Source organism: Aegilops tauschii, chromosome 3, assembly GCF_002575655.3.
Source record: "Aegilops tauschii subsp. strangulata cultivar AL8/78 chromosome 3, Aet v6.0, whole genome shotgun sequence".
Classification (NCBI taxonomy): domain Eukaryota; kingdom Viridiplantae; phylum Streptophyta; class Magnoliopsida; order Poales; family Poaceae; genus Aegilops; species Aegilops tauschii.
This window is the reverse complement of record NC_053037.3, coordinates 96,285,023-96,356,701: the sequence shown is the minus strand read 5'-3', so window position 1 is coordinate 96,356,701 and position 71,679 is coordinate 96,285,023. Positions and strand designations below refer to the sequence as shown.

Genomic DNA, 71,679 nt, shown 5'->3' with positions numbered 1-71,679 from the left:
TGATTTGTGTCTTAAGGTGTTATTCTAGTATGAACTCTAGGATAGATCGAACGGAAAGAATAGCTTCGTGTTATTTTACTACGGACTCTTGAATAGATTGATCAGAAAGGATAACTTTGAGGTGGTTCCGTACCCTACAATAATCTCTTCGTTTGTTCTCCGCTATTAGTGACTTTGGAGTGACTCTTTGTTGCATGTTGAGGGATAGTTTTATGATCCAATTATGTTATTATTGTTGAGAGAACTTGCACTAGTGAAAGTATGAACCCTAGGCCTTGTTTCCTAGCATTGCAATACCGTTTATGCTCACTTTTATCATTAGTTACCTTGCTGTTTTTATATTTTCAGATTACAAAAACCTATATCTACCATCCATATTGCACTTGTATCACCATCTCTTCGCCGAACTAGTGCACCTATACAATTTACCATAGTATTGGGTGTGTTGGGGACACAAGGGACTCTTTGTTATTTGGTTGCAGGGTTGCTTGAGAGAGACCATCTTCATCCTACGCCTCCCACGGATTGATAAACCTTAGGTCATCCACTTGAGGGAAATTTGCTACTGTCCTACAAACCTCTGCACTTGGAGGCCCAACAACGTCTACAAGAAGAAGGTTGTGTAGTAGACATCAAGCTCTTTTCTGGCGCCATTGCCGGGGAGGTGAGTGCTTGAAGGTATATCTTTAGATCTTGCAATCGAATCTTTTAGTTTCTTGTTTTAGCACTAGTTTAGTTTATAAAAGAAAACTACAAAAAAATGGAATTGAGTTTGCCTCATACGCTTCATCTTTTCAATATCTTTCATGAGAATGATGGAAAGGAAAATTGTGCTCAAGTGCTAGAAGAAGAAGTCTATAAAATGTTTGGCACTAAATATTTGAATGATGAGCATGATTGCAATGTTGTTAGTATGAATTCTTTGAATACCCATGATGCTAATGATATGCAAAGCCACAAGCTTGGGGATGCTATGTTTGATGAATATGATATTTTTAGTCCCGCAAGTTTTGATGTGCAAATTTATTATGATGAAAGCATGCCTCCTATCTATGATGATTATTGTGATGACACGTATGATATAAAGAATAATGATAACCATGAAACTTGTCATCTTGATCTTAATTTTCAATCACATGATAGTTATTTTGTTGAGTTTGCTCCCACTATTATTCATGAGAAGAAATTTGCTTATGTGGAGAGTAATAAAAATTCTATGCTTGTAGATCATGAAAAGAATGCTTTATGTGATGGTTATATTGTTGAATTCATTCATGATGCTACTGAAAATTATTATGAGGGAGGAATATATGCTTGTAGGAATTGCAATAATAGCAAGTTTCCTCTCTATGCACTTAAAGTTTTCAAGTTATGCTTGTTTTGCCTTCCTATGCTAGTTGATTATTGTTCCCATAAGTTGTTTGCTCACAAAATCCCTATGCATAGGAAGTGGGTTAGACTTAAATGTGCTAGTCATATTCTTCATGATGCTCTCTTTATGTGTCAATTCTTATCTTTTATGTGAGCATCATTGAAATCATCATGCCTAGCTAGGGGCGTTAAACGTTAGCGCTTGTTGGGAGGCAACCCAATTTTATTTTAGTTTCTTGCTTTTTGGTTCTGTTTAGGAATAAATAATCTATCTAGCCTCTGGTTAGATGTGGTTTTATGTTTTAATTAGTGTTTGTGCCAAGTAAGACCTATAGGATCTTCTTGGATGATAGTTATTTGATCTTGCTGAAAATTCCAGAAACTTTCTGTTCATGAAAACAATTGTTAAAAATCACCAGAACGTGATAAAATACTGATTCCAATTGCAGCAGATTAATAATCAAATTATCTAGGACGTCCTATTTTGGTAGAATTTGTGGAGTTCCAGAAGTATACGTTTGATACAGATTACTACAGACTGTTCTGTTTTTGACAGATTCTATTTCTTTGTGTTGTTTGCTTATTTTGATGAATCTATGAGTAGTATCGGAGGGTATGAACCATAGAGAAGTTGGAATACAGTAGATATTACACCAATATGAATTTAGAATGAGTTCACAGCAGTACCTAAGTGGTGATTTATTTTCTTATACTAACGGAGCTTACGAGTTTTCTGTTAAGTTTTGTGTTGTGAAGTTTTCAAGTTTTGGGTAAAGATTCGATGGACTATGGAATAAGGAGTGGCAAGAGCCTAAGCTTGGGGACGCCCAAGGCACCCCAAGGTAATATTCAAGGACAACCAAAAGCCTAAGCTTGGGGATGCCCCGGATGGCATCCCCTCTTTCATCTTCGTTCATCGGTAACTTTACTTGGAGCTATATTTTTATTCACCACATAATATGTGTTTTGCTTGGAGCGTCATTTTATTTTCTTTTGTTTTGCTTGCTGTTTGAATAAAATACCAAGATCTGAAATTATTAAATGAGAGAGAGTCTTCACAAAGCTACATAATTATTCAACTACTCATTGATCTTCACTTATATCTTTTGGAGTAGTTTGTCATTTGCTCTAGTGCTTCACTTATATCATTTTAGGGCACGGCGGTGGTTTTATTTTGAAGAAATAGATGAACTATCATGCTTCACTTATATTATTTTGAGAGTCCTAAACAGCATGGTAATTTTCTTGGGTTATGACTTTAGTCCTAATATGATAGGCATCCAAGAGGGATATAATAAAAACTTTCATATAAAGTGCATTGAATACTATGAGAAGTTTGATTCCTTATGATTGTTTTGAGATATGAAGATGATGATATTAGAGTCATTCTAGTGGAGTAGTTGTGAATTTGAGAGATACTTGTGTTAAAGTTTGTGATTCTCGTAGCATGCACGTTTGGTGAACCGTTATGTGATGAAGTCGGAGCATGATTTATTTATTGATTGTCTTATGAGTGGCGGTCGGGGACGAGCGATGGTTTTTTCCTACCAATCTATCCCCCTAGGAGCATGTGCGTAGTACTTTGTTTCGATAACTAATAGATTTTTGCAATAAGTATGTGAGTTCTTTATGACTAATGTTGAGTCCATGGATTAGACGCACTCTCACCCTTCCACCATTGCTAGCCTCTCTAATACTGCGCACCTTTCGCCGGTATCATACACCCACCATATACCTTCCACAAAACAGCCACCATACCTACCTATCATGGCATTTCCATAGCCATTCCGAGATATATTGCCATGCAACTTACCACCGTTCCGTTTATTATGACACGCTTCATCATTGTCATATTGCTTTGCATGATCATGTAGTTGACATCGTATTTGTGGCAAAGCCACCTTTCTTAATTCTTTCATACATGTCACTCATTAGTCATTGCATATCCCGGTACTCCGCCAGAGGCATTAACATAGAGTCATATTTTTGTTCTAAGTATTGAGTTGTAATTCTTGAGTTGTAAGTAAATAAAAGTGTGATGATCATCATTATTAGAGCATTGTCCCAGTGAGGAAAAGATGGAGACTATGATTCCCCCACAAGTCGAGATGAGACTCCGAACGAAAAATAGAAAAGAAAAAATAGGCCAAAAAAAGAAAAAAAAAGAGAAGGCCCAAAAAAATAAGAGAAAAAGAGAGAAGGGACAATGTTACTATCCTTTTTCCACACTTGTGCTTCATAGTAGCACCCTGATCTTCATGATAGAGAGTCTCCTATGTTGTCTGATGTCTACTACACAACCTTCTTCTTGTAGACGTTGTTGGGCCTCCAAGTGCAGAGGTTTGTAGGACAGTAGCAAATTTCCCTCAAGTGGATGACCTAAGGTTTATCAATCCGTGGGAGGCGTAGGATGAAGATGGTCTCTCTCAAGCAACCCTGCAACCAAATAACAAAGAGTCTCTTGTGTCCCCAACACACCCAATACTATGGTAAATTGTATAGGTGCACTAGTTCGGCGAAGAGATGGTGATACAAGTGCAATATGGATGGTAGATATAGGTTTTTGTAATCTGAAAATATAAAAACAGCAAGGTTACAAGTAATAAAAGTGAGCGTAAACGGTATTGCAATGCTAGGAAACAAGGCCTAGGGTTCATACTTTCACTAGTGCAAGTTCTCTCAACAATAATAACATAATTGGATCAAATAACTATCCCTCAACATGCAACAAAGAGTCACTCCAAAGTCACTAATAGCGGAGAACAAAGGAAGAGATTATTGTAGGGTACGAAACCACCTCAAAGTTATTCTTTCGGATCGATCTATTCAAGAGTCCGTAGTAAAATAACATGAAGCTATTCTTTCCGTTCGATCTATCATAGAGTTCGTACTAGAATAACACCTTAAGACACAAATCAACCAAAACCCTAATGTCACCTAGATACTCCAATGTCACCTCAAGTATCCGTGGGTATGATTATACGATATGCATCACACAATCTCAGATTCATCTATTCAACCAACACAAAGTACTTCAAAGAGTGCCCCAAAGTTTCTACCGGAGAGTCAAGATGAAAACGTGTGCCAACCCCTATGCATAAGTTCACAATGTTACGGAACTCGCAAGTTGATCACCAAAACATACATCAAGTAGATCACGTGAATATCCCATTGTCACCACAGATAAGCACATGGAAGACATACATCAAGTGTTCTCAAATCCTTAAAGACTCAATCCGATAAGATAACTTCAAAGGGAAAACTCAATCCATTACAAGAGAGTAGAGGGGGGAAGAAACATCATAAGATCCAACTATAATAGCAAAGCTCGCGATACATCAAGATCGTATCACCTCAAGAACACGAGAGAGAGAGAGATCAACCACATAGCTACTGGTACATACCCTCAGCCCCGAGGGTGAACTACTCCCTCCTCGTCATGGAGAGCGCCGGGATGATGAAGATGGCCACCGGTGAGGGATCCCCCCTCCGGCAGGGTGCCGGAACAGGGTCCCGATTGGTTTTTGTTGGCTACAGAGGCTTGCGGCGGCGGAACTCCCGATCTATTCTATTCCCCGATGGTTTTAGGGTATATTGGTATATATAGGAGGAAGAAATACGTTAGGGGAGCCACGAGGGGCCCACGAGGGTGGAAGGCGCACCCAGGGGGTGGGCGCCCCCCCCTGCCTCATGCCTTCCTCGTTGATCCCCTGACGTGCACTCCAAGTCTCCCGGATTGCTTTCTTTCCAAAAATAACTTTCCCGAAGGTTTCCTTCCGTTTGGACTCCGTTTGATATTCCTTTTCTTCGAAACACTGAAACAAGGGAAAAAACAGAAACTGGCACTGGGCTCTGGGTCAATAGGTTAGTCCCAAAAGTAATATAAAAGTGCATAATAAAGCCCATAAACATCCAAGACGGATAATATAATAGCAAGAATACTTCATAAATTATAGATACGTTGGAGACGTATCAGCATCCCCAAGCTTAATTCCTGCTCGTCCTCGAGTAGTTAAATGATAAAATAAAGAATTTATGAAGTGTGAATGCTAGCAGGTGCATAAGTTTGATCAATGATAATTTCAATCACCTTTTCTAGCATCATTATATGTCATAACAGTAGTTCAACTCATAGAACTTTTCATGGTCAAGTAACAAGCTATTCACATGTTAAAGTATAGATCATAAACTTTCTTGAAAACTAACAAACAGTGTTATTAGTCATCAAACAATTACAATTCATCTTATTTTCAGGAAGAGTCTATGTCAGAGCTTTGATTCAGCAAACTTCACATACTCAACTATCTTTTAGTCTTCCATGATTGCTACCACTCAAAGAATATTTTTAGAACAAATAGCATCCATCGAACACAGAGAAAGATAGGGGCTTAATGTTTCGCCTCCCAACTCATTTATCATATAGATAATTGTCAACAATAATAATTCATGATCAAATATATTTGAATGGCCATATATGCTTAATTCTTTCTCCACCACATGATGTTTGCCAACTAAAAAGTAGGTTGGAATGAGAAGGAATACTACTAACTCTTGCATAAAAGTAAAAGATAGGCCCTTCGCAGAGGGAAGCATGGATTTGCAGAGGTGCCAGAGCTCGAAGCTAAAACAGAGATGAAAATAATTTTGAGAGGTATGCTTTCATTGTCAACATAACGACCAAGAGTTCCCAATATCTTCCATACTACATACATTATAGGCGGTTCCCAAACAGAAAGGTAAAGATTTTACTCCCCCTCCACCAACAATCATCAATCCATGGCTTGCCCGAAACAACGGGTGCCTCCAACTAACATCAATCCTGGGGGAGTTTTGTTTGCAATTATTTTTTATTTGATTTCGATCTTTGGATCATGGGACTGGGCATCCCAGTTACCAGCCATTTTTCTCATGAATGATGAGCGGAGTCCACTCATCGTGAGAATAACCTACCTAGCATGGAAGATACTGCTAACCCCTAGTCGCTACATGAGCGATTCGGGCATACAGCCATGTTTCTCGTGAATGATGAGCGGAGTCCACTCATCGTGAGAATAACCTACCTAGCATGGAAGATACTACTAACCCCTAGTCGCTACATGAGCGATTCGGGCATACAAAATAGATTATTATTTGAAGGTTTAGAGTTTGGCACATGCAAATTTACTTGGAACGGTAGGTAAATACCGCATATAGGTAGATATGGTGGACACTCATGGAAGAAACTTGGTTCAAGGGATTTGGATGCACAAGCAGTATTCCCGCTTAGTACAGATATTTTGGCTAGCAAATGATTCTAAATAGCAAGCACCACATGTTAGAGGATCCATAACAATATAACTTCTATACAAATATACCCAAGCATAACTCATTATGTTGTCTTCCTTGTCCAACTTCAACTAATTTGCTCAGGTTTGAAAATAATTAATGGGGCTCACAATCATAGAAGATGTCCAAGATAGTATATTTATATGTGAAATCTCTCTTCCTTCAATATTCTTTCATGAATTGTTCAAGTGACCAATACAATGTTTGCTAACCTTCAATAAATTTACCACCTCTACTTCTTATATGTGAAGCCATTACTCCCCATGGGATAAGCATATGAAACATATATAATTTCAGATTTATGACATTCAAATCATTCAACTATTTACCATAGGATATAAGTGAAGCACACGAGTAAATGACAAACTACTCCAAAAAGATATAAGTGAAGATCAATGAATAGTTAAATAATTATGTAGCTATGTGAGGACTCTCTCTCATTTAAGAATTTCAGATCTTGATATTTTATTCAAACAGCAAGCAAAGCTAAATAAAATAAATGACACTCCAAGCAAAACACATATCATGTGGTGAATAAAAATATAGCTCCAAGTAAAGTTACCGATGAACGAAGACGAAAGAGGGGATGCCTTCCGGGGCATCCCCAAGCTTTGGCTTTTTGGTGTCCTTAGATTATCTTGGGGTGCCTTGGGCATCCCCAAGCTTAGGCTCTTGCCACTCCTTGTTCCATAATCCATCAAATCTTTTACCCAAAACTTGAAAACTTCACAACACAAAACTTAACAGAAAATCTCGTGAGCTCCGTTAGCGAAAGAAAAGAAAACACCACTTCAAGGTACTGTAATGAACTCATTCTTTATTTATATTGGTGTTAAACCTAATGTATTCCAACTTTTCTATGGTTTATAAACTATTTTACTAGCCATAGACTCATCAAAATAAGCAAACAACACACGAAAAACAGAATCTGTCAAAAACAGAACAGTCTGTAGTAATCTGTAACTAATGGAAACTTCTGGAACTCAAAAACTTCAGCCAAAATAGGAAGACCTAGGAAATTTGTTTATTGATCAGCAGCAATTGGAATCAATATTTTATCACGTTCTGGTGATTTTTAACAATTGTTTTCGTGAACAGAAAGTTTCTGGAATTTTCAGCAAGATCAAATAACTATCATCCAAGAAGATCCTATAGGTTTAACTTGGCACAAACACTAATTAAAACACAAAACCATAGCTAACCAAAGGCTAGATGAATTATTTATTACTAAAAAGAACCAAAAAGCAAGAAACTAAAATAAAATTGGGTTGCCTCCCAACAAGCGCTATCGTTTAACGCCCCTAGCTAGGCATGATGATTTCAATGATGCTCACATAAAAGATAAGAATTGAAACATAAAGAGAGCATCATGAAGAATATGACTAGCACATTTAATTCTAACCCACTTCCTATGCATAGGGATTTTGTGAGCAAACAACTTATGGGAACAATAATCAACTAGCATAGGAAGGCAAAACAAGCATAAGTTCAAAACTTTAAGCACATAGAGAGAAAACTTGATATTATTGCAATTCCTACAAGCATATGTTCCTCCCTCATAATAGTTTTCAGTAGCATCATGAATGAATTCAACAATATAACCAGCACCTAAAGCATTCTTTTCATGATCTACTTGCATAGAAATTTTACTACTCTCCACATAAGCAAAATTCTTCTCATTTGGAATAGTGGGAGTATCATAAGAGACTTGAATACTATAAATTGTTTCCATATTAAAAGAGTAATGTTCAGAAAAAGGGTAATCATAATCATGACAAGTTTTATAAATATAATCATCACTACTTTTTATAGCATAAGTTTCATCACAATAATCATCATAAGTAGCAACTTTGTTCTCATCATAATCAATTGAAACCTCTTCCGAAATAGTGGATACATCACTAAATAAAGTCATGACCTCTCCAAATCCACTGTCATAAATATTAAAAGATTCAACACCCTCCAAAATAGTGGGATCATTACTTCCTAAAGTTGACACTCTTCCAAACCCACTTTCATCAATATAGTCATCATAAGTAGGAGGCATGCTAACATCATAACAAATTTGCATATCAAAACTTGGGAGGTTAATAACATCATCTTCATTAAACATAGCCTCCCCAAGCTTGGGATAAACATTAATTTCAGCAAATATATTCTCAAACTTGTCATTCTCATCAAACATAGCATCCCCAAGATTGGGCCTTTTCATATCATAAGCATAATCACTCTCATCATTAATAGTATGGATAGCACCAATAGTATAGCAATTATCATATTCTTCCAAGCAAGTGCCAAAAAGATTTTCAAGATCATAAGAAGTAACATTATCTTCCCAATCATAATCGTCACAACAAGCAATAGGCATAATGAGATCATCATCAAATGCATCATCTTCCACAATTATTTTTGATTCATTTTCATGAGGCACAACAATGATAGGAGCAACATTAATTGGGGGAGATATCCTTTTACCTCTCTTCCTTTTTCTTTTCTTCTTGTTCACCACATCATGTGTGGGTTCAATCCTCTTTTTGGAGCTCCTTATTAATGAGATTGGTTGAATAGAGGGCTCCTCCTCGTTACCCGATTCATCATAAGAAATGATAGGAGAATATTGGGAAGTCTCTTCCCTTTCGTTAGTATTCTCTTCATCTTATATTTGTTTTCTTTTCTTTATGTAATTGGCAATATAAGGATTTTCAATGCAATTCACCGCACAATACATATAAACTTCTTCTAGATCAAAATCAAGAAGTTTATAATGGGCAAATTCTGGAAGATGCTTAGTTATACGTTTCATTTCTTCGTAACCCATAAGCAAACTAAGTTCATTATAATGTGCAAGGGAAATCAAGTCATCACAATTTTTGGACACTATTAGATCATGAAACAATTTGCATCGGATAGTTAAATGACCCCGTTCATTGCAAAGTTCACAAGTATGGCCAAGAAAAATTAAATTTTCAGCACAAACATCTAGCCTTTCTTGCAATAATTTAGTTTCTAAATGCTTATGCCTCTTGCAATATCTATCTTCCCTATTTGGTGTGTACTTGCAAACCCAATGCACTCCACAAAAATTGACATGTTTATAGGAGACATTTTCATCGTAACTAGTGCAATCATCATTAGTACTATGGATATTCATGGAGTTCATACTAACAACATTGCAATCATGCTCATCATTCAAAGATTTAGTGCCAAACATTTTAATACATTCTTCTTCTAACACTTTGGCACAATTTTCCTTCCCATCATACTCATGAAAGATATTAAAAAGATTAAGCGTATGAGGTAAACTTAATTCCATTTTTTTGTAGTTTTCTTTTATAAACTAAACTAGTTCTAAAACAAGAAACAAAAAGATTCGATTGCAAGATCTAAAGATATACCTTCAAGCACTCACCTCCCCGGCAACGGCGCCAGAAAAGAGCTTAGTTGACGGGGTGTGAGTGCCGCTTACCTAGCCTACCCGGCAACAGCGCCAGAAAAGAGCTTGATGTCTACTACACAACATTCTTATTGTAGACATTGTTGGGCCTCCAAGTGCAGAGGTTTGTAGGAAAGTAGCAAATTTCCCTCAAGTGGATGACCTAAGGTTTATCAATCCGTGGGAGGCGTAGGATGAAGATGGTCTCTCTCAAGCAACCCTGCAACCAAATAACAAAGAGTCTCTTGTGTCCCCAACACACCCAATACAATGGTAAATTGTATAGGTGCACTAGTTCGGCGAAGAGATGGTGATACAACTGCAATATGGATGGTAGATATAGGTTTTTGTAATCTGAAAATATAAAAACAGCAAGGTAACAAGTAATAAAAGTGAGCGTAAACGGTATTGCAATGCTAGGAAACAAGGCCTAGGGTTCATACTTTCACTAGTGCAAGTTCTCTCAATAATAACATAATTGGATCATATAACTATCCCTCAACATGCAACAAAGAGTCACTCCAAAGTCGCTAATAGCGGAGAACAAACGAAGAGATTATTGTAGGGTACGAAACCACCTCAAAGTTATTCTTTCGGATCGATCTATTCAAGAGTCCGTAGTAAAATAACACGAAGCTATTCTTTCCGTTCGATCTATCATAGAGTTCGTACTAGAATAACACCTTAAGACACAAATCAACCAAAACCCTAATGTCACCTAGATACTCCAATGTCACCTCAAGTATCCGTGGGTATGATTATACGATATGCATCACACAATCTCAGATTCATCTATTCAACCAACACAAAGTACTTCAAAGAGTGCCCCAAAGTTTCTACCGGAGAGTCAAGATGAAAACGTGTGCCAACCCCTATGCATAAGTTCACAATGTTACAGAACTCGCAAGTTGATCACCAAAACATACATCAAGTAGATCACGTGAATATCCCATTGTCACCACAGATAAGCACATGCAAGACATACATCAAGTGTTCTCAAATCCTTAAAGACTCAATCCGATAAGATAACTTCAAAGGGAAAACTCAATCCATTACAAGAGAGTAGAGGGGGGAAGAAACATCATAAGATCCAACTATAATAGCAAAGCTCGCGATACATCAAGATCGTATCACCCCAAGAACACAAGAGAGAGAGAGATCAACCACATAGCTACTGGTACATACCCTCAGCCCCGAGGGTGAACTACTCCCTCCTCGTCATGGAGAGCGCCGGGATGATGAAGATGGCCACCGGTGAGGGATCCCCCCTCCGGCAGGGTGCCGGAACAGGGTCCCGATTGGTTTTTGTTGGCTACAGAGGCTTGCGGCGGCGGAACTCCCGATCTATTCTATTCCCCGATGGTTTTAGGGTATATTGGTATATATAGGAGGAAGAAATACGTTAGGGGAGCCACGAGGGGCCCACGAGGGTGGAGGGCGCGCCCCCTGCCTCGTGCCTTCCTCGTTGATCCCCTGACGTGCACTCCAAGTCTCCCGGATTGCTTTCTTTCCAAAAATAACTTTCTCGAAGGTTTCATTCCGTTTGCACTCCGTTTGATATTCCTTTTCTTCGAAACACTGAAACAAGGGAAAAACAGAAACTGGCACTGGGCTCTTGGTCAATAGGTTAGTCCCAAAAGTAATATAAAAGTGCATAATAAAGCCCATAAACATCCAAGACGGATAATATAATAGCATGAATACTTCATAAATTATAGATACGTTGGAGACGTATCATTGTCACTTTCATATACTAGTGGGAATCTTTCATTATAGAACTTGGCTTGTATATTCGAATGATGGGCTTCCTCAAAATGCCCTAGGTCTTCGTGAGCAAGCGAGTTGGATGCACACCCACTTAGTTTCTTTTGTTGAGCTTTCATACACTTATAGCTCTAGTGCATCCGTTGCATGGCAATCCCTACTCACTCACATTGATATCTATTGATGGGCATCTCCATAGCCCGTTGATACGCCTAGTTTATGTGAGACTATCTTCTCCTTTTTGTTGTCTCCACAACGACCATTCTATTCCACCTATAGTGCTATGTCCATGGCTCATGCTCATGTATTGCGTGAAAGTTGAAAAAGTTTGAGAACATCAAAAGTATGAAATAATTGCTTGGCTTGTCATCGGGGTTGTGCATGATTTAAATACTTTGTGTGATGAATATAGAGCATAGCCAGACTATATGATTTTGTAGGGATAGCTTTCTTTGGCCATGTTATTTTGAGAAGACATGATTGCTTTGTTAGTATGCTTGAAGTATTATTGTTCTCATGTCAATATTAAACTTTTGTTTTGAATCTTATGGATCTGAATATTCTTGCCACAATAAAGAAGATATCATTGATAAATATGCTAGGTAGCATTCCACATCAAAAATTCTGTTTTTATCATTTACCTACTCGAGGACGAGCAGGAATTAAGCTTGGGGATGCTGATACGTCTCCAACGTATCTATAATTTTTGATTGTTCCATGCTATTATATTATCTGTTTTGGATGTTTATGGGCTTTACTATACACTTTTATATTATTTTTGGGACTAACCTATTAACCGGAGGCCCAGCCCAAATTGTTGTTTTCTTGCCTATTTCAGTGTTTCGAAGAAAAGGAATATCAAACGGAGTCCAAACGGAATGAAACCTTTGGGAGAGTTATTTTTGGAACGGAAGCAATCAAGGAGACTTGGAGTAGACGTCAGGGAAGCTTCGAGGTGGCCACGAGGCAGGGAGGCGCGCCTGCCCCTGGGCGCGCCCCCACCCTCGTGGGCCCCTCGTGGCTCCCCTGACCGACTTCTTTCGCCTATATATGTCCATATACCCTAAAAACATCGGGGAATAGAATAGATCGGGAGTTCCGCCGCCGCAAGCCTCTATAGCCACCAAAAACCAATCGGGACCCTGTTCCGGCACCCTGCCGGAGGGGGGATCCCTCACCGGTGGCCATATTCATCATCCCGGCGCTCTCCATGACGAGGAGGGAGTAGTTCACCCTCGGGGCTGAGGGTATGTACCAGTAGCTATGTGTTTGATCTCTCTCTCTCTCTCGTCTTCTTGATTTGGTACGATCTTGATGTATCGCGAGCTTTGCTATTATAGTTGGATCTTATGATGTTTCTCCCCCTCTTCTCTCTTGTAATGGATTGAGTTTTCCCTTTGAAGTTATCTTATCGGATTGAGTCTTTAAGGATTTGAGAACACTTGATGTATGTCTTGTCGTGCTTATCTGTGGTGACAATGGGATATCACGTGATCCACTTGATGTATGTTTTGGTGATCAACTTGCGGGTTCCGCCCATGAACCTATGCATAGGGGTTGGCACACGTTTTCGTCTTGACTCTCCGGTAGAAACTTTGGGGCACTCTTTGAAGTTCTTTGTGTTGGTTTGAATAGATGAATCTGAGATTGTGTGATGCATATCGTATAATCATACCCACGGATACTTGAGGTGACATTGGAGTATCTAGGTGACGTTAGGGTTTTGGTTGATTTGTGTATTAAGGTGTTATTCTAGTACGAACTCTATGATAGATCGAACGGAAAGAATAGCTTCATGTTATTTTACTACGGACTCTTGAATAGATCGATCAGAAAGGATAACTTTGAGGTGGTTTCGTACCCTACAATAATCTCTTCGTTTGTTCTCCGCTATTAGTGACTTTGGAGTGACTCTTTGTTGCATGTTGAGGGATAGTTATATGATCAAATTATGTTATTATTGTTGAGAGAACTTGCACTAGTGAAAGTATGAACCCTAGGCCTTGTTTCCTAGCATTGCAATACCGTTTACGCTCACTTTTATTATTAGTTACGTTGCTGTTTTTTATATTTTTAGATTACAAAAACCTATATCTACCATCCATATTGCACTTGTATCACCATCTCTTCGCCGAACTAGTGCACCTATACAATTTACCATTGTATTGGGTGTGTTGGGGACACAAGAGACTCTTTGTTATTTGGTTGCAGGGTTGTTTGAGAGAGACCATCTTCATCCTACACCTCCCACGGATTGATAAACCTTAGGTCATCCACTTGAGGGAAATTTGCTACTGTCCTACAAACCTCTGCACTTGGAGGCCCAACAACGTCTACAAGAAGAAGGTTGTGTAGTAGACATCAGAGTCTGGTAGATGACCATCCTTTGAGCCACCTGTGGAAAGAATAATGAAAAAAGAAATAGTAGTTAGAGAGGAAACAGAGGTTATGGGAGTGTTTTCGGGTTCGTCCGTATTGTGCTTCTGCCGGTGCCCAAGGTATCTCAAGTGCATATTTATGTATGCGCGGTATAGGTTTCGCAGGTATACAAGGTGGGCGATGGAAGCCAAACTGCTAGTCCCGCTCCGGATTTGGTCGATCCTGTTGAATGGAGACCGGTGGCTTAATGGCCAACAGGGTATGCGGTTTAATAAGACCGCTTTATTCTTCGGCTGAGGTTGCCGTAGTATAATCCCTAGTCTAGAGAGAGTACTCCTCCTGCTCCCTTGTAGAGTTGTGCGTCATGAATACCATGTTCACTGTTTTTACTTTGGGGGGAAATTGCTTCTGACTCCTGGTATGTGGTTGGCGAGTGTCCTCGTCATTGCTATTACCGGGCGGCCTCCTCCCCTTGTGTTCGGCGTTAAGCTTGCCGGACTGCTTGAAAACCCAACAGCTTCTGTTGGTGTGATTAGCTAGCTTATCGGGGTGGCCATGAATCTGGTAGGGCCTATCCAATATTTTGTCTAAAGCGGATGGTCCGTCCTTGTTTGCCTTAAATGGCTTTTTCCGTTGACCGGGTTTGGGACCGCTGAATCCAACGTTGACCGCTGTGTCATGCGTTTTTTCATTATGTTTGAGCTTGCTACGTCGCGGCTTGCCATTGCCGTCTCGGACTTCGAAAGTGCCCGGGTCACTGGCGCAACTGCTTCTGCGAGCGAGCCAACTGTCTTCTCCCGCGCAAAAGCGGGTCATCAGAGCAGTAAGGGCTGGCATGGATTTTGGTTTTTCTTGACCGAGGTGGCGGGCGAGCCACTCATCCCGGACGCTATGTTTGAAGGCCGCGAGGGCTTTCGCGTCCGGACAGTCGACGATTTGGTTCTTTTTAACTAAGAACCTAGTCCAGAGCTCCCTAGATGACTCTCTGGGTTGTTGGACAATGTGGCTTAAGTCATCCGCATCTGGTGGCCGGACATATGTACCTTGGATATCACGGAAAGCGTCTTCCAAGTCCTCCCAGCTGCCGATAGAGTTTTCGGGCAGACTGTTTAACCAGTACTGAGCCGGTCCTTTGAGTTTTAACGTTAGGTATTCGATTGCGTGGAGGTCATCTCCGCGGGCCATATGGATATGGAGAAGAAAATCCTCGATCCAGACCGCGGGGTCAGTTGTTCCATCGTATGATTCGATATTCACGGGTTTAAACCCTTCTGGGAATTCATGCTCCATTACTTCATCAGTGAAGCGGAGTGGGTGTGCGGCGCCTCTATATTGGGCCACGTCACGACGTAGCTTAGATGGAGTCTGTCTGCGGTTTTCGGCCCGGGCGCGGCTCGGTTTGTCGCGTCTGAATAGGTAGTCGTCATCATGTGTCAAAGCACGTCCTCGCGATCCGTAGATCGATCTGGTGTGTCATGTTCTATTGTCCAGGTCTGGTCGAAGGTCATATGTGGAGCCCCGAGCTGTCTTATCTCTAATTTTACGCTGCGGTGGGGCGGGCTGATGTTCGGCTTGAGTTGCCGCTTTATCCCAACCGCGTGGTGGTTAGTCCGCCGTGTTGTCCCGACTGCATAGTGGTCGGCCGCATGGTGCCTCCTTGTCGAACTGAGGTAGCAATTTGCGCTTCGGGTAACTCTTGGCTGGGCGTTTGAGGCCGTGTTCTTCGACTGCTAGGACATCAGTCCATCTGTCATTGAGCAGATCTTGCTCAGCTTGAAGCTGCTGCCGCTTCTTTTTCAGGCTCCTTGCAGTGGCTATTAGCTGGCGCTTGAAGCGCTCCTGTTCGAGAGGTTCCTCAGGCATGATGAACTCCTCGTTGCCAAGGCTCACCTCATCATCGGAGAGCGGAAGATAATTATCGTCCTCCGAGTCGTCATTTGTGGCCTGTTCGTCGGGGCTAACTTGCCCATCCTCCTGATTGTCATGTTCGGCAGTTTGATCATCGTGGTCTTCTACGTCTTCGGCACCGTTCGGAGTGTTGTCGTCTCCTGTGCCGGTGTTGCTGTCCCTGCTGCGGCGTGGTTTAGAGTGGCGCCGCTGACACGGGCGCTTTGGTTGTGTCTTAGGGGGGCTATCCTCCACTGGGTTTTTCTTGTCGTCGCCGCTATTATCCTTTGGCGTATCCACCATGTATACGTCATATGAGGAAGTGGCCATCCATCGTCCGGTGAACGGCGGGTTTTGGGCCTCCTCTTCTCCAGCATCGTCGTCCATACCATCGATGTCTTCGGAGTCATAGTCGAGCGCGTCGGTTAAGTCATCGACGGTGGCTATGAAGTGGGTGGTGGGTGGGAAGCAAAATTCTCCATTATCAGCCTCCAGTTCGAACCGGACGTAATTCGGCTGTGAGTCTCCCGCCAAGGACAGGTTTTTTTAATGAGTCTAGCACATCGCCGAAAGGCGAGTGTCGGAAGATGTCTGCGATGCTGAATTCGAAGATCGATAACCGATCAAGCTCGGCGTCCGCGGAAGCACATGGTTTGGAACCTATAGCCGGAAACGAGTCCGGAGTTCTGGTGACACAGACATCACACGAGGCTAGGTCTGTGTGCGGCTCCAATGCCGCGGAATCTGCGGCCTCCGTGGCGGGGTTGAGCTTCCCGTCCTCGAATGGCGTGATTTGCTCCGGAGCTAAGGCCAGAGTAGTTGCAGGAGCTAACTCCTGGATGTGGTCCGATGACAGATTTAAGTCATGTTCATCGAGGTGACAGGGAGCGGCTGCCGCAGTCTTGAATCCGCCGAAGATCAAGTCTCCGCGGATGTCCGCGACGTAATTCAAGCTCCCAAATCTGACCTGATGGCCAGGGGCGTAGCTTTCGATCTGCTCCAGATGGCCAAACGAGTTGGCCCGCAGTGCGAAGCCGCCGAACACAAAAATCTACCCTGGGAGGAAGACTTCCCCCTGGACAACATCATTGTGGATGATTGAAGGGGCCATCGAACCTCATAATGATGGCACAGTGGAACTCTCAATGAAAGCACCAATGTCGGTGTCAAAACCGGCGGATCTCGGGTAGGGGGTCCCGAACTGTGCGTCTAGGATCGATGGTAACAGGAGACGGGGGGACACAATGTTTACCCAGGTTTGGGCTCTCTCTATGGAGGCAATACCCTACTTCCTGCTTGATTGATCTTGATGAATATGAGTGTTACAAGAGTTGATCTACCACGAGATCGTAATGGCTAAACCCTAGAAGTCTAGCTTATATGACTATGGTCATGAATGTCCCAATCCGGACTAAGCCCTCCGGTTTATATAGACACCGGAGGGATCTAGGGTTACACAAGGTCGGTTACAGAGAAAGGAAATCTTCATATTTGGTCGCCAAGCTTGCCTTCCATGCCAAGGAGAGTCCCACCCAGACACGGGTGAAGTCTTCGGTCTTCATATCTTCACAGCCCATCAGTCCGGCCCATGGCTAACAGGCCGGACGCCCGAGGACCCCTTAGTCCAGGACTCCCTCAGTCCTCTGACCATGCAAGGATAGAAGCCTTCAGAAGTGGCTTCAGGCTTCGTTTGAGGTTGCAGTTTCTTTTAGAGAATGTCACCCCATGGGCACTTTATAGCATTTTTCTCAGCATATTCAGGAGTTAGGAAGTGATACTTGAACCATTGCTCTGCCCAATATCTTCAGATCCACTGGATTCTAGACTTGCGCTGTGTATAAGTTTCTTCTGGATCAGACTTGTACATTTCATACAGATCTGGAGGCAGATCCAAAGCGGTATTGCCTCGGCGTTGCCTGGCACCTTTCCTAGCAGATTTGTCAGTCGCCATTGGATTCAGACTGAAAGGCTTCACAACAGTGATTGGCTTCAGACGACTGGTCAGGCAAGAACTAGCTTCAGGAGATTCAATATGATGCTGTAAGAATTCTGCAAATGAATGCAGACTATGAGAACCAAGGGATTCTCCCACGGACATGTACCTGTGACAGCATTAGAGATGTGAGGGAAGGGGAAGAGGTCATATGCATTCTCAGAAGATTTTGAAGATAAATCGGTTTGAAGACATTGACCTCATAGTACGAAGACATTCACTTATTTGAAGTGAGTTGGTTCCAGATTTGTACGAATCCATGAATAAGTACAAGTGAGGAATCTAACTAGTTGGGGATGCATAAGTGAATATACTTGCAAGATATGAGATGCAGAAACAGAAAGATACAGATTTGGAGTTGTAGAAACCACTTTTGGTAGAAGTGGACAAATCCAACGGATCAAACAAGCGGTAAAAAGTGAGTTTATTTACCGCACGAAGAACTGCTAGACGAGGCGAAGAAGATGCCGAGCAGTCCAATCTCCCGCGCCCTAACTTGGCGGCGGAAGACATCTATGGCGGCGGCGGAGAAGACGAGGTCCGTGGCTGGCGAGAAGACGGCGTCGAAGAGGTCGCGATAGCTAAGCGCTTCGTCTCCGGCTTCGACTGAGGCTAGCGGTGGCGCTAGGGTTTGAGCGAGACGGCGAGGTGGGAGAAGAGATAATGACCGCGCGGGGTGGAGTATCTATAAGGTGAAGGGGCTGCGCAGCACAATTATGCAGGTGCCCCTGGCGGTTCACATCTGGTGGACACATGGCACGCATGCAACTCATTGAGAGTTGAGCCATGTTCCCACGCACGCCTAGTTTGTCGGGTGGTCGTTCCGGCTTCTTCGGTATTTAGGCAAAAAGGATAAGTGCATTGAAAGCATTTTAAATGTGTGTGTCTGTATCTTCAGCTGACAAGGACACAGTGAAGACATTCGACACGTGTCAATATAATGCATATGAAGAGACAGAAAGAGTTTGAGGGATAAGCACAGAAGAGGTTAGGGTCCGATCACATTCACTTAGTTCGGAAAATGGAAATTTGAAGACATAGCTATAAGTGAATGTTGAGAGGACATAACACACACACACAGAGATATATCAGTGAAGACCAAATCAACATTGTGAAGATAAACTTTGAAGTCAAATCAATGTTGAAGACAAACCAAATATGAAGATAATGCAATCATGACGCCAAATGAAAATCTTCAAGAAAGTTTGGTGGTGGCGTTACCCACCGTATAGGAAGTATTAGACCCAGACACGGCGCACAATTATCGTGGCGCTTGATACGTCTCCAACGTATCTATAATTTTTTATTGTTCCATGCTATTATATATTCTGTTTTGGATGTTTAATGGGCTTATTTATACACTTTTATATTATTTTTGGGACTAACCTATTAACTGGAGGCCCAGCACAAATTGCTGTTTTTTTGCCTATTTCAGTGTTTCGCAGAAAAAGGATATCAAACGGAGTCCAAACGGAATGAAACCTTCGGGAGCCTGATTTTTTGGAACAAACGTGATCCAGAGGACTTGGAGTGGACGTCAAGCAACCAACAAGGCGGCCACGAGGCAGGGGGCGCCCCCCCAGGCGCGCCCTCCACCCTCGTGGGGCCCTCGTGGCTCCACCGACCTACTTCTTCCTCCTATATATACCTACGTACCCCCAAACCATCGAAGAGCACCACGAAAACCTAATTCCACCGCCGCAACCTTCTGTACCCGTGAGATCCCATCTTGGGGCCTTTTTCGGCGTCCTTCCGGAGGGGGCATCGATCACGGAGGGCTTCTACATCAACACCATAGCCTCTCCGATGATGTGTGAGTAGTTTACCTCAGACCTTTGGGTCCATAGTTATTAGCTAGATGGCTTCTTCTCTCTATTTGGATCTCAATACAAAGTTCTCCTTGATTCTCTTGGAGATCTATTCGATGTAATCTTCTTTTGCGGTGTGTTTGTCGAGATCCGATGAATTGTGGGTTTATGATCAAGATTATCTATGAACAATATCTGAATCTTCTCTGAATTCTTTTATGTATGATTGGTTATCTTTGCAAGTCTCTTCGAATTATCACTTTGGTTTGGCCTACTAGATTGATCTTTCTTGCAATGGGAGAAGTGCTTAGCTTTGGGTTCAATCTTGCGGTGCTCGATCCCAGTGACAGTAGGGGAAACGACACGTATTGTATTGTTGCCATCGAGGATAAAAAGATGGGGTTTATATCATATTTCATGAGTTTATCCCTCTACATCATGTCATCTTGCTTAAAGCGTTACTCCGTCTTATGAACTTAATACTCTAGATGCATGCTGGATAGCGGTCGATGTGTGGAGTAATAGTAGTAGATGCAGGCAGGAGTCGGTCTACTTGTCACGGACGTGATGCCTATATACATGATCATACCTAGATATTCTCATAACTATGCTCAATTCTATCAATTGCTCGACAGTAATTCGTTCACCCACCGTAATACTTATGCTCTTGAGAGAAGCTACTAGTGAAACCTATGGCCCCGGGGTCTATTTTCCATCATATTAATCTTCCGTCAACAAGCTATTACTTCCGCTGTTTATTTTGCTTTCTTTACTTTTTCTCTTTAACATAAAAATACCAAAAATATTATCTTATCATCTCTATCAGATCTCACTCTCGTAAGTGACCGTGAAGGGATTGACAACCCCTTTATCGCGTTGGTTGCGAGGTTCTTATTTGTTTGTGTAGGTACAAGGGACTTGAGCGTGACCTCCTACTGGATTGATACCTTAGTTCTCAAAAACCAAGGGAAATACTTACGCTACTTTACTGCATCACCCTTTCCTCTTCAAGGGAAAACCAACGCAGTGCTCAAGAGGTAGCAAGTAGGATTTCTGGCGCCGTTGCCGGGGAGGTGTGTGCCAAGTCAAGTCAAGATTTGACTCCCAACAACAAGCCATTTCTGGCGCCGTTGGGGAGTCTACACACAAGTCAAGACATACCAAGTACCCATCACAAACTCTTATCCCTCGCATTACATTATTTGCCACTTGCCTCTCATTTTCCTCTCCCCCACTTCACCCTTGCCGTTTTATTCGCCCTTCTTCTGTTCGTCTTTTTGTTTGCCTTGATGTCTTACTTGGCTCATTTGCTTGTTCGGTTGGAATCATTGTTTATTTATTGCTAAACAGAGAACCTAAGATCAATGGATCCTCATCCGCTTGCTAATCTTTTTAAGAGACCCAATTATGATGAACCAATTGCTAGTGAGTTTTGTGCACTAGATTATCTTTATGAAGTTTTGCTTGAAATTTGTGAATCTGAAAATTGCGATGAAGTACTTTATGAAGAGATTCACGATAGCTCCTTGAATAAAAAGCATGATTGCAATGATTTTACTATAAATTCTCTTGATGTCAATTGTGCTAATAATATGCAAAACCCTAAGCTTGGGGATGCTAGTTTTGCTATGTCTACTACTTGTTGCAATGATCATGATTGGGGTGATTCTTCTTATGATCTTGAAAATTTATTTAGGCCCCATGATGAATATGAGATTGATAATAGTGTTGCAATAATATTGAAAGTGGGTTTGGAAGAGTGTCAACTTTAGATCCCACATATTTGGAGAATGTTCAATCTTATGAAATTTTTGATAAAAGTGGGTTTGGAGAGGTCATGACTTTAGTTAATGTTAATCCCACTATTTTGGAAGAGTGTCAACTTCGCATGCATGTGGATCGTGTTGATAATATGTTATGTGATAGCTATATTGTTGAATTTGCTTATGATCCTACATGTAATTATTATAAGAGAGGAAAATACGGTTGTAGAAATTTTTATCTTACTAAATTACCTCTCGTCATGTTGAGATTGCTATCGTCTCTTTCTTCTTCCTTGCATATGCTAATTTTTGCTTGCTATGATAATTTGTTTGCCTATAAAATGCCTATGCATAGGAAGTATTTTAGACTTAGATGTGTTTGTCATGTGTTTCATGATGCTCTCTTTGCGCTTCAATTCTTGTCTTTCATGTGAGCATCGTTAGAATTATCAATGCCTAGCTAAGGGCGTTAAACGATAGCGCTTGTTGGGAGGCAACCCAATTTTATTTTAGTTTTTTGCTTTTTGCTCCTGTTTAGGAATAAAAAATTTATCTAGCCTCTGGTTAGATTTGTTTTTGTGTTTTAATTAGTGTTTGTGCCAAGTTAAACCTATAGGATCTTCTTGGATAATAGTTATTTGATCTTGCTGAAAATTCCATAAACTTTCTGTTCACGAAAACAATTGTTAAAAATCACCAGAACGTGATAAAATACTTATTCCAATTGCAACAGATCAATAAACAAATTATTTAGGTCTTCCTATTTTGGTAGAATTTTTGGAGTTCCAGAAGTTTGCGTTAGTTACAGATTACTACAGACTGTTCTGTTTTTGACAGATTCTGTTTTTCGCGTTTTGTTTGCTTATTTTAATGAATCTATGGCTAGTAAAAGAGCTTATAAACCATAGAGAAGTTGGAATACAGTAGTTTTAACACCAATATAAATAAATAATGAGTTCAATACAGTACCTTGAAGTGGTATTTTGTTTTCTTTCGCTAACGGGGCTCACGAGATTTTCTGTTAAGTTTTGTGTTGTGAAGTTTTCAAGTTTTGGGTGAAGATTTGATGGATTATGGAATAAGGAGTGGCAACAGCCTAAGCTTGGGGATGCCCAAGGCACCCCAAGGTAAATCCAAGGACACCAAAAAGCCAAAGCGTGGGGATGCCCTGGAAGGCATCCCCTCTTTCGTCCTCATCCATCGGTAACTTTACTTGGAGCTATATTTTTATTCACCACATGATATGTGTTTTGCTTGGAGCGTCTTGTATGATTTGAGTCTTTGTTTGTTAGTTTGCCACAATCATACTTGCTCTACACACCTTTTGAGAGAGACACACATGATTCGGAATTTGTCAGAATACTCTATGTGCTTCACTTATATCTTTTGAGCTATATAGTTTTTGCTCTAGTGCTTCACTTATATCTTTTAGAGCACAGTGGTGGTTATATTTTATAGAAATTATTGATCTCTCATGCTTCACTTATATTATTTTGAGAGTCTTAAACAGCATGGCAATTTGCTTTAATTGTGAAATTTATCTTCCATATTGAGTTCATTGAATATCATGAGAAGTTAGATACTTGATAAGTGTTTTGAGATATAAAGGTGGTAATATTAGAGTGTGCTAGTTGAGTAATTGTGAAATTGAGAAATACTTGTGTTAAAGTTGGCAAGTCCTGTAGCATGCACGTATGGTAAAAGTTGTGTGACAATTTTGACACATAGGTGTTCTTTTATTGCTTTCCTTATGAGTGGCGGTCGGGGACGAGCGATGGTCTTTTCCTACCAATCTATCCCTCTAGGAGCATGCGTAGTAGTACTTTGCTTCGAGGGCTAATAAACTTTTGCAATAAGTATATGAGTTCTTTATGACTAATGTGAGTCCATGGATTATACGCACTCTCAACCTTCCTCAATTTTCTAGCCTCTACGGTACCGCACATTGCCCTTTCTCACCTTGAGAGTTGGTGCAAACTTCGCCGGTGCATCCAAACCCCGTGATATGATACGCTCTATCACACATAAGCCTCCTTATATCTTCCTCAAAACAGCCACCATACCTACCTATCATGGCATTTCCATAGCCATTCCGAGATATATTGCCATGCAACTTTCCGCCGTTCTGTTTATTATGACACGCTTCATCATTGTCATATCGCTTTGCATGATCATGTAGTTGACATCGTATTTTGTGGCAAAGCCACCATTCATAATTTTTTCATACATGTCACTCTTGATTCATCGCATATCCCGGTACACCGCCGGAGGCATTCACATAGAGTCATATTTTGTTCTGAGTATTGAGTTGTAAATAATAAAAGTGTGATGATCATCATTATTAGAGCATTGTCCCATGTGAGGAAAGGATGATGGAGACTATGATTCCCCCATAAGTCGGGATGAGATTCCAGACTAAATAAAAAAAGGGAAGGCCAAAGAAAAAAAAAGGCCCAAAAAAGAAAAAATGAGAGAAAAAGAGAGAAGGGACAATGTTACTATCCTTTTTCCACACTTGTGCTTCAAAGTAGCACCGTGATCTTCATGATAGAGAGTCTCCTATGTTGTCACTTTCATATACTAGTGGGAATTTTTCATTATAGAACTTGGCTTGTATATTCCAATGATGGGCTTCCTCAAAATGCCCTAGGTCTTCGTGAGCAAGCAAGTTGGATGCACACCCACTTAGTTTCTTTTGTTGAGCTTTCATATATTTATAGCTCTAGTGCATCCGTTGCATGGCAATCCCTACTCCTCTCATTGACATCAATCGATGGGCATCTCCATAGCCTATTGATTAGCCGCGTCATTGTGAGACTTTCTACCTTTTTTGTCTTCTCTCATAACCCCCATCATTACACTTTACTCCACCCATAGTGCTATATCCATGGCTTGCGCTCATGTATTGCGTAAGAGTTGAAAAGGCTGAAGCGCGTTAAAAAGTATGAACCAATTGCTCGGCTTGTCATCGGGGTTATGCATGATGAGAACGTTTGTGTGACAATATTGAAACATGGCCTAACTATATGATTTTGTAGGGATAAGCTTTCTTTGGCTATGTTATTTTGATAAGACATAATTGCTTGGTTAGCATGTTTGAAGTATTATTGTTTTTATGTCAACATTAAACTTTTATCTTGAATCTTTCGAATCTAAATATTCATGCCACAATAAAAAGATTTACATTGAGAATTATGCTGAGAAGCATTCCACATCAAAAATTCTGTTTTTATCATTTACCTACTCGAGGATGAGCAGGAATTAAGCTTGGGGATGCTTGATATGTCTCCAACGTATCTATAATTTTTTATTCTTCCATGCTATTATATATTCTGTTTTGTATGTTTAATGGGCTTATTTATACACTTTTATATTATTTTTGGGACTAACCTATTACCGGAGGCCCAGCCCAAATTGCTGTTTTTTTGCCTATTTCAGTGTTTCGCAGAAAAAGGATATCAAACGGAGTCCAAACGGAATGAAACCTTCGGGGGCGTGATTTTTGGAACAAACATGATCCAGAGGACTTGGAGTGGACGTCAAGCAACCAACGAGGCGGCCACGAGGCAGGGGTCGCGCCCACCCATCCCCACCCCCAGGCGCGCCCTCCACCCTCATGGGCCCCTCGTGGCTCCACCGACCTACTTCTTCCTCCTATATATACCTACATACCCCCAAACCATCGAAGAGCACCACGAAAACCTAATTCCACCGCCGCAACCTTCTGTACCCGTGAGATCCCATCTTGGGGCCTTTTCCGGCGTCCTGCCGGAGGGGGCATCGATCATGGAGGGCTTCTACATCAACACCATAGCCTCTCGATGATGTGTGAGTAGTTTACCTCAGACCTTCGGGTCCATAGTTATTAGCTAGATGGCTTCTTCTCTCTCTTTGGATCTCAATACAAAGTTCTCCTCGATTCTCTTGGAGATCTATTCGAGTAATCTTCTTTTGCGGTGTGTTTGTCGAGATCCGATGAATTGTGGGTTTATGATCAAGATTATCTATGAACAATATTTGAATCTTCTCTGAATTCTTTTATGTATGATTGGTTATCTTCCCAAGTCTCTTCGAATTATCACTTTGGTTTGGCCTACTAGATTGATCTTTCTTGCAATGGGAGAAGTGCTTAGCTTTGGGTTCAATCTTGCAGTGCTCGATCCCAGTGACAGTAGGGGAAACGACACATATTGTATTGTTGCCATCGAGGATAAAAAGATGGGGTTTATATCATATTGCATGAGTTTATCCCTCTACATCATGTCATCTTGCTTAAAGCGTTACTCCGTTCTTATGAACTTAATACTCTAGATGCATGCTGGATAGCGGTCGATGTGTGGAGTAATAGTAGTAGATGCAGGCAGGAGTCGGTCTACTTGTCACGGACGTGATGCCTATATACATGATCATACCTAGATATTCTCATAACTATGCTCAATTCTATCAATTGCTCGACAGTAATTCGTTCACCCACCATAATACTTATGCTCTTGAGAGAAGCCACTTGTGAAACCTATGGCCCCGGGGTCTATTTTCCATCATATTAATCTTCCGTCAACAAGCTATTACTTCCGTCGTCTATTTTGCTTTCTTTACTTTTTCTCTTTAACATAAAAATACCAAAAATATTATCTTATCATCTCTATCAGATCTCACTCTCGTAAGTGACCGTGAACGGATTGACAACCCCTTTATCGCGTTGGTTGCGAGGTTCTTATTTGTTTGTGTAGGTACAAGGGACTTGAGCGTGACCTCCTACTGGATTGATACCTTGGTTCTCAAAAACTGAGGGAAATACTTACGCTACTTTACTGCATCACCCTTTCCTCTTCAAGGGAAAACCAACGCAGTGCTCAAGAGGTAGCAGCGCTCCGAAGTCGAATTCCACATTAATGTATTCACACTCAGAGGGTAAGTCTTCATGAATTGAAGATATACGTTACTTCGTGTGTTGCACATCTAAGTCATCAACATGCATAAGCGTTAGGATGTGTGTCCATTCATAGGACATTCGAGGATTCTAAGATATTTAGCTCACATCGTAGCTTGCAAAACCTTTTCTCATCCAAGGGCTTTGTGAAGATATCTGCCAATTGCTCTTCAGTGTTGACGTGAATGATATCAATGTCTTCCTTCAACACATGATCCCTGAGAAAATGATGACGGATTTGAATGTGCTTTGTCTTCGAGTGCTGAACTGGATTGTGAGCAATCTTGATGGCGCTTTCATTGTCGCAGTAGAGTGGCACATGCTTCATGTTGATGCCATAGTCCTTGAGAGTTTGCTTCATCCAGAGAAGCTGAGCGCAGCAAGATCCAGCAGCAATGTATTCAGATTCTGCAGTGGAGAGTGATACACAGTTCTGCTTCTTTGAAGACCAACAGACAAGAGATCGTCCAAGAAAGTGACATGTGCCTGATGTGGACTTGCGATCAACCTTGTCACCAGCATAATCAGCATCTGAGAATCCAACTAGATCAAACTCTGAGCCCTTTGGATACCATAATCCTAGTGTTGGGGTGTGAGCCAAATATCGAAGAATTCGCTTCACTGCTAGGTGATGCGATTCCTTTGGTGCCGCTTGGAACTGGGCACACATGCAAACGCTAAGCATTATATCAGGCCTAGATGCACATAAGTACAGTAGAGAACCAATCATGGAGCGGTATACCTTTTGATCGAACTCTTTACCATTGTCGTCGGGGCCCAATTGGCCTTTGGTTGGCATTGGCGTCGTGTACCCTTTGCAGTCTAGCATTCCAAACTTCTTCAGACAATCTTTGAGGTATTTCTCTTGTGATTTGAAGATGCCATTTCTTTACTAACGAATTCTAAGACCAAGTAAGAACTTCAGCTCACCCATCATGGACATCTGATATTGCTCTTGCATCATATGTCCAAACTCATCAATGTATCTCTTATCAGTGCAGCCGAAGATAATGTCATCCACATAGATTTGGCATACGAACAGTTCACCATCATAGGTCTTCGTGAAGAGAGTGGGATCTAGAGAACCAGGTTTGAAGCCTTTGCTCTTCAGGAAGTCTTTGAGTGTGTCATACCAAGCGCGAGGTGCTTGTTTGAGGCCATACAGTGCCTTGTTGAGCTTGTATACCATGTCAGGATGCTTTGGATCTTCAAAACCAGGTGGTTGTGCAACATACACTTCTTCAAATTTGCCGTTGAGAAAGGCACTCTTTACATCCATTTGGTATAGAAGAATGTTGTTGTGGTTGGCATAGGCTAACAGTATGCGAATGGCTTCCAACCTAGCCACAGGAGCAAAGGTTTCGTCAAAGTCAATTCCTTCCACTTGTGTGTAACCTTGGGCAACGAGACGAGCCTTGTTTCTGACAACTTGACCATGATCATCTTGTTTGTTGCGATAAATCCATTTGGTGCCAATGATGTTGTGCTTGCGAGGATCCGGACATTTGACAAGCTCCCATACATTATTCAGCTCAAACTGTTGAAGCTCTTCTTGCATAGCTTGAATCCATTAGGTTCCATGAAGGCTTCATCAACTTTCTTGGGTTCAGATATAGAGACAAATGCAAAGTGCCCACAGAAGTTTGCTAGCTGTGTTGCTCTTGAACGAGTGAGTGGATCAGGTGCATTGATACTATCAATTATCTTCTCAATCTGGACTTCATTTGCAACCCGAGGATGTACTGGGCGAAGATTTTGCCCTTGCTAATTATTGTCTTCATCTTCAGCATTGGCTTCAGGCTGAGCATTGTCTTCATGCTGATTTGATGCAGGTGCTCTCTTTGCGAGCCGTTAGTTTCATCGAACCGCACATCCACAGTTTCAACCACTTTATAATGAAAGAGGTTGAAGACTCCGTAGGTGTGCAAATCCTTTCTGTAACCAAGCATAAAACCTTCATGTGCTTTCGGTGCAAATTTTGAAGTGTGATGTGGATCCTTGATCCAGCACCTAGCACCAAATACCTTGAAGTAACTAACATTAGGCTTCTTACCAGTCAGGAGCTCATAGGATGTCTTCTTGAAGAATTTGTGAAGATAAACTATGTTGATGATGTGGCAAGCAGTATCAATGGCTTCAGGCCAGAACATCCTTGGAGTCTTGTACTCATCAAGCATCGTACGTGCCATCTCAATGAGGGTTCTGTTCTTGCGCTCCATGATGCCATTCTGCTGAGGTGTGTATGGAGCAGAGAACTCATGCGTGATGCCCAATGTATCAAGATAAGTGTCCATGCCGGTGTTCTTGAATTCTGTGCCGTTGTCACTTCTGATGCGCTTGATCTTGATGCCATAATTAGTCATGGCACGATTGGCGAAACGTCTGAAGACATCCTGCACTTCAGTCTTGTAGAGAATTATGTGCACCCATGTGTATCTTGAATAATCAACAACAATAACGAAGCCATAAAGATGTTCAGTGGTAGTAAGAGTAGAGTAATGATTAGGGCCAAATAAGTCCATGTGTAGAAGCTCAAAGGGGCGTGATGTAGTCATGATTGTCTTCGAGGGATGCTTGGCCCTTGTCATATTCCCGGCTTCACAAGCACCACGTAGATGATCCTTCTTGAACTTGACGCCCTCGATGCCAATGATATGCTTCTTCTTCGAGAGTGTGCAATTTCCTCATAGCCGCATGTCCTAGCCTCCGATGCTAGAGCCAGCACTCTGAAGCTTTTGCTAGAAGACATACGGCAAGCTGTGGTCCTGCGGATAAATCTACCATATACAGATCGTCTATTCGATACCCTTCGAAGACTAGAGATTTGTCAGATTCCATAAGCACAAGGCAACAATATTTTCCAAATATCACAGTCATGTTCAGATCACAAAGCATTGAGACAGACATTAAGTTGAATCCAAGGGATTCAACAAGAATCACTTTATCCATGTGCTGATCCGTTGAGATTGCAACTCTACCTAGGCCCAATACCTTGCTTTTACCAGTGTCAGCGAACGTGATGTGACTTTTGTCAGACGGATGTAGGGTTGAATCCATAAGAAGACTTCGATCACTAGTCATGTGGTTAGTGCATCCACTGTCCATAATCCACTCAGTACCCTTCGGAGCCGTACCCTACAGTGCAGTTAGGGGGATAGGCTTCACGAAGAGAAGTGTGAAGCGCAAACATTTGACGAACAAGCATACTATCAAAGTTCAGATCCTTGTTAGGAAAGATAGGATGTTTGTCAAGAAACCCTGGGATGAAATACATAGTAAGACCATTCTGGCACTTTATCTTGCGTCCCACAAGATGTTTTAGGTCCCCAGCATTAGCGCCAGTAGCCTTTGATTTTGGCTGGAGACCTTTCCCTGCAAAAGAAAGTTAATTCTTCTTAACCACCCACATCTTCAGGGGTGGCTTAGAAGCAATGAGCCTAAGTGCAGCATCTGAGAACTTTGGCTTTGGAGCCCTAGCAAATAGCCTTGCAGGAGGTGGATAATACTCATAAGAATATGTAGAGAAGTTCTTTGTTTTAAGAACATAGCGGTTTGAAGAAACACGCTCATATTCATGAGTCTAAGTATGGTTTCCCTGCAAAACATTGGCGTTAGGGTGACCTTGTGAGGGCCTCGGTCCGTATGAAGCCTTTGGACCATATGAAGCCTTAGGTCTGGGGTTTGTCTTCTTCCCAGGTGGTGTCATGATGACATTCACGGGAAGCTTCTCAAGACAACTGTTGGGCACCCAGATCTTCTTCAAAGGTGGTCCATTCCTGCAGTTAGTACCAATAAACCTGGCAAACACTTCACCATTCCGATTCTTAAACAGCTTATAATTGGCGTCAAAGGATTCATCAATGATAATGGGGTTAGCACAAGTGAAGCCAGATAAGGTGGATGGGTCCACTGAAGAGCCCTTTGCAGCAACCCATGTGGTTTTGGGGTACTACTCAGGCTTCCAGTAAGAACCATCAACATTCATTTTCCTCTCGAACCCAACACCCTCTTTCCTAGGGTTTCGGTTCAGAATCTGTTTCTTCAGGACATCACATAGTGTTTGATGCCCTTTGTGGCTTTTGTACATGCCTGTTTCAAGCAATGTCTTCAACCTGGCATTCTCATCAGCAATAGTAGTGGTATCCTCAGTAGAGGGGTTAGTTACCACATCAACAGTTGAAGATATTGCAACATCAGAGGCAGTGGAACATTCAGCAACAGAGATAGCATTATCACGCTCAAGACATCTTAAACATGGTGGCACAAAGTCTTCCTGAGCGGAACTGGTCTGTTGAGCGAGTAGTGAATCGTTCTCCTTTTGAAGATCTTCATGAGACACTCTCAGTTTCTCTAGATCTTACTTCCTTTGAAGATAATCGTAGGAAAGCTTCTCATGAGTAGCTGAGAGTGTTTCATGACGACTTTCAAGTTCCTCGTACTTAACACGAAGATTTTTAATGTCTTCGATCAAGGACTGAGTTCGATTCATTTCCGCATCCAACAGATCATCGCTTTTGTCTAGCAACTTTTGAATATGTTCCATAGCAGTTTGTTGTTCATTTGCAATTTTAGCAAGAGTCTTATAGCCGGGTTTGGATTCACACTCAGAGTCATCTTCACTGGATGTTTGAAAGTAAGCATCGCGCGAGTTTACCTTGGCACCTCGTGCCATGAAGCAGTAGGATGGAGAAGATGACTCAGGTTCGAAAGTCATCATTTTAAGTGACTCCTTGAATTCGTGGAACCAGGGGTCCTGACGAGTTCGATGACCTTCATAAACATTAGAGATCCGGTCCCATATGAGCTTTGCATTGCAGAGATGCATAATGCGCCTGAACTCATCTCTGGACAGGCAGGAGCATATGATATCCTTCGCCATAGTGTCCAGCCGAGTATACTTGTGAATGTTATCAGCATGAGCCATTTTGCATAGATCGGTAAGACCAATCTCCGTGACGGTCCACAGCTCACTGTTCATCGCTAGGAGGCGCTTCCTCATCATAGCCTTCCATTTGGGATAATCATGACCATTGAAGATAGGGCACGCAGCGGAGACCTTGATTATCCCTGCAGTCGACATAGCTAAAACTCCAGGTGGTTAAACCGAATCACACAGAACAAGGAAGCACCTTGCTCTGATACGAATTGAAAGTGCTAGTTATCGACTAGAGGGGGCGTGAATAGGCGATTTTTATGAAAGTCTTCAAAACATGAGGTCTTTGAAGACAAACTGTTAAAGTGAACCTATATGATATGCAGCGGAAGATGAACTACACTAGACAAGCCATAGTCAAGTAAGTAGTACGGTGAAAGTACGAAGACTAATAGCAGCTAGGTAGTATGGATCAGAATGGAAGACAGTATGAAGCCAAACAGGAAATAGTCGTCACACAGTGAAGTCAATCCGATCAGGTAAGCAAGCAATGACTTCACGAAGGCGAACTGAAATGTAAAGGAAGTAGGGGATAGAACCAGTAGCTTGGTGAAGATAAGGATTTGGTAGACCAGTTCCAGTTGCTGTGACAACTGTACGTCTGGTTAGGGAGGCTGAGATTGAACTCAGAAGAATGTGTCTTCACCTTATTCCCTTGAGCTATGGATACCCAGTCCTCGCCCAATCACTCTGGTAAGTCTTCAAGGTAGACTTCCAAACCTTCACAGACTCCGTTCACCGGCGATCCACAATGACTCTTGGACGCTCAGAACGCGACGCCTAACCGGCTGGAGGATGCACGGTCCTCAAGTGTAAGTAGTCTTCAGGTCACGCGGACAGAAAGACTTCAGTAATTCCTAACACTCTTTGGCTTTGGGTGTTTGGGCTTTGTCCTCGCAAGGATCTCTCTCTCAAAGTCTTCGGAGGTGGGTTGCTATCAAACGACAAAAGCCGTGCACTAACTCTAAGCAGCCACCAAATTATGGTGTAGGGGGTGGGCTATTTATAGCCAGGAGGCAACCCGACCTGATATGTCCGAAATGACCCTGGGTCACTAAGGAACAGACACGTGTCCAACGGTCGGATTTTAAACACACGCGACAGCTTGGCTTGGGCTACAAGCACAGCTGACTCATCCAATTCTGGATAAGATTTGCTCTCATTGTCTTCGCTCGAAGACATAGAATTTTGGTTGAGCATCACTTCAGTCATCTGACTTTGTTCACTTGGACCCCACTTAACAGTACGGTGATTCCTATGACTCAAAAAAGAAGAAAAGGAAATTACGAAACAACTATGTCTTCGCACTCCATAGTCTTCAAGTGAATGTCTTCACAGGTCATAATCTTCATCGTGAATGTCTTCACGAACCACCATTGTCTTCAATGTCTTCATACATTTTTAGGGGTCATCTCTGATGGTTAAACCGAATCAATGAGGGACTACTACCCGTGTTATCCTGTAATTTTCACAAACACGTTAGTCCCTCAACCAAGTTTGTCGTCAATACTTCAAAACCAATTAGGGGTGGCAGTAGATGCACTTACACTCATAACTTTTTTTTACTTTAAAAAGCCGGCAACCGGTTTTTTCAATGAGTGACACATCACAAAAAAGAAAACCAAGCAAAAAAGCGAATCAATGAAAAACAATAAAAGACGAGCGACCCAGGGACGCCACCGAGCAAGCAAAGCGCGCTGGGCCGTGACCCATGCTACAAACATTAGTTGGCGCTGAGGGTGCTAATTAGGAGGTGCTAAATTCAGTTAATTGTTGCATACCGTCTTTATTTGACTGCATTTTGATATCTTGCTCACCAGTCTTACGACGTGATTGCCTAATGTCAAGCCGAAGCTCTTTGAAGGTGATCTTCAATTTCTGAGTTGATCAAAATTCTCACACACGTACCGAGAGTATGGCGCGATGTACACGAACGGTCGGTAACTCCCATTTGACGCCCAGAGCGCCGGTTATAGACTATCCTGCAAACTGGCACACACCCGTCTGTCCTGGGCCCGATCCATTTACTTTTTCTTTCTTTCTTGTCTTTAACCTTCAAAAAGTAGGTGTGCCATGTGAGACTTGAACTCCATACCTCTTGGTTTAGTTCAAACCTCAGTAACCAACTGGGACAACTTAACTGTTGGCTGATGTGCCAATTTACTTCTCTTTCTTCTTGTTGTGCGTCAAATCTAATGCTTGAAAAACGCAGTGGTTTTCCTGTTTGGTTTCCTTTTTTCTGGTTTTGTTTGGCCATTTTCTATTTTCTAAAAACAATCCCAATTTTTTTAGAAAATCATGAACTTTTCTTAAATGCATGAACATTTCAAATTTGTGAACAGTTTTTCAAATCCATGAAATTTTCTTAAATTCGCGAACTATCAAGTTCATAAACTTTTTTCCGAAATCCATGAACTTTTTTTTCAAATGGATGAATGTTTTTCAAATCCACGAACTCTTTTCAATTTTTACAAACTTTTTGCAGAAAGCGGGAACATTATTCCAAATTTGTGAACTATATAAAAAACATCTATGAACTTTTTCAATTTACATTAATTATTTCAAAATTTTGAACTTCTATGAAATTAAACATATTCGCAAATTTCATGAAAATTTTCAAATTCAGGCTCTTTTTAAAATTGGTGAACTTTAGATTCATGATTTATTAAAATCCGTGAACTTCTTTTGAATGCACAAACTTTCTTCAAATTCGTGTTTTTTCCAAATCTGTGAACTTCTTTTAAATTCATGCACATCTTATAAAACCAGTGAACTTTTTTCAGATTTACTAACTGTTTTAAACTCACAAACTTTTTTTACTTAAAAAAACCAGCTGCCGGTTTTTTCAGCGGACAACACAGCACAAAAAAGAAAACCGAGCAAAAAAAGCGAACCAATGAACAACAATAAAAGACAAGCGAGCCAGGGACGCCAGCCAGCGAGCAAGGCGCGCTGGGCCGGGGACCATGCTACAAATCTTAGTTGGCACTGAGGGCGCTAATTAGAAGGTCTCAGGCGAGGCACCATTAGTGATGCTAAATCCAGTTTTTTTTTTTTTTGCCCACCGTACGTCTTTATTTGACTGCATTTTGATATCTTGCGCACCAATCTTACGGCGCGATTGCCTGATGTTAAGCCGAAGCTCTTTGAAGATGATCTCCTCCTACACTTGAGTTGATCAAAGAGTTCACACACGTACGGAGTATGGCGCAACGTGCACGAACGGCCGTTCGCCGTGCCAGATGGCGCCACGGCACTGCGCCCATGCATATGATGATATGAACCGTCAAATAATACAGCAAAAATAGAATCGTAGAGCTGCCTTTAACTCCTGGCACGCAGACACAGAGCATAAGAATCTGACCTTATCGTCCACCACACTGACCTAACCCGACCCGACCTGCCGCGCGCCGGAGAAGGCGCCGGAAGAAGAATATCATATCATCAGTGCAGGTGTGCAGATTCGGCGGCCGGCCCGTCGACACACGTCGGAAGGGGCCGCGGAACAAGCATCTTTTTTTTTTTTGATGGTAAGGAACAAGCATCTTTTTAAGTATATAAAAGGGGACGCAGGCCTCGACACACTGAGCAGATCATCGAGCTAGACCAGACAACGCATACGACTACCTCACTTACTCGACCGGCCAAAGCAAGCAGGTCACCATGGGCGGCGGGCACGACATGCACGGCGGCCACAGCGGCGGAGTGAAGGGCTTCGTGTCCAGCCTCGTCGGCGGCGGCAAAAGCCACGGGTACGGCGGCCAGGGGCACGGTTGCGACCAGGGCTACGGCGGCCACGGGCAGCAGCAGCACGGGTACGGCGGCCACGTGCAGCAGCACGGGTACGGCAGCCATGGGCAGCAGCAGGGGTACGGCGGCCACGGCCAGCACGGGTACCCTCCGCCCGCCGCCGGTGCTTGCCCCCCGTACGGCGGCTACCCGGCGCAAGGCTACGCGCCGGCGGCGTACCCCGCGCAGCCCGCGCCACACCACGGTACGTGACTAATTAACCGAACACCCTGCATGCATGCACGAACTACGTGTGAGACTGTTTTTTGAGCGCATATATACGTTTACTCGCAGGTGGGCACATGGGATCGTACCACACCGGGCACGGCGGCGGGCACGGGCACGGCTACTCCGGCGGGAAGCACATGGGCGGCGGCAAGCACGGCGGCAGGAAGTGGAAGTGAAGTGGCCGATAGGCGATAGCCGCCGGTCGGTCGCCCGCGCGCTCACGTAAGCACCTGCTGCGTGCCTTAGCTAAGTATAACCACGGATGCTCCGTATGTACGTATACGTACGTAAATAAAGGGCAACGTACGCGCCACGCGCGTGTGCGTACGTTAGCTTATCGCCTGAGCTGGTGGTTCTGTGTAGTGATGCTGTGAGCGTGGTGTGTGTGACGACCCAGTACAAAATAAAGCCTACAGCTCGTACTATATGTACCGAGCAATATTGTATTTGCACCGTGTCATGTGTCGTGTATACGATCCGAGTGTACTACAGTCTACATCTCACAAACAAACTAAATACTCCCTGCTAAATCAGCAATATGAAACGGAGCGACTACTGTCTTATGTATGTACGGATAGGATGATGCGAAACTTCCCTAACTTTTTCTTTCAATCAGGCAAGCCCTTTTCCATTAATTTCTCCACTGCAGACTTACACAACTTGAGAGGAAAACTGACTAAGGGCATCTTCAATGGTGACTCGCAAATTTTCTCCCGCATCCGTCCGTGGATAGGGACCAGTTTGCGGACATCGATGCGGGAGGCCACCATCCAATGCTAATCGCATACATTGCAAACTCTTTTTTAACAAACCGAATGAAATTCATGTAAACTCGACCAAATTTTATATAAACATGGCAGATTCCATATAAACCTGACGAAAATGATTACATTTTGGTCATATTTTCAACTTAAAACGAAACAAGCTAGTCCACAGCCGGCACCGGTGGGTATCCATTCCGACGACATGATGAGGCACTCGGTACAACAACCTTTTCATGTCTTCCTAGGAAGACATGATAGAAAACCCGCTGGAGCACTCGGTACAACAACCCTTTTTCAAAAAGGACGATGACCCCGGCCTCTGCATTTGAACAATGCATGCAATAATTTTATAAGAAAAGTATACTTTTCACCCCTTAACTCTTAGCGAAGTCTAGATTTTGTCCCTTAACTTCAAAACCGGATAATTTGCACCCTCAATTCTTGAAACCGGGCAAGTTTCATCCCTCAGCCCAGCCGATTGGGTTACAATGCTGACTCACTCCGGTTTTGACCAGTCGTTGAGGCCACGTGGCAAGGTTTATCTTTCCTTCCATCTACTCTGGTATGGACATTTTCACAAACATTTGGCGTGCAATGTCTGCCGCTGCCGACTACACGCCCCCGCCACACGACGTTCATCATCACCATCACTACCAGTCCACCACCGGCAGAAACTCGCGCGGCGTGCGTCCGGCGTGCTGGTGCCCGCGTCGGACTCGCCCCCCTCGCTCGGCTCAGTGCATGGCTTGCCCGTTGCGTTCAAGCCCTGTTAAGTTGACGGGTCGCCAGGCTCGTCGGGGGAGCAGCTAGGCGCAGTTCGACGTCGTCTCAGTTGCTGCCGTCCTCACTGACAGAGTGCTCGCCGCGGCAACCTGGCGATAGTGCAGTGTTTAGCCGTGTCATCCCCTTGGCCGCGGTGGCTCTGCGCGACGGCACTCTGTGTCGGGGATGCCGAAGCTTGCAGCGCTCGTGTCCGGATTCAGATGCGCCTGCGCTGGAAGACACGGATGATGTGCAACGCTCGTGGATGCAGTGCATGTGCATGCCATAGCTGCATGCATGCATGTGCATGCCGTGGGCATCGTCCCCCGCTCCATCCACGAGCGCGCGTAGGAAGAGGAACTTGTTGACTGAGCACGCTCGCCATCACGCTCAGCCTAGAGCTATAGACGCGCACCGTCCGTGCTTTGCGGCGAGCATGGTGCGGGTTTCAACGAGCTTCGATGCCAGCGACCTGCAACGTTGCGTCACCTCGTCCTCTGGGCTCTGGCTCCAGTACGAGCGCCGCGAGGACGAGTTTGGCTGCCGCCGCTGCTCGATACCTGTAGCCGGACAACCTCGCTCCTTGAATGTGCCACTCCGTGGTCTTCCCCATGAAGTTCCTCCGGTGATGAATCTGGTACGGCGGTTATGGCGCCACTGGTCAACTGGCCGTGGACGGCAGCATCGACTCGCTCGTGGTCCTGTTCCTCCAGAGCTCACCATCGCCAGCAGCTCCAGACCTTGCACGCCAAGTGCTTGATAGAATGCCCACATTAGAGATAAATCAAAGGTGAGAAACAGATTGCCACATGGACTAGAACCAGTCAAAACCGCGCATGAGTCAGCACAAAACAGCTTTGGTTGGATTGAGGGACAAAACTTACCCGGTTTCAAGAATTGGGGACGCAAGTTGTCCGGTTTCGAAGTTGAAGGACTAAATTTAGACTTCGTCAAAAATTGAGAGACGAAAAGTATACTTTTCTCTAATTTTATTTATTATTCACAAATACCTTACAAAGTAATACGACAGTAAATCTGAAGCCACCATCTTGACAACATCTTTCGGTATTCCTATCCACTTGTTGAAGGGGTGCCGAAAGTTCGAACTAATACCAAACAAACCTTACACCAAAGCCTAACATCTAAAGCCGGAGGTCCCAACCAAGCCAGGCAACGTGGGGGTTGACGATGGTTGATGCGCCGTGGGGGTGCCGAAAGTCCGATGCGTCAACAAACTGGGCACACACCGGTTCGGCGCACTGGCCGCCGTCACCATATTTCACCGATCCATCTTCAGAGCAGGCACTGGCGCATCGACCTTGCCAGGCCTGCCGTCGACGCCCCCACGGCGCCAGACAACGCCTCCTCCCTACGCGCGTCCCATCACGCATTTGTCGCCGAGACCCTGCAGCACCACGCCACCGAGACTTCACGACGTCGATGCGTCACATGAAACGCCGCTCAATCGCTGAAACCGTCCGCCGATCCCTCGAGACAATGCACACCTCCAAGGATCACGCCCCCAAGAGGGGAACGACACAAGAGCGTCGCCGTCATCCGATCGTCTGATTTAGGGTTTCCCTCGGAGGTAGCAGAGGGAGTCTAGAGCTTCAATTCGGTGATGTCTTCAAGAAGTAGACGACATAGAAATTGCCGCCATCTCCGGCTTTACCACAGGGCGGAAACCTTATAACGCCAAAGTACAGATAATCTACAACACCATAGCAAGAGTCCACACAAGGGCGGACACACCAAAAGTACAGCGAGAAATCTCGAAAACTAAACAACCAGTTTACAACAAACCGTAAACCAGGCCTAGAATGAAACCACCAGGGGGACAACTTGAAGAGGAACCACAGAACTTCAGGAATCCGCAATGCGAAGAACACCATATCGCGCGCCCTGGCGAGCAAACACTTTTACAGTCTGCATCACCTTCTGAAGTGCACCCTGCATATCCTCATGGGCTTCAATATTCAACAGCCCTGTCCAAACGTAAGAAAAGAACATGCAACAAAAACAATCTCAAGTGGAGTTCGAACAACAGAGCATCAAAGGTTACTTTATTCCGATAGTCCAAGGCCCCTAACATATGGCAGCAATACATAACATATAAAATTTCTCCGCCCAGGCTGAAACGATATAGCCAAGAAAAAAGATGATTGGCATCAACTCCTTTATGAGAAGAGCAATTAGGATTCCTCGGCCACTGACGCATTTTCATATTAGTTAAGACAACATTTTGGAATGACCACCACATTTTTTTAATCTTGAGAGGTATCAGATCCTTCCAAATCAACTTATTATTTGAGCCAGAGATGTTTCGCTCAAGGCCGGTGCTAGGCGTAGGTCGGATGATTCCAACGAATTATAAACCGCAAGTTGCGAGCCGTTGGATTAGGCGCTGTACAACCGTCCGTCTTGTACCAGCTGGACCACGTCGGGAATGGATTGCATCCCAGCCCAAGTTGACCCGTCTCCCATGGTCGCACCCATGGCTTCAGGTGATGCTGCATTCCAACCTCGCCGGAGCTCCGACGACCGCCGCGACGCTTCACTGCAGCTTCCACGGTGCTTCATTGCAACCTCGCCGGAGCTCCGACGACCGCCACGACGCTTCACTGCAGCTTCCACGGTGCTTCATTGCAACCTCGCCGGAGCTCCGACGACCGCCACGACGCTTCACTGCAGCCTCGCCAGAGCTCCAACGACCGCCACGACGCTTCATTGCAACCTCACCGGAGCTCCAACGGCAACCACGGCGATTCATTGCAACCTCGCCGGAGCTCCAACAATTGCCAGGACGCTTCATTGCAACCTCGCCGGAGCTCCAATGACCACCGCGACGCTTCACTGCAGCTTCAACAACGCTTCATTGCTACCTCGGCGGAGCTTCAACAACCGCCGCGGTGCTCCACTGCAGCTCCGGGGCGCTTCATTGCAGCCCTGCCAGCGCTTCAATGCAGCACCGACGACCCGCCAACACCGGCGCCTCGTGGTCCATGCCGTTGCCGTTGGAGTCGGGCATGCCGAAGGGGTGCGCGGCGGCGGAGTCGTGGCGGAAGGCGTAGGGGTCGGGCGAGGCCGGGAAGCCGTCGTCGCCGCCCCCGGAGACGTGGACGTCGGCCGCCGGGGCCCCGCCATCCGCGAAGCTAAGGAAGGGGTCGTCGTGGAAAGGGCGCGGCCGCCCATGGTCGGGCTCGGGCTCGGGCTCCAGGTCGGCGAACCGGCTCGGCCACGCGGGCACCTCGACGGGCGCCGACGACGCCATCTGCCGCCCGTCCGCGAACGCCTGGCTCAGCCCGCCCACGCGCCGCGGCGGCTCGCCCCTGGGCGCCCTGTCGGTGCGCTGAAACGCGCGGTGTGGCCGCCGGGGAGGAGGTCGGCGAGTCGAAGGCCGTAGCCATGGACGCTGGGGTCGGGATCTGCGGTGGGGGGTGGTGATCTGGAGGGTGATGTCGCGTGGGGGAGGGGAATGGTGGAGGAAGATGACGACTTGGTCTAGGAAAAGGATAAGGTTGAGGGGCGGTGCATCGTTTCGACCGAACACGTGTCGATCTATCGAGGCGACTTACAGAAACGAGAAATCAGCCGGCTTAAACAAAGCGTTTTCCTTCGCTCAAACTATATATACATAGACTGGGGTAGAAAAGAGCGGAGCCCATATTTCACGCATAGGTATGCAAATAACCACCAAACACGCACCCCCCTACATCCCCACACACATTTTGGGCCGACCCATGTGGGAGCTGGGAGCTCCTTTTCTACTTTGAGAATTTTTCATGAATCTTAAATTCAAAAAAGAACGTTCGGAATTTCAAAAAACTTTTCAAGTTTTTTTCAGATTTCAATAAATGCCCATGAAATAAAAAAAAGTTCATGAATTCCGAAAATGTTCATGAATTTATAAAAGATGTTCACAAATTTAAAAAAAATCATAGATTCAATATAAGTTACCAGATCCAAAAATGTTCATGAATTCAAAAAATTACATGCATTTAAAACAATTTTTGTAAATTTCAAAAATTGTTCATAATTCAAAAAAATTCATCAATTTTAAAAAATTGTTCATGAATTTATAAGATGTTTGTGGATTCAAAACATGTTCACGAATTCAGAAAATGTTCATGAATTTAAAAGGTGTTGCAAAAGTTGTTCACAAATTCAGAAAATATTCATGAATTTCAAAAAAAATTGCAAGTTATAAAAAAGTTTACGAGATTAAAAAATAAAAAACATAAGACAAAGGGAAGGAGAAGGATTTTTTTTTAGAAATAGTAAAAATGAGGAAAAATAAAAAGAACAAGAACACGAAGAAAAACAGTTCAAAAAAAATTCTAGAACCTTCCCAAAAGCGATGGAAGAAAAAACCAGCGAGCAGACCGCCCCACTCTACTCCCCCAAGCGGAAGAAAAATGGGCCAACCCAGAAAAATATGGATGAGTGCCCGGTGGTACACGGGAGGTCGCTAGATAACGATCTACGCGGATTAGGAGCTCCGTGAAATCAGCAATTAAGAAGTACTTTTTGCAAAGGTCAACTTGGAAGGTTTTTTTTCATAGATTCATTTATTCAAAACGTTTTATCTATTAAACAGTGCATCCAAATCTCGAACCATTTTCACCGTTGGATTTCTTGCGTTGAAATCTTAAAAACTAGATCTAATGTTGATAGGTTTCGATAAATTCTTTTTTGATGAGAAAACTGGATGAAAAAACGTATCAGGAGCAAGTTTTTTTCCTTTCCGAAAAGGCACAACTGTGTCTCTCACGGAAGCAAATCTGTGCCTGCAGGAGAAGAAATTTTGCGCCTCTCGTGGATGAAAAAAAAGCATGGTTTTTCTTCCTTTTACAAGAGGCACAATGCCAAAGCAAATCCGTACCTACATGAGAAGTAAATCAGTGTCTCTTGCGGAAAAAAAATTCCTTTTCCGAAGGAACGACTGTGCCTCTCGTGGAAGCAAATTCGTGACTCCACGAGAAGTAAATATGTCCCTCTCGTGGAAAAAAAAAGAAAACACAATTTTTTTTCTTTTTCGAGAGGCACAACTATGCCTCTCGCGGAAGCAAATCCACGACTACACGAGAAGTAAATCTGTGTCTCTCGCGGAAGAAAAAAAACACATACTTTTCTTTTCCGAGAGGAAGGACTGTGCCTCTTGCGGAAGTAAATTCGTGCCTCCACGAGAAGTAAATTTATGCCTCTCGTGGGAGGAAAAAAAGAAAACACAAAATTTACCTTTTTCGAGAGGCATGACTGTGCCTCTCGTGGAAGCAAATCCATGACTCCATGGGAAGTAAATATGTGTCTCTCATGAAAGGAAAAAAAGAAAACACAAAAGTTTCCTTTTTCGAGAGGCACGGCTATGCCTCTCGCGGAAGCAAATTCATGCCTCCACGGAAAGTAAATCTGTGCCTCTCGTGGAAGGAAAAAAAAGAGAACACAAAATTTTCCTTTTTTGAGAGGCACGACTGTGCGCGGAAGCAAATTCATGACTTCACGAGAAGTAAATCTGTCTCACTCGTGGAAGGAAGAAAAACACGGTTTTCCCTTTTCCGAGAGGCATGACTGTGCCCCTGGCGGAAGCAAATCTGTGCCTCTCATAATTTCCTTTTTTTAACACATTTTAGTGCTCATTTTTTCCAAACCTATGGAAAACAAGGAAAAAAGCGAAAAGCCGATAAAACAAGAAAAATCATCTGAAAGTTAAAAACGCGTACAGAAAAAAAAACTGAAGGAAGCACCCAGCACGCGACACGTGGTGATGGCGGGGGCTCCTCAAGGAGTATCCTTGATTAGTTGCTTCCGGAGGTGCGGGAAAATAGCAATCTTATCAGGATCAACCAGTAAGCTCATCATAAGGCCCCTGGCATTATTCGGTCCGAGATGAAACTTCCCTAACTTATTCGGCCCAGCAAATAAACCGCGCCCAGAAAAATAAACCCCATTCAAGAGCCAAGTCCAATCCGCTTCAGATCTTCCGGAGTGTGCTAAAAAGACCGTCCACAGAGCACACTCTGCTAAAAAAAAAATCTCCACAGAGCACACGCTGTACTGCGCACGTACGGCTAGCCAAGCGCGGCACACAATCACAAGTTCGACGTGAGAATGATGCGCATACCCGGTGTTTTTCCTTGCCAACATGGCAGGACATCCAACTCTGATGGCTCGAGACAGAGCAAGTCCAGGCACGGAGCCTTGCCAAACGCCAAGGCAAAATTATACAGAGAAATTCTTAGATTTCCTACTATCAGTAAAAAAATGTTTCTTCCAAGCTGAGCACATCACATGCAAGTACAAGTACGCTACAACAACCAGTGGGCACATCACACACACAAAATGCTAATCTCAGTCCTGTATCCAAAATCTTCGAAACAAACATTCTTATTAGACTATATCTGTATGTCATATCTCTCTGTCCGACCAATTATCTATTCTATTCCAACCTCCCATATCTGGTCTTCAGTGCAACTTTCTTTCTCCCTTGCCATCCATGTCACCTATACTTCCTTTCTCGTTTAGTTTTCTTCTTTCAGGTTGCACGCACGCACGCTCTATAACTGGCCAGACAAGCCTCGCCCGGGGTCATACCTCGACAGCAGCCGCCTCTGTCGAAACACCACAGAACAAACACCAATAGATGGATGTCAATTGCCATTGTACATGGTAAGTTGGTAACTGAATAATTACCTTCAGTAGTGCAATTTTTTGAGAACGGATGGAGAGTTCGGAGAAGGGACACTCACGATGGGCTCAAACTGAGGTGCTGTCAGGTTGGTCTCCAGGTTCCTTAGCACCAGCAGGATCTGCACGGCGTGACAGAGCTTTCTTAATCAGAATAGTTGTTCATATGAGGAGCAGAGCAGGGGAGACTGAATACTGCGAATGGTCATACTGAAGAAAAAGTATAACTGGAAGTGAAGCACTCACCGTCTTCACGGTGATGCCGTCCATGTCCTTGAGTTTCTGCAGGTGGGCCTCGATGCGGCACGGCGTGGCTGGGTCGAATATGTCGCCGATGAACCGGTACACCCGCGCGAAATGCATGTCGTCTGCAAGAACGGCACCAGGAAATTGAAACGGGATTCAGCTTTTACAGTTGTTTCAGAGAACAAATTTAACCATCGTGAGGCAAAAGATGACATGTTTACCCGGCGACAACGGGAGCGGAATCGTCTCGTCCTCCGCGTCGGCGATCGCCGACGCTTCGCCTGTGCTGCCACTGCCAGTCCAGTCCATGCTCGTATCGTCGAAGCTCGGCGCCCCCATGAATGAGCTGCCACCTAAGTAACGATGATTATGGTGTTTTCGCTGCAACTCTGTGTGTGCGTGCGGAAATGGAAAAAATTCAGAAGACATGAACCGATACCTGGGTGTGTTGCTGCAGCTGGTTCAGTCTGGCTCCCTGCACCTCCATGGCTCACCCAGGCTGAAGTGCCTGAACTGCCCGCCCAGTCCGAGTTCTGCATGTCTGAACAACACACAGAGCACACTCCCATGTTAGATCAATGAGCGTATAGATCAATTAAGAAGCAGAGTGATCAGAGATTTAGAACACTGAGCCCAGAAAGTGGAGAGCGGGAGGCAGAATCACTTGCCATTGGACGCCGGAAGAACTCCCGGTCCCGGATAGGTCCAGCCGACGGGACCCTGAACAACACCGGTTGGACAATGCTGCGGCTGTCCGTGCAGCACTGCCGTCCCGTCGGCCGGCGAGATCTGCTGCTGCGACATGGCGAGCCTGCGGCTCGGGTGCTGCGGCGGTGGCAGCCCGGCGGCGAGGCCCAGCCTCTGGACCTTGAGGAAGTACTTCTGCGCATGGCTGCGTATCTGCAGTGCACAATGTTGCATTTCATTTCACGATCCTTGCATTTCTCGAATCGTCAGAACGGAGGTAATCTGCAAGATTGGCATTTAACTTACCTGCACCGCGGTCTTGGTGCGGACGTGCTCCTCGATCTTCCTCCAGTCGCGGCCGAACCTGGAAAACCGCACGAAATGACCAGCAGATTCAGCGGAGGATTCGGAGTTTCAGACTTACTAGATTGCTCAGAGACGCAGAGGACAGTCAGTCACCTGAGGAGGGCGTCGAGGAAGCGCTCGTGCTCGTCGGGGCACCACCGCTCCCTGGGCCTGGTGATGGTGTAGGGCTTCCTGGCCTTCTTCCCCGGCGACGACGACGTCCCCTCGCCGCTTCCTCCCCTCTCCGCCATGATCCACCAGAGAGACCACCAAGCTAGCTAGCTACTGCGATGCCGGGAAGTAGGTCGCTTGTGCTGCTCGTCGCTCTCGATGCCCGAGCTAGCGCGACACCGCGTACGTGTATATATAGACTCCGCCGCGCACGCACGCGGCCCCGCGTAAATCCATTTGTCCTCTAGGCGTTTTGACACTGATCGGCGGCCATTGTTGTGCCACGTTATTCTTGGCGGCCAAAGAATTAGGCCGGCGAGGCGAGTAGCGCGCGTACAGTTGGCGCTTGCATGGATGTGGCGGGGCTGCATGCGGGCTGGTGCAAGTGAGCGGCCGGGCCTCAGTGGTGTCGCCTGACGGCGACGTGGCCTTCGTCGGCGGTGTGGGCGCGGGAGGGAGGAACGTGCGCGAGCTTGAGCGCGTCTTATCTCTCCCGGGTTCTTTCCGTTTTGGGGGGCAGAGTCGGCAGGGTTTCGCCGCGCGCGCGGGGGGCAGGCACGGCTCGTTTCCATTTTTTGGCGGGCAGATAGACACGGTTCGGCGCGGAGTCCACGAGAACGAGACGAAGCTGGTTGATGGACAGGAGCGACGTGGCCTCTTCCTCTCCTTGCGTCCTCCTCCTCGACCAGGTGTAAGCAGCTGAGCGCCTCCGAACCTTCTTCTGATACAGTATCCAACTTCACCGAGAACATATGGTTTCCAAAAGCAGAATTGTTATATCTCACTTACCAAGTCTCAGTCGATACTTAAGTGAAGATCCATGCAAGATTTTATTTTTTATTTTTATCTTTTTATTTATAGTATATGTTTTGTCATTTTAACTTCAGACTTGGTTAAGTCTCAGACTCGACTGAGATTTACCCACATCCTTTCAAAAGTTAATCCCGGCTACTGCGATCAAAGAGAGCGTGTCTATGTTGCCTCGTGTCTGAATTTACCGTGGTCGGTCAAGCACGCGCTTATTCACTGCGGTGTCACGCCAAGCTCGATCGAGTCGGCAAAGATATACCTCGAGTCACTTCGACCGGTAGTGTAGCCAAGCTTCGTCTTTTCAACGCGTCCATTGGACCGCGGTAAATGTTTAGGTACGAGGGGTCCCATCACCCCCTGGATAAAGCTAGCTACGTGCCAGAAAGGGGCTTGTTTTTGGCGCCAAGCCGAGACAGAGAGAGGTGATACAGCTGATGAACTGGTACACACGTACTTGCGTTTACGTGCCATGTCCTCATCAGAGAATCCCGGGATGGAACAGCACGTCTTACACGTTGTCGATCGAGTTTGGCCGGCGAACCCAATAGCTCATGTGTTCGTCGTGACGGGCCTGACGGCCATGCGGTGAGCAGGAGTTTAGGGCACGTGCACGTTTCTATTGAGCACGTACGTTTGGGTAAGGAATGGTTCGAACAAGATTAATATCGCTCGCATCACGCACATGTTTCATTTTTTTCCGAAAAAACTTCCAATCTATTCATCTTCAATCATGACAGTACAACGAACACCAGAAATAAAAATTACATCCAGAACCTTAGACCATCTAGCGACGATTACAAGCACTGAAGCGAGCGGAAGGCGCGCCGCCGTCATCACCCCTCCATCGCCGGAGTCGGGCACAACTTGTTGTAGTAGACAGTTGGAAGTCGTCGTGCTAAGGCCCCACAGGACCAGCGCACCAGAACAGCAACCACCGCTGATGAAGAATAACGTAGGTGGGAAGGATTCAACCCGAAGACACACGAACGTAGACGAACAACGACGAGATCCGAGCAAATCCACCAAAGATAGATCCGCCGGAGACACACCTCCACACGCCCACCAACGATGCTAAATGCACCGCCGGAATGGGGACTAGGCAGGGAGACCTTTATTCCATCTTCAGGGAGCGGCCGCAGTCTCGCCTTCCTGAGCAGGACACAAACTCTAACAAGACAGGAAAAAACGACTGAAAACGAAGCCCTCCGCCAGCCCTTGGCAAGATCCACCGCGCTCCCATGGCCTTAGGGCCACCGGAGACGAGGCGGACCTGCGCCGGCGAGAGGTAGAAATCCTAGCTTTCTTTCTTGAACGAGGAGGAGCGACTTGACGGCTATGGATCGTTATGGGGAATAATCGTGACGGCATCACGCACATGTTTCTGCTGCTGTATAGAGTGTACGCCAAATGGCAGGAAGATATGCAGGCGTGCAAGAACCGAGGAATGTTAAGTCATGCATATACGCGTTTTTCCCACACACAAAAAAAGATGCATTTGTGAGTTTAAGTTTTTTTAGGGGTATTGTGAGTTTAAGTGAATTAGTTTTTCTCAGACGAAGTTTAAGTGAATTAGTTACCTTGAACGTTCAATTTTTATTATATTTGTGGGCACAACACTCTATGTTTTATGATTAATAGGGTTCCTCTGGCTCCCGTTGGCGCCGTCGTCGGTCCGCCCCGTCTCCGGTGATCTTAGGCCATCGGCGCAGAGTGGATCCCGACCCTTGCCGGTGGGAGGGTTTCGTTTTTACATCTTTTTTGAATTGTTAGGGTTTGTGTCTTGCTCAGGAAGGCGAGACGGCGGCAGCTCCCTGAAAATTGAATAAAGGTCTTCCCGCCTAGTCCCCATTCCGGTGATGCCTCTAGTATCGTCGGTGGACGTGTGGATGTGTGTCTCCGGCTGATCTGTCTTTGGTGGATTTGCTCTGATCTATTCGTCGTTCGTCTATGTTCGTGTGTCTTCAGGTTGGATCCTCCTGATCTACATTCTTCATCGGCGGCGGTTGCTATTCTGGTGCGTTGGTTCTATGGGACCCTAGCACGACGACTTTTCGACTGTCTACTACAACAAGGTTTGCTTGGCTCCGGCGAGGGAGGGGGAGGGGCGATGACAGCGGCGCGCCTTCGGCTCGCTTAAGTGCTTGTAGTCGTTGCTAGGTGGTCTAAGGATCTGAATGTAATTTTAATTATTTCTAGTATTCGTTCTACTACCATGATTGAAGATGAATAGATCATAAGTTTTTATTGTAAAAAAAGTTTTATGATTAATGATCATGGGAGTATAAAAGGGAACATGGGGCTGGCCAAGCCATGTATGTCTTCCATCTCATAGACAAAATTACAGAGAGTAAAGGTAGGCCTAACAACTACAATCTCTTTGATGATTGCTTCATTCTTCCCTCCCATCAAGGCAACAATGTCACTGATTCTAAATTAGGAACCAAAATTAATGTTGATGGTGTTTCATCTTGAAACAATTTTGTTGTCACCGGCGCACTTTAAGTGAACAAATTATATTTGTATATTTAAAAGTCAAGCGGTGAATATTGTTTAATTTGATGTCTACAATGATATAGTGTGTATTTGTATGGTAACCTAACACATTTATTTGTTCCTTATATTGTTAGTCGTATGGTAAACCCTAACACATTAATCTGTTCCTTAAAATTTCTAATAGTGCAAATGCACCGGTGATGACCCGTCATCTCAATCATGTTACAACTATAAGTTTCACTATCTTCATATTGTATTCCTCAAGCACGGTCGACACTATACCTGAGAATGGGAGGCCCAACCTGACGGTCCATGCTCGGGCTCCTCTTTGGAATTTCTCATTTGGCGCTCAAAATTGTACTCATCCCGTACAGCCTCATTTTTTGTTTACGTTTTCTGTTTTTTTTGTCTTACTTCCAAATATTCTACATAAATATATTTCAAGAACCACTTTCCACAAAAACATTGAAAGAAAGTTAACCAACCATGTGAAAAATGTTAAATGTGTATAAAGAAAATGTATATCATGTATACAAAAAAAAGGTGTATGCATTTTTTTGATCATGTATTTTTTTAATTGAGCATTTGAGAATAAATGGTAAACAAGTATTTGAAAAAAATCAATCAAGCATGTGAAAAATGTTAATAAAGCATTTGAAAAATGTTAATCTGTGTATAGAAAAATGTTCACCATGTGTTAAAAATATTAATCTTGCATTTGAACAAAATCTAATCAACCATTTAAAAACAGTAAAATGTGTGTAGAAAAATGTTGAGCATGTAATAGAAAATATGTTACTCAAGCATTTGAAAATGTTAAAATGTGTATAGAAAAATTGTTGACCATGTATTAAATAAATTTTTATCTTGTATTTGAAAAATACTAATCAAGCATTAAAAATATGTATATAAAAAGTTGACAGTGTATTAAAAATGTTAAACATGTATTTAAAAATGGTGAACATATATTAGAAAAATGTTCTTGACGTATAGGAAAAATATAGAATGAAAACCAAATGAAAAAAAGGAAAACAAAAAAGACCAATGGAAACCATATAAGAAACAAATGAACCAAAGAAAAAAATAAACAGAATTAACAAATGCAAAGGAAAGAAAAACAATGAATACTCATAAAGAAACAAAGGAAAACAAAAGAAAACTTTTGAAAACCAAGAAAGAAAGAAAATCAAAGAAAAATAAAAACAGAAATAACCACAGAAGAAAAAAAGAGAAATAAAAGAAAAATGAAAGAAAAAACCAAAAGAATGAAGTACAACAACGTATAAAAGAAATCAAAAGAAAACAGAGAAGAAATAAGAAAACCAAACACAAAACAAAAGAAAACGAAGAAAGAAAGAAAGCAAAAAAAAAAAAACGGACCAACACATCAGCAAACAGACCAACGACCGAACAAACGAGTAAAACCACTGGCCCATACGCGTGCGCCAGGAAAACTTCAGGCCATACGGATGCTAGTCTCGCTACAAGCGAGACATAGCATTCGCGCATACGTAGCGCATACCCCTCCAGCGGACACACTTTAAAAAGGCTGTCCTATGTATACGTTAATTTTAACCAGTTTTGTGAAGCTTTCAAATGGTTTTTTCCCCTGTGATTTTACTCGGTTTTTCCTTTGTGCTTCTGTTTTTGTCAAATATTATTAACTTTTCTAAAATTTCTTAAAAAATAATTCAAATATGCGAACATTTTTAAATTTCGACAATATATTTTTACATTCGTGTTTAATTTACAAAATGAATATTTTTCAAATTGGTGGACATTTTTTAAAATTCCTGAATTTTTTCTAAATTTATGAATATTTTTTATGTTCATGAATTATATTTCGAATTTATGAACATTTTTTCATAGTGGCAATGTTTCTATAGTATTCAAGTACATTCTTTTTAAATTTTTGCGGTAAGTGGGAACGAATGTGATAGCCGATGGTACTAGCATTTCCACAGGTTGAGCTCCTTATCTTTATGAATTTTTTGAAGTCACAAACATTTTTAAAATTCATGAACATGATTTTCAAATCTATTACTTCCTCTGATCCATATTAAATATTGATAATTTTTGTAACCAACAGATGGAGTGTTTTTTCTTTCACACGAGCGAACTAGAAAAAACGCGAGCAAGTGATCGAACGAGTGTACCGAACGGACAGAGTGACTACTATCGGGCCGCGGCCTACTAAGCGGCATGGGAGCACTCCCACTCTAATTCGTCGCTGGTGCCGAATAGACGAAATCATTAATTGTGAAGTACTCTTTCCAAAGGTCACTCTCACCTTCCCACGTTGCGACAAGTGTCGTACTGCATTGTTTGGACGCATGGTATAAGAGATTCTAGTGTATTCAAAACATTTTATCTCTCAAACCGTGCATCCAAATCTGGCATGCGAGGAATCCAACATAGGAGTTTTCACTTTCTTCATAGATTCGTTTATTTAAAATGTTTTATCTGTCAAAACTGTGCGTCCAAATCTTGAACTGTTTTCATCCTTGGATTTTTTGCGTCTCGATTTTCAAAACTAGATCCCATCTTGATAAGTTTCGACGAAATTTTTTCAAGAAAAAAAAACAGAAGTAAAAACCTGAACCATGAGCACGTTTCTTCCCTTTACGAGAGGCACGATCGTACCTCTCGTGGAAGGAGAAAAACAGGTATTTTTTCCTTTTCGAGAGGCACAATCGGCATATCGCGGAAGCAAATCTGTGTCCCCACGAGAAATAAATCCGTGCGTCTCATCGAGAGGCACGGCGGTGCCTCTCAAGGAAGCAAATCTGTGCGTCCACGATAGGTAAATCCGTGCCTCTCGTGGTAGTAAAAAACAAAACGTGTTTTTCTCTTTTGCAAGCCGTGCCTCTCGCGTAAGCAAATCCATGCCTCCACGAGAAGTAAATTTGTACCTCTCATGGAAGGAAAAAAAGAAAACATGTATTTTTTTACTTTGCGAGAGGCACGGACGTGCCTCTTACTTAAACAAATCCGCGCCTCCACGAGAAGTAAATTTGTGCCTCTTGCTGAAGGGGGAAAAGTGTTTTATCTCGCCAATAATCTTTTTCGATTTTTTTGTCCAAAACCTAAGAAAAATATGAGGAAAACCAAAAAAATCATTTAAAAGCCAAAAGCGCGTATAAAAAAACAAATTCGAAGGGAGCGCCCAGAGCACGACACTTGGCGGCGGCTAAGAGCATGCCAAGTGCCGCGCTCCCAACCCACCCAAATGACCCTTGCGAGTGCTGAGTACTCCTTGATTAGTTGCTCTCCTGAATGGGACCTCTTGTTCACAAACCTTTTTATTCAGAAAATAGGCATATTAATATATTTCAACATTTAAATAATGAGTTCATTTTTTTATGTTTCAGGCTGGGCTGGGCTTGGGCTTAGGGCGTGTTTGGTTGCCGTGCGCTACAGTACCCGTATTGCATACACTTCTACACCCAACCTGGCTATGCAAATGCAGCCTCAAATGCACTATCTGCATGTTATTTGGTTGCCTGCATGCCCTCTTGCCTGCATAGGCAGAACCACACTGCCTGGTGTTTAATTGCCTGCATGTTAGTGGATAAACCCAAGGCATGGTGTTTGGTTGTATGCAACGCCTGGTGTGTGGTAACCTCTTTGGCTAGTTGGTGAGGTTACCAGCACACTTCAGCACAACCAGTAGCACACATCATAAGGAGAGCAGAATATAAACAGAGGATCAACTACTTAAGAGCATATTTCAGATAAGCAGTACCACACTTCATAACAATTCTACGCATAAACCATAAACATAAACAGTTCAAAGCAGACTCGATAGTACTTAGGGAGGCCCCGGCCCTACTCCTTGGCGGCGAAGGCTTCGTCGTGCTTCCCGCACTTGTTGACGACCTCAATGCCATCGTCATCGAAGATGATGACCTTGAGGGTGTCAGGAGTGAGGAGCTTGAACATCACCATGTAGCCGATCTTGATCTGATGAACGGCTGCGTAGGTGGCCCAACCCTGATCCAGGGTCACCCTGCCGTTCATCAGCTTCACCGTCACCTTTCAGGAGCAGCCGGTGTTGTTCCTGAGCTTGAACTCCGTCGGCACTGCGACGAAGTGCTTGGTGAAGTCCAGGGGCATGGGATGCACTCAAGCTTCGCTGCAAGGATGACCTTGCAGAAGTGAGTTGGGGCCATCCTCCTGATGGTAGTGGCCGTAGTTGCGGCGCTTGTTGCTGGGGGGCTCCTCCACGCCTTCGTCGTTGCTACCCTCAGGCATCTTCGGGCCTTCCTCGACGGTGGGCAACAGCACAACCTCGTCGGGCATTGGGTGAAGGGGCTGCTTGCCCTTGTTGTCAACGGCCGGGAGCACCTCGTGCCCATCTCATTGCTCTCCTCGATCTGTACACAATTCATGGAGTCAAGCACAGCACAGAGTTCATGGCTAATTGAAGAGCATGTAGTTAAAACGGCATGACTGTCACTCTTCTCCTCCTCTCCATCCCCCCTATACTTACTCACCCTGCCCACCACTACTTACCCACCCCCCTCTCTTCTCTCACTGTCAACCTTCCTCTTCCCCATCGCCATGAGCTCTAACTCCAGCTCCAACGCCAACTCCTTCCCTTGTGGTATTGGCTGGAGGGCCTTCTTCCTCGGGTGGACGGCTGGTGACCGGACCAAGTTCGAGAACACCATGGAGGTGTGCTCGAACTTCGGCTCCATGCCTGAGATGCAGAAGGAATCTAATGAAGTGCTCATGAGGGCCACTGCAGAAGAGCTGAAGACGCTGATTCCTGACCCAGCGAAGGGCGCGATGGCAGTTGACATCATTTGCTGGGCCATGAATCAGGTCGTCTCCGACGACGCTAAACAGAGGAAGAAGTGGTGCAAGTACAAGACCTACTGGGATCTTAATGACTGTCGTGCCGCAGTGTACTGGGAGACGGCTATGCGCCGCCGGCGGTCATCGTGGGGAGCCTAAGGAGGAGGAAGAAGAAGCGGTGCAGATGTCAGCGAGGGGCCGGAGCCAGGCCGTCGTACATGGCAGATCGACCTCGACTCCGCCGAGGACGAGGACGACGACCCGCCGGCCCGCACGGCGATGAAGAAGAAGATGAAGGCCAACGGCTCGACCAGCCGCTCCGCACGCCGGTGACGGCCACCGCGGTCAGCTGGTGTCCGTTGTGTACCCCCAATCCCCCAATCCCCCTTCTGCATTCCGATCTTGCATCTATGAACTCGTATGAACTGCTATGAACTAGTATGAACTATCCCTATGCTTATCTACCTCTATTCCCCATTCCCTCCGTCGTGGATCGAATTTATCGCCGGATCGAACGGGATAAAGTTTTGCATGTTGAAGAGAGAGAAGTGCTTACCACCATTGCCGCGGGCCAACTGCTGATCCGCTCGCCGGTGATGGAGTCCGGTGGTCTTCTTCCTCTGCTCCGATCTGCCGCCGCCGGTGAGAGTTGGGAGAGTGGGGAAGAGTGAAGAGAGGGAGCGGTGAGGGGCGGTGAGGCTAATAACTGACGGCGCTTCGGGAAGCAACGCGGCTTCTCGAGCGTGGCCGCACGTGTGCAGCCGCCGCCGCCCACGTGCACCGCTCGGGCCAGGCCCTCGAGAAGCTGCCGATTCGTGCGTTCCCAGTGAGCCAGACCCAGAGATGCTTTAAGTTTCGTGCTGTGCAGGTCCAATAATAAAACCAAGCGTCCAAACCGAAATCACTAATTAAGGAGTACTCATTGCAAAGAACACTCCATCTTCCCTGGTCACGACAAGTGGCACACATGCAACGCGCCACTTGTCGCAACCTGGGAGTTTTCCCTTTTTTCGTAGATTCGTTTATTCAAAATGTTTTATCTCTTAAACCGTGCGTCCAAATCTCAAACCGTTTTCACCATTGGATTCCTCGCGTCGAGATCTTCAAAACTAGATCCCATGTTGATAGGTTTTGACGAACTTTTTTTTCACGAAAAAAACCGGTCGAAAAAAACCGGACGAAAAAACCAAACCGGGAGCACGGTTTTTTCCCTTTCCGAAAGAGGCACGCCTATGCCTCTCGCGAAATCACAACCGTGCCTCTCATGAAAGCAAAACCGTGACTCTCATGGAAAGAAAAAAAAAACAGAAAACGCGTTTTTTCCCTTTCCGAAAGAGGCACGCCCGTGACTCTCGCGAAAGCAACCGTGCCCTGGCAAAAGCAAAAACCGTGACTCTCGCGAAAGAAAAAAAACAGAAAACGCGTATTTTTTCCTTTTCCGAGAGGCACGGCCGTGACTCTCGCAAAAGCACAACCGTGCCTCTCGCGGAAGCAAAACCGTGACTCTTGCGAAAGAAAAAAAAACAGAAAACGCGTTTTGTTTTTCCCTTTCCGAGAGGCATGGCCGTGACTCTCCGAAAGCACAACCGTGCCTCTCGCGGAAGTAAAACCGTGACTCTCGCGAAAGAAAAAAAAACAGAAAACGCGTTTTTGTTTTGTTTCCGAAAGGCACGGCCGTGACTCTCGCTAAAGCACAACCGTGCCTCTCGCGAAAAAAACGTGACTTTTCACAAAAGAAAAAAAAGTAAAAGCGTTTTTTCGCGCAAAATTTTTAATTTTCAAAATTTTCTTTTGGTTGAAACGCTAAGGAAGATCGGGGAAAAACCAAAACGTCGAAAAAAACCAGGAAAATAATCGTTTAAAAAGCCGAAAACGCGTGCGAAAAAATAAAAAAACAAAATCTGAAGGGAGTGTCCAGAGCGCGACACGTGGCGAATGGCTGAGAGCGCGCTAATTGGCGCTGATTGTTGCGAGGCTCCCTAAGGAGCGCTCGTTAACTAGTTGCTCCCCGTCTAAACAGCCCGTTCCCTTCCCACACGGGTCTGGTTGGGCCTAATGGAGGCAACCAAACACACCCTTAGTATTTCCAGGTTGGGCCTTTTGTGATGCCTGGCCGAGTCCAGCGTGATCAGCCCTAGTCGGCACGATATTTTCCTTCTCAAACAAAAAAAAGTCGGCACAATATTTCAGGTTCTCTTCCTTTTGCTCAAAAAAAAAGAAATCCCTTCTTTCTTTTTCACGGGTAGGTTTCCAACCGAAGAAATGAACGGTTTTCTCGCAAAGTAGCATCCGGAGAAGATTGGGGAATCCTGAAAAGGCGCCAGCGACCGACCGCCGACTGTCTCGTAGCCATCTCGAAAGCTCCCGTCAGAGAAGACACGCGGTGCCGCCTTCTCTTCCAGAGGCATCCATCAGCTTTCCACTCCTCATCCATGGCCACAAAAGCAAAGCGCGCACTGGCCGCGCACGTCTCTCCTCCGGCCGTCCCCCATATAACGGCGCTGCCCGGCACACAGCAGATACGAAACACATGACCACACGCATAGCTGAGGAAGCCAGGCACGTAGTAGATCCCAGACCGTACGTCCAAATTAAGCTCCCATGGACGAGGGCAAATATCAGCAGGGCTGGCTCGCCGTCGGCCTGCCGCCGGCGCCGGTGCTCGCCGTCACCGGCATCGTGACCTTCTTCCTCTACCTGTCGTGGCAGATGGATGAGTTCGAGGAGCAGCTGCGCCATCGCACCCAGGCAGGCTTCTGGGTGCTCATTGTGCTGGGGCTCCTCGCCCTGGGCGTGCTCGCGCAGCATGTGCTGTTCGACGGAGAGGGGAGGGTCGCCGTGCCGGCGGCATGGCGCGGCCAGCCCGAGGGCGGCTCCGGCACGTCGCCGTGGGGCGTCGCGGCCCTGGTGGCTCTGCTGCTGGTGCTAGTGTCTCACAGGTCCGACTTCCAGATATTCAAGCCCCCGGGGTTTAGATGAGCGTTTTTTTTTGAAGGAAAGCTATGTATCCCGATGCAGATAACTATGATATATTATATACAATAAATTAGTAGAAGGTGTTTTTGCAAGCCTGCATGATGAAGCAAAATAACATAAATAAAAAAGAATTACTCCCTCGGTCCCCAGAAATTGCTTTTGGAGGCCGAGCTCGGCCTTCAAATGCAAAATTCAAAATTTATGAAAATTCATACTTTTACATTTTAAAAATTTCTGAAAAAAATACAGAGATAGATAAAGGCAGAGTGCAAGTGTGTAAATTTTCAGGACGAGATACGTTGAAATGAGATGAGGGCCTTGCAAAAAGACAAAGGGCCTTGCAAAAAGACAAATCTGAACTTTTTAACACATAATACAATTCATCCTCACATACTAGTAACTTGTCTATTTTGTATAGATCGCATTTCAATGTATTCCATCCTAAAATTTTACACACACGCCTCATATCCTTCTTTATTTGTACACTTTTTTCAGAATATTTTGAACCCGAATTTTTTGAATTTTGATTTTTTTTAAAGTTGGCCTCCATGAAAGCCAAGAGCCAAAATGTCATTCTCCTCCATCCCATAGTATAAGATGTAAAATATTGTATCTAATACATTGCAAATATAATCGGTATATAATTGGAGAGAGTTGTGATTGACGTTGTGTCCAATGGAAAAATGTTTACAGTCTGGGTGAAAGCGAAGGATGAGCCAAATAAGACGAGACAATTCCCATATGGGATCTATTATTGGGGATCTATGGGGCATCTTTTTGGGGTTGTACATCGGCTGGAGGGACAAGTATTTGGCTTGATGCCGGATGCAAATCTTCATATATTCCGCGTGCGGTGATCAAGATAGAGTGTCGTGCCATGCACAGTATTGACGATGACGAGTCTTGGCGGCAAGGTGCAGCAGGATCTCGATGCTGGATACCGTTCAATGGGCGCGTGCAGAAGGCATGTTCTGTTTGGCATAGTGACGGCGTCAACGACAGAAGGGTCTAACAAGACCAGTGCATTGATTGATCCTAAAGATGGGACTGTGGAAGAAGGTGGCGACGAATTCTACAACATGCGCATGTGGTGCACATTGAAGGTCTGCTAGACCGGTTGGTGCTCCCGGCTTGCTGGCGGGCGGCTTGGTGAGGCCACCGAATTTTTTGGTGTGCGTGACGCACTGTTAAGGCACATCATCAATCTTGTAGGTAGGGCGACAATTTTGCGAGGAAGGTGATTTTGGATTGATCTATGTATTTATTTTGTAAGACCTTATTGAATAATGCAATAAAGATGGTTGTGTGTATCGCTCGATGCAGAGGTCGGAGGTAATCCTTCTTTTTCAAAAGAGATAGTGTAGACATGCAAATTCTTCATAATCTGAAAAATGTTTGCTTTGACTTTGGAATATTATGTGAAGCCTTATATCAGTTTTATGCATGTGTGATATGTATTATGAGATTGAGCTTGTTGTTGAATTTGGCAATTGGTGCATGATGAGGGTCAGAATGGTAAGAGGAACTCCTGTCTGGACGCAAAAAAAGCATAAGGCTGGAGATGAAGCTGAGTTCATGGATGAAAACAAGTGAAATGATTTCCATGTCGTGGTCTTATTTGAGCAAGGGGCAGTTATAATGCCAAATTTTGACACGGTCATGCTCAATGTTGCTAAATTCTCCTCCCTCTCACAAGTGAATCAATATCAAAGGTCATAAGATCTTGGCGGTGAAAATAAGGAAATTTTGGAGAAGTAAACTGGGGGAGAAGATGTATGTGTCAAAGAGAATGTCATTGCATTTCTATTAGGAGGAAGGGGAAGATGAGATGGAGTCACAAGAATCTTTTAATACCAAGATCGAGAAGGCACGGGCTGGGGAAAGCTGGAGCAGCTCATGGGTCCAATGTTGTAACTGTTAGAAGATACGAAAGGTTCAAAGGCCAGAAAGATGGTGACATGATTGCACTTGCTACGTGGAAGGCAACCTCTAAAAACAATATACCAAAAGCCAAGAGAAAGGAAGAATTGAGTAGGTGACCCTGATGATCAGCAACGTGGTGCAAGACGACTATGTAAGGAGCCATGGTTGGAATCCGTCACAGATGCAGGACCACTTGTTGATGGGGCATGTTGCCTAATTTGGTCTTCAAACTTCTTCTTAATGTAAGGGTGATGTGATTCAGAGGCCTTTCTAACTCTGTTGTAGTTGTTAAGTAGGAGCAAAGTTTTAAATAGTTGGCTATAGCAAATAGCGGTAGAAGTGTTAGTGCACTAAGTGTCATTAAATGGCTTAGCACGTTGCTCTTCCAAATGCTACATGGCCTAGTTAAAACTGTGAGTAGGAGTGATGCTTGGATGAAGTTTCACCGTTTTAAGTTTCCTTGTTGCATGCAATGTTGTTTTTATGTTTGGATTTGAGTTTTATAAGAAAACCATCAATTTCTTAATAAAATCAATGAGGAAGCTCCTTGTTTCATTTTTTTGTAAATGACATCAATACAAAAGTCTACAAATCATTACAGAAGTCACCTAGCAAAAGGAAGATTTTGGAAATGGATTCCTAGGTTTACGGATTCTATCCATAGAAAATGTTCTCGCTGCTATCACATTATATAATTATAATATATTGCATGTTTTAGTTCTTTTACTACTTTTAGAAGCATATAAAAATGCATACCCCTTTCTACATCCTATTTGTACACAAATTCATATGCAAGCTTGACAAACATTGTTACTTGGGTTTAGTCTCCTGATTACACATGACATGAGCTTGAGAATTTGTAGGTATCACATCGAAGCTTCTAATTTTAGACAATGGTGTCTTGTGTTTGATTTCATTGTCTAGTCTCTAAATATTTTAAACTCCCACTAAATGGAGCATCGTGATGCATTGAGGTACTTTCCACGTTCATGGCCCCACATGGCAGGGAGCGGATTGATTGTGCAATGTGGCTGGTCCTATTCGCACGTGAACTTGGGGGCTCCTATGGTGATCCATGAACAAATCCGATAGTCTGTCTTTTTTCCATTGGTCTTAGGCCCCTCCCAATGCTCCACCTTGGGGGCTCCTATGGTGATCCATGAAAAAAATCTAAAATCATGAACCTTTTTTTAATAATTCATGAACATTTGGGAAATTTTGAACTTTCTAAAAAAAGAGGTAATTGCATCGGTGGTGTCTGAACTTGCCATGGTTGTTCAGTTTAGTGCATGAACTTGAAAAATACGCTGAAGTGGTCCTAAAACTTGGCACGCGCATGCAAATACGGTGTTAATCTATTATGTAGCTATATAGTGCGTTGACATGACATCAGATTCGTTTGACGTGGCATGGCGCCCACTTGTAGCGACGAAACTTTATCACTTGAATAATATAACTAATGGGTCCTGTCTGTCAGTATACAAGGAAAATTAAAAATAAAAACTTTACACGACGGAGTCGAACCTGACTTGCAGCTCCAAGACAAGCTGCGTTGACCAGTACACAAACAACATTTCTATACAAACTTTGCCCTCTCTGACAAATGAATTGTAAATAAAAAGACTTGTGTTGCTTAGATGGACTGCAACCAGTGGCCCATTTAGCACATGTTTTTCTTTTCTAAAGGAATGTAAAACTTCTCTAAATGTTAGTCATAATAATAAAAGTTAGATTCGAATATTCGTGCGTTATTAATAATAAACTCATGTATAGAAGTGTTTGTACTCACTTTTTTTTTAAATTATTTAATGAACATTCTTATATAGTCCATGACAAAAATTATATGCAGACTAAAAATGACCAGAGGGAGTAGGGTAAAACCATATGCCGTATTTGCAATTGTTGATACCTCGGGTCCCTCACGTACATGGACCTGCTCCTCGAAATGGTGAGAGGGTTTCTGGACACCCTGGGTCTCTAGACTCGCGGACTTCTGGGTAGCCGGAGTCCCCAGATCACAAGAGGAAGGTTCTCTGGATAGACCGGCTCTCGAGGGCCGTAAACCCATGGGTCCCTAGAGTGGGTTTTATCCTACTAGATACCAATGGCACCCAAAGTCCATACTCTGGGCACTCACAGCCTCCTGTGTGATCACTAGTACAAAACAGGGCTTTCGTCACAGGGCAATATTCACATTAGTCCCGGTTCAGTCACGAACCGGGACTAATGTGAGCATTGGTCCCGGTTCATGCAGCTAAGGCATTAGTCCTGGTTCACCTGGGCCCTTTAGTCCCGGTTGGTGCCACGAACCGGGACTAAAGGGTGCGATGCCCATTAGTACCGGTTGGTGGCACCAACCGGGACTAAAGGTCCTTTAGTCCCGGTTGGTGCCACCAATCGGTACTAATGGGCTTTGAGGCATTAGTACCGGTTCATGGCACGAACCGGTACTAAAGGGCCCATCAAACTCTACCCCCCCCCCCCCCCCCCCCCCCGTGGACCGCCTTTTCAGTTTTAGAAAAAACAAAAGAAAATGATGGAAATGTCAAAAAATAAAATAAAATAAGTTTCCCATGTGATATGTGGTCTAGTTGTTGGGAAAATTAAGAAATATGAATTTCGACTTTATTTGCAAAATCTCTCTGGAATTTCTTAAAATGGGCCTAACTTTTGCATACGAACTCGGATGAAAAAGTTTTTTATATGAAAAATCATCTACTCGAAAAGTTACATGCGAATTTAACCGGGGGAACTTTGTTAAACATTTTCAAAATCCTCAAAAACCTAACAGAAAAAAAGATACGGGGCTTTTAAGATCTGGAGAGGCAAAAAAATTCAAAAAATTTCAAATTGTGGTCAAACAATGGTCAAACTAATTATTCTAGAATATTAGTGTTACTAAATAATTATTTCAGTTTTTTTGAATTTTGGTCAAATCTGGTCAAACTGTGGTCAAACAGTGGTCAAACTAATTATTCCAGAAATATTAGTGTTACTAAATAATTATTGTTTTTTAAAACAATAGTTTCAAACTCAAACAGTGAAATGTGTCACTTCATGCTCAAGCTAAATTCCTGAGGGTTAATAGAATTGACATCTTACTATTGTCAGGAAAACAACAAGTGCAGACTTGGAAACGAGGGAGAATAGAACCCGGAAGTTAAGCGTGCTCAGGCTGGAGTAGTGAGAGGATGGGTGACCGTCCGGGAAGTTAGATGATTTGAAATGATGAGGGGTGATTAGAGATTAGAGGATAAATTGAGCAGTGATGAGGGGTGGTGATTAGAGATTAGAGGTTAAAATAATTCAGAAATTTGAAAATAAAAAAAATTCGCAAAAAAAACTTTCAAAAAAATATCATAAAATTTCCTTTAGTCCCGGTTGGCTCGTAACGACCCTTTAGTCCCGGTTCAAAATCCGGGACTAAAGGCCCTTACCAACCGGGACAAAAGCCCCCTTTTCTACTAGTGGATGGCGCTCTAAACATCCTGGACACAAGGGCACATAACCGGGGCACCCAGGTTCCCCTCCAGAACACGGTCAATTTGGCCCTCGTTCTACCACCTCTCAACTCCAACATTTGACTTGATCTTGCTCTACTGTTCCCAAACCATAAAAGATCGATTACTTCCTATCCCTCCACCCAAACACTTTGATTCTTTGGGGTCTAGAAAAAGTTCACTCGATATACACTTCCACAAGACCCTCTCATGTCAACTCGTTCTTCACCAACACTTGTTACTCTTGGAGATTTGGGTTCTCATTAACTTCTTAAGTTCAAGAATATCACATGAACAAGATTTGATCCATAAAGGTACTCATCACACGAGGTACATCATACAATTCAACTAATCATCAATGCAAAAGATCTTAATCATGGTGGCAATTCTTACGATCAAGAAGAGATACATGACACACAACTACTAGCACAAATCGGCAGCCTTAAATGGGAACTACTCCTAGATCATGATGAGAGTAGCAATAGTTGATGTACAGGTTGAAGATGAAGGTTCACCCCTTTGCAGAATGCCAAATCAGAGAGAAAACGAAGAACGCCTCAGAAAAGCAATGTGGACACGCCGAAAAAATCATCGGTAGTTAGGATAGGACTTTGGCGGTATATAAAGACTATCGGGCGCCGGATCCACGTGGGAGGATGCCCCAGGCCGTAGGCGCCCAGAGGCCCAGGGCACCATCGCTAGCTGCCTACACACTGGAGGAGGCCCTTGGGGCCGGGCCTTGGCTCCTGGATCTTCTTTTGATGTGAAACTGCCCGAACTATTTTTGAATTATTTTCCTTCGATTTTTATAGGGATTTCCTAAAAGTGAAAAAAGGCAAAAAAAAGAACTAGCACTTGGCACTTGATTAATATATTAGTCCAATAAAAGTTGATACAAAGTATGTCCAAAGTGTATGTAATTGTTAGCAATATAGCATGAATCATATAACAATTATAGATATGCTTGAAACATATTAAGGAACAACCGACCCACGACATTGTCGATCTGGTTTATTTTGAACTGCTTCCTCTGCGACCTCCAGGCATCCCGTAAACTCCTCGACGGTGAGTGTGTCGAGGTCGACGAGCGACTCGATTAACAGGGCAATCTGTGAGTACTTCTTAGGATCAACGCATAGGAACTTACGAACAACACGCTTCTCCCGGGTCGTCTCATTGAGCTGCACCATTTGTACCATCATGCCTGTGATGCGCATGGCAAAGTTTCCACCATCTCGCAGTTGATGAATCGGATGTCGCTGTAATGCCTGGACAGTGTCGCGAGCGTGGCCTCGTAGACGTGTGCCACTCCAAGGCGGATCGTCCTCAGGGTGTCCCAGGTGTCCTTGGCCGTGAGCTTGGTGGTGAGTATCGTCATTATTTCCAGTGGAACACCATGGAAGACTACCTTAGGGGCTAGCCGGCTGTCGCTTCGGATGGTGGTGCCGATCTCGATCGCCTCCCAGCGGCCCTCGAGCATCACTTGCATCAGGAGGGCCTAATGTTTGTAGCTGGTACAAGTGGGCATGGGACAGGGCGTGCCTCCCCCACTCTCGCACACCACCCTAGTCTTCACGATCCACCACGACTCTTCGTCGGCACTGGTGATCTTAGCCCACGGTGTTGCCGAGAGGGGTTGTATGGTCGTCACACAAGAAGGCTCCGATGCCAATTGCGGCAATCTCCTCTCACACACAAACAGCTCACACTCGCTCGATGAACACGAAGAACAAAGAGACACAGAGAGTTTTCTGCAGCGCGTGCAATTGCGACTTTTCTCATTTCTTTCACCTCCTTTTATTCTGGTACAAGGGAAACTTGCAACGCCCACGACCCCGACAGGTTCGTGACATCTCACGAACGGATCGAGCGCGCCACGAAAATCGCTCAAAGTAGTTGAGCCTACCAGCAAAAAACATTAACATAGAAAAGGCTTGTCATGGCAGCCGAAAAACATCCCATGGCAGCGGAACGGATAAATGCTTCCATGGTAGCTGAATGTTGCCATGGCAGAGAAACTAGACGCACAGACAAGATTTATTCTAGCACTAGTGGTGTGACGGTGGTGAGGGGAGACGGAGACGGGATGGTCAGACGGCGGAGGAGGCTGCACCGGAGGCGTTGTGGCCGTTGGGGTACTTGCGCTTCTTGTTGTTCATCCAGTTCCTGAAGACGTTCTTGCTGACGCCGATGTCGTGGCACCTTGCTTCGATGATGTCCTTGTCGCGCTTCTGCAGACGCCACCCCAGGTGCTCCGACAGCTCCTGCATCCGCAACTTCTGGTCGGCGGTGAACATGGTGCGGGATCGCTTCCTCTTCGAAATAACCCCATGGGGCGGTGGCGCCGTCGCCGGCAAGCGCTGGGCGGTGAGCCTCTGGATCTGCAATTCCCCTAGCGGGCGACTGTGTCGCGCCGAAGAGATGCACGCCGGCGGCTGCTACGCCACCGGCGCCGGATGGTACGCGGGTGGAGGCTGCAGTGGTCGGGACACGGAGCGCTCGTCGTCATACTCCGTGCCTTCCGAGTCGTACTCGGTGGCATCCGAGTCATACTCCGTGCCATCCGAGTCGGTGTCAGAGTCGACGCCCGGGAGCTGGTCCTCCAGCGTCTCCTCCCTGCGCTGCGGCAGGCCATGGAGCACGGTCGCCACCATGGGCGGCGGCGGCGGCGGCGACCTCTTCATCATCACCTTGCGGTGGAAGTTGCGGTGGCAGCCACAGGCCGCACACTTGTACGACGACGCGTCGGCGGGGTTGTGGTCCCCCAAAGGCATCCACTCCCCGCAGCCGTCCATGACGTGCCCACCGCTAGCCAGTGCGTGGTTTCTGCCACACTCCATGTACGTCACCTCTTCCACCCCCGGCGCCACGGCCGCCTGCCTCACCTTCTTGACGGAGCCGTTGGGGTACTTGACGTCCATGGCCTCCGCGGTGTCACTCGGCTAGTGTCTAAGTGTCTAATGCTCACGGATTTAGTTAGGTCAACGAAGGAGAGGGAAGCTCGTAAGATGTGAAAGGAAGGCTTGAGGTTAGAGTATAAAAAGAGCAACGGCGACGCTAAAAACAGATATTATTAATCCTGTAATTAGAAGTGACTACGGAAAAAAGAGAATATCCAAAAAATTATGCGATAAATTAATATTGGATCATATGAAACCGCACTGTTATATCCCGCGTCGCCGCCTGGGGGTATACATGCATGGAAACCCGGCCGTTTTTGTGTTAGACCTCGGTCATTTTTTAGCTGTCAATTTACTACTACATCATCAGATAGATGGACACGACGTGTGAAGATCACTATTGTACATTTGTGGCCCGTGTATTTTTTTAACACAGTATAGACGCAAGCGCTCATATATATGCCCATACACTCATCCTTATGAATGCACGCACACCCTACCTCTATGAGCACCCTCGAGAGACTGAGCCGGCATATAAATCTCACGCATGTTCAAAAAATAGCCTAAAATATTTTCACAAGGCATAACAAATCCCACTAATGCAACGCAACGAGAAATTTTACTTGAGAATCTGAAACATACCGATAATGAAACTTTGAATGATCTCTAGAAGACCCAGGCAATGGCAATGCCCTAACATCATTTCAAAAATCTTCCTTAATTTTACCATGATGAAGACTTTTGAATATCCCTCCTCGCTCAATGTAACACACCATCAAATAGTTAAACCAGCCACCGAACATCATGTTGCACAGCTCGGTCTGAATGATTTTCATTGCTGAGAATGCTCTTTCAGCTATTGTCCTCATTACCGGTAGTAGCAATGCCAACTCGACGAGGCGATAAACCATAGGAAACATGACATGCCGTTCAAGTTCAACTATCTTTTAGGATTGCAATATCATGACAAGTCTTCAATTCTTCTCATATGAATAATGAATAGCTCAAGGTTATCTTCTGTGTTCGCGTTCATACTTAGAGAAATACTCTTGATAAATCTCTGCGAGTCTCAAGCTTTTCCACATTGAACCTAGAAAATGAGTCTCTTGGGTCAAGACAAGAGAAGTTCTGGACCAGCTTTGAAGATACCTCATTAAAATGATGATCAAACTTTGTGGTGATGGAGTCTATAGCAATGATACGTCCATTTTGCATCATGTTTTCCTACTACTATTTATAGTGTTTTTATGCAATATAACAATTTATGGAGTAATTCTAATGCCTTTTCTCTCATAATATGTAAGGTTTACACAAAGGGGGAGAATACCGACAGCTAGAATTCTGGACCTGAAAAAGCTACGCCAGATATACCTATTCTGCACATCTCCAAATGAGATGAAATTTTACAGAGAATTGTTTTGAAATATAAAAAATATATTGGAATAAAGATATACCAGAGGGGGCAACCCAGGTGCCCACTAGGCACCAGGGCGCCAGCCCCTCCAGGCGCGCCCTGGTGGGTAGTGGGGGCCCTGGCCCACCTCTGGTGCCCATCTTCTGGTACATAAGGTCTTTTGACCTAGAAAAAATAAGGAGAGGACTTTCAGGATGGAGCGCCGCCGTCTCGAGGTGGAACTTGGGCAGGAGCACTTTTGCCCTCCGGTGGAGCGATTCTGCCGGGGAACTTCCCTCCGGGAGGGGGAAATCGAAGCCATCGTCATCACCAACAACCCTCTCATCTTGGGGAGGCCAATCTTCATCAACATCTTCAATAGCACCATCTCATCTCAAAACCTAGTGAAAGGATCGATATGGTTGACTAGAGGGGGACGGTTAATAGGCAACTACAAATTTTTAGCTTTTCTTAACAAATTAGGGTTAACACCAAATAGGTTGTCTAGATGTGCAACTAGGCGAGCAACCTGTATGATGATGATAACAACAACAACAAGAGCAAGCAAATGATACACCACAATCGAAGCTTGCACAAAGTAAAGGTAAGAGATAACCACAAGTGGAGACGAGGATGTGTTACCGAAGTTCCTTCCCTTTGAGAGGAAGTACGTCTCCGTTGGAGCGGTGTGGAGGCACAATGCTCCCCAAAAAGTCACTAGGACCACCGTATTCTCCTCACGCCCTCACACAACGAGAGATGCCGTGATTCAACTAGTGGTGCCCTTGAAGGCGGTGACTGGACCTTTACAAACATGGTTGGGGCTCTCTCCACAACTGAATTGCATGCTCCCAGCGATACCATGGAGCTTCACCACACTGGAATGTGGCTCCGAGATGAACTCAACCATCTAGAGTGCTCAAACACCCAAGAGTAACAAAATCCACACAAGAAAGTATGGGGGAATCAAATTTCCTTTGGTGGAAGTGTAGATCTAGGTCTCCTCCTTCAATCCCTAGCAAATCAACAAGTTTGAGTGGCTAGGGAGACAGACCGGGCAAGAAAGCTTGAAGGGCATTAATGGAGGAGAGAGAGAGAGGCAAGAGGTAAGGAGGTAGGTCGAAGAACCCCTTTTATATAGGGACCCCCATTTTCCAATCGTCACAGCAGATTTTACACTGTAGCAGTACAACCGCTCATGACCCCGGTACAACCGGGATTCACGGGTAAGCTGCAGGAACCCTAACAAGTGGTACAACCGGACGTAGGAGTGGTAGTATCGGTTCCATCGAGTAACTGGACCATCCGCTCGCCTACCGCCCAACAACCGCCCAGAACAGGAGGGAAGCACCCCTATGGCGATGGTCGAGCGGTAGTTGCACCGGAGCTACCGCCTGGCTCAAGATGCAGAGGCGACTAAGTCCAGAGCGGTAGAACTGCCCCGGTCACCAGTAGTACCGGTTAGCAGAGCATAACTGGGACAACCAGGCCACCACCGCCCAAGGATCTCCCCATCACAGAACCGAGTCCGGTGGTTGGGCGGTACCTGGCCGGTACAACCGCCCGTGAAGGACCCCCTAGTTTTCACAGAGCGGAGGAGGTACCACTGCCCGGGGGCAGCAGTACAACCATTGGGCATGTACCTGGGAGTAGCAACCCCAGGGTATCACCCCAGGGGCGGTGGCTGTGCCAATTTAACTGGGCAGGCGGTACAACCACCCATACGACAACCGCTTGGAGAGTAAACCACTGGTTTGGAAGGAAATGGAGACCTCTCTCTACTCGAACAGAAGGAAATGGTGGGTGAAGAGAGATGTGTACGTGCATTGATTCACCCAATATTTTCCGAAGTGGATTCCCTCTTAATAGTATGGGTTCGCTACGACCAAAGAAATAAACACACAGAGAACACCGTCTTCGATCTTTTCCTTCCGGAGGGAATGTCTAATCGTCTTGTACCCAATCATAGAGTACCTAAAGAACTTGGCACACGATTAGACCACAAAGAGAGTTGTCATCATCACCAAAACACAAAGATGAGAAATGCCCTAACAATCTCCCCCTTTTTGGTGGATAATGACAACTACAAGATTTGCACTGGAAGTCTAGAAAATGTAGTCGGGCTCCCCCTAGATGTGTGCACTGTTTTGATTTGCTTTTGGAATGCTAGTCACACATTAGGATGAATGCTCCCCCTAGATTTTATAGACCAACCAATACAAAAAAACTGAGAAGATAGACAATAAGCATACATGTAGAGCGTAAAGACCTTAATGAAAATATGATAGGATAGATAGGGAATGCATGTCTCACACCATGCAAGAGTCGCACCACAAGGTTCACACTTTAAAGGAAAGCAAATAGAAGTTCAAGTTCAACCCTCAACCCGAAGCAAAATGAAACACATCCCATGCAAATCCTGAGACCTAATAGAACACTCTCCCCCTTTGGCATCAAGACACCAAAAAGGAAAAGAGCGATGCTAACGCCCTAGAGCTCAGTAGTCCTCCTATGACTCCTCAATCTCATCAGGATCACCATGTTCAGTCTCCTCATCATCCTCGATGACATCATCATCAGCAGCAGAAGTGGAAGTAGCAGGATGGCCAGAGGCCTCATCATCAGTCCATGTGCTCTGCTCACATATCCACTTGTCCTCTGGAGTGATGCTCTTTTCGGATCCACTCTTCACTGGCATGTTGAGGTGCTTCATCATGGCAATCTGTCGGCATCGAGCAAGCTTCTCATTCACATGCACCTCATACAACCTCTTCTGAATGTGATACTGGAGGAAAAAAGTCTTCTTCACCTTAGCGGTGAGCTTAGTCACCCAGGAGGGCTTGGCACCCGCCTCCATCTCGAAATCCTCATCATCTGAAGTGGCATAAACATCCTCGGGGTCATCCGCAGGAAAGCGGGGCTCGACATGCTTTTTCTTCTTAAGTTGCTTGACCTCATGCACGGTGAGGTTATCTGGTGAGGTGAGAGGCTCTCCAGGACGACGAACAGCCCAAACTAAGTTCAGAAAGCACATGACAAAGGGAGCATAGGTGGGAACCTTACGGTAGATGACTATGCTATACATCTCCTCCCATAGCCACTTGGACACATCAATAGTAGCACCAGAGCCCACTTGAGTCTTCATAGAAACAAGAAAATCAACTAGGTACCAATAAATATCATCCTGATTTCCATCCTTGGGGAGAGGCACATCACGAAACACACGGTGCATGATATCATATACTTTCTCAAGATCCTTGGACTCACCAATGATGCCACGCCCATGAATATACATAGGAGCAAGCTTCTCCTTAGGCATGGAACGGGCACGGTCATGAGGACGAATGCCTCCATTCCCAGTGAGACCGACATCATCATAGCCGAGAGCATTGCACAAAGATCTCTAGGGCACTTCAAAGAACTCATCACGACACATGAAAGAGAGAGTGCGAGCATCGTCTTCACCAAAATGAATGGTTGCATAGAACTGATGAATAAGTTGAACATCAAAGTCACAGTTGATAGACATGAGCTTGACCAAATCAAACTCCTCACAGAGAGCCAAAGCCTCTCCAAAGTACTCCATATGTTGTTCCTCCAATGTTCAAGGTCAATGGTATATTGCTTGGTATACCGATTCTTGTGATGCTCGAACAACTCATGGACAATCCTCACTGGCATCTCATTGCAAAACTGAACAGTGGTCTAACGTGGCTCAACCGGAACCTCATAAGGATTCCTCTTCCGGAAGGCTTCCCAATCCTTTGCCTTCCACTTGTGCATAGGAAGGGCAACTCGTTGCTTGGCAGCAGCAGACTTTTCATGGCAGGTTGGCTTGGTGGGAACCACAACCTCTTCTTCCTCTTCAAAACAGGAGGGCACTTGCATCTACGGCTCGCTTCTTTGTCTTTGCACGAGGAGCAGAGTGAGAACCAGAGCCACTTGCACACACACACACACACACACGGGAAGCACACAAGAGACCCAAGAGAGATGAGAGGATTGCCACAAGAATGAAGGAATATATTGCTTGTGAATCAGAGAAGGTAAACACAGTGCAACATGGTTCAGGAATCCCGGTTGTACCAGATCTCCAACCGGTAGAACCACCCAAGTGGTTGTTCTACCCAAGAAGGGCGGTTGTACCGCTGGAAGCGAGCAGGTCCACCCGTGGGAGAGCAGGTACTTATGGGATTTGAATGAAAATGCAATATTCTAACTTCTAATGATGCACAAACAATAGTAGGATGCATATAGATCTCTTCCACCCAATAGTTTTGGACAAACAAATGCGAGATATCAATCAATGCCTTAAGAGGATGGATTCAAAGATTGAAACCCTAGAAAAGAGGAACGAGGCATTACCGGTATCCATGGGAAGATATCGGGAGGGTGGGGGCCTCCACGGAGCAAATACAATGAAGACCCACGGATCCGGAGCACCGGAGAGCACTCCATGGTGAGGGTAACGGCGACTGGTGGCTAGGGCAGGCGAGGCGAATGGGTACAAAGGGAGGAAGAAGATACCCCTTCGGCCCGACCCCTTTATATACCAGTCAGACCGTGAAGCGGTTGTACCGCCCTGAAGAGCGGTTGTACCGCTCCCTGGCACATACCAGTGCTTGCGGGCGGTACTTCCAATGCCTGGGAGGCGGCGGTCGTACCGCCTAGAACCGAGCAGTAGTACTGGTCAGGAGCCCAACCTGGGGAGCCAGCGGTAGAACCGTAGAGACCATCCTGGTGGAACTCTTGGGACGATACAACCAAGTGTCCGAGCGGTAGAACCGCCATGGGAACCGGTTGTACCGCCCAGTCAACATTACCCACACCATGACCAACTTGTGTGCAATTGGGAAAGATGGTTTAAGTGAAAAGAGAAGGCTTGGGATGGAGACACGACACTGGAATATGATGAGGTAAACTCCAAGAGTGTAAGAAGAAAGCAAGAAAATACCACTACTTGGAGGTTACAAACACCTAGGACCTAAAACAATCTAGCAAGAGCAAATAAGATCCAACGGAGCCAACCCTTTTCAAGGATACAAACGGGCGGTGGCCGAAGCCACCTATGTTTGAGTCAATTGGTATGGCACTGCGAAGATTTGAACCTTGAAACCATGACCAAAACTCATCTTTGAAGCACAAGTACCATAAAAAATGGCGAATGTGAAAGACTTGATTGTTTTATGCATAATGGGGGGAGGGAGAGTTCATTTAGAGAACAACACTCCCCCTATGTCCATGCCTACATCTAGAACAAGATAAAATAATGAATGTGGTGGGGTGTGCCTAGGTTCAAGCCACATTGCTCGAATCAATGATATTTAGCTCATGCATTAACTCGTGGAATCTTGCTTCATCTAGAGATTTGGTGAAAATATCCGCTAGTTGCTCTTGAGTGTTGTTGTAGATGATCTCAATATCTCCATGCTTGATGTGATCCCGAATGAAATGATGACGAATCTCAATGTGCTTCGTCTTACTATGTTGCACCGGACTGTGTAAAATCTTGATAGCACTTTCATTATCACATAGAAGAGGCACTTTGTCACAAGTGAAACCATAATCCTTTAAAGTTTGCCTCATACATAGCAATTGTGCACAACAACTTGTGGCGGCTAC

General features: G+C 44.6%; 4 protein-coding genes across 5 annotated transcripts; 2 read left to right on the top strand and 2 right to left on the bottom strand.

Moving 5' to 3' along the window:
• Positions 1-35,166: 35,166 nt before the first annotated feature.
• On the top strand, positions 35,167-36,049 carry LOC109738841 (uncharacterized). The gene is made up of 2 exons (XM_020297944.4): positions 35,167-35,580; positions 35,670-36,049. The coding sequence occupies exons 1-2, from the start codon at positions 35,250-35,252 to the stop codon at positions 35,777-35,779; spliced, it is 441 nt and encodes a 146-aa protein (XP_020153533.1). The 5' UTR covers positions 35,167-35,249; the 3' UTR covers positions 35,780-36,049.
• Positions 36,050-43,347: 7,298 nt separating this feature from the next.
• Positions 43,348-45,403, bottom strand: LOC109738840 (protein REVEILLE 8-like). Its single transcript, XM_020297943.4, has 8 exons — positions 45,206-45,403; positions 45,053-45,110; positions 44,728-44,959; positions 44,499-44,600; positions 44,281-44,412; positions 44,060-44,181; positions 43,876-43,935; positions 43,348-43,737 (listed from the first exon to the last, which is right to left on the bottom strand). The coding sequence occupies exons 1-8, from the start codon at positions 45,340-45,342 to the stop codon at positions 43,684-43,686; spliced, it is 897 nt and encodes a 298-aa protein (XP_020153532.1). The 5' UTR covers positions 45,343-45,403; the 3' UTR covers positions 43,348-43,683.
• A 10,393-nt stretch (positions 45,404-55,796) lies between these two features.
• On the top strand, positions 55,797-57,657 carry LOC109738842 (uncharacterized). Of its 2 annotated transcripts, XM_020297946.4 has the most exons (2): positions 55,797-56,304; positions 57,035-57,657. In XM_020297946.4, the coding sequence occupies exons 1-2, from the start codon at positions 55,967-55,969 to the stop codon at positions 57,054-57,056; spliced, it is 360 nt and encodes a 119-aa protein (XP_020153535.1). In that variant the 5' UTR covers positions 55,797-55,966; the 3' UTR covers positions 57,057-57,657. The 2 variants fall into 2 exon arrangements, with proteins under 2 accessions (XP_020153535.1, XP_020153534.1); XM_020297945.4 differs by lacking the exon at positions 57,035-57,657 and having other exon boundaries at positions 55,804-56,420.
• A 5,305-nt stretch (positions 57,658-62,962) lies between these two features.
• Positions 62,963-64,685, bottom strand: LOC109738839 (zinc-finger homeodomain protein 9-like). The gene is made up of 4 exons (XM_073495906.1): positions 64,276-64,685; positions 63,904-64,167; positions 63,326-63,449; positions 62,963-63,235 (listed from the first exon to the last, which is right to left on the bottom strand). Exons 1-4 carry the CDS (start codon positions 64,683-64,685, stop codon positions 62,963-62,965), a joined length of 1,071 nt encoding a protein of 356 aa, XP_073352007.1.
• Positions 64,686-71,679: the final 6,994 nt, after the last annotated feature.

Coding starts and splice junctions, on each gene's coding strand:
- LOC109738841 (XM_020297944.4), top strand. CDS start 35,250: ATGGGCGGCGGGCACGACATGCACGGCGGCCACAGCGGCGGAGTGAAG. Junction 35,581..35,669: donor GCAGCCCGCGCCACACCACG/GTACGTGACTAA, acceptor GTTTACTCGCAG/GTGGGCACATGGGATCGTAC.
- LOC109738840 (XM_020297943.4), bottom strand. CDS start 45,342: ATGGCGGAGAGGGGAGGAAGCGGCGAGGGGACGTCGTCGTCGCCGGGG. Junction 44,182..44,280: donor TCCGCTCCCGTTGTCGCCGG/GTAAACATGTCA, acceptor CCGTTCTTGCAG/ACGACATGCATTTCGCGCGG. Junction 43,936..44,059: donor ACGGCATCACCGTGAAGACG/GTGAGTGCTTCA, acceptor CACGCCGTGCAG/ATCCTGCTGGTGCTAAGGAA.
- LOC109738842 (XM_020297945.4), top strand. CDS start 55,967: ATGGACGAGGGCAAATATCAGCAGGGCTGGCTCGCCGTCGGCCTGCCG.
- LOC109738839 (XM_073495906.1), bottom strand. CDS start 64,685: ATGGACGTCAAGTACCCCAACGGCTCCGTCAAGAAGGTGAGGCAGGCG. Junction 64,168..64,275: donor TACGACTCGGAAGGCACGGA/GTATGACGACGA, acceptor GGCGCGACACAG/TCGCCCGCTAGGGGAATTGC. Junction 63,450..63,903: donor ATGAACAACAAGAAGCGCAA/GTACCCCAACGG, acceptor TGTGTGTGAGAG/GAGATTGCCGCAATTGGCAT.